We start from the raw sequence: 59,443 nt of genomic DNA on the forward strand, positions 1-59,443 counted from the left end.
AGCGATTGCCGTGAACGAAGCAGTGAAAAAATAAAACTGTGTCGCAACGTTTGCTGAAAGACTGGTAAGTCACTGACTAGAAATCGGTCAATATAAAATGAAGACGGCTATCTCTAGAACAAGGAACGGGGAACGGGGAACGGGGAATCTCTAAAAGGGGGAATCTCTAAAATAGGGAATCTCTAAAAGGGGGAATCTCTAAAACAGGGAATCTCTAAAAGGGGGAATCTCAAAAAAGGGGAATCTCTAAACGGGAGAATCTATCAACAAACTAAATAAATCTATGAACTTTTTAGAAGTGGCGTTTTTCTTTAGATACCTTTCGCATTTACAGCATTTGCCAACAACCAATTATATTATTGACAGTCGTTGTCATAATTACTAGATATATAAGATAAAAATAAACTGTTGTCGTCGCTTGCCGCAATATCCGTTCGGTAGGGGTAGTCTAAAAAATTTATGCCAATCGATATCAAAGGGCCACATACAGCGAGAGAAATCGAATTTTCTAAAGCATCTTACTGCACAACGGAAAAGATGAAAGCGCAATTGAATCTCTGAATAAGCAGTACACTCAAAATGACTGGAACTGGAACCGGGCCTGGCATCTGTAACACGCGTCGACCATCATTAACTGGACTAGAGAGACGTCTGGACGCCTGCAAAAAGCTTATCTAGTGATCAGTTCAAAATTGCAAATTGTGAAATTCGCGTTGTTGTGTTACGAATGATCCATCAGCCCTAATGGCCTTACAATGATGTCTAATCAAAAAGCCCTTTCTTATGTGTAAAACTAACCAATTTCCTTTTATACCTTTCGAAAGTTGCAACAAACGTCATCAATGTTTTTCAAGAAAAAAAAAGGGTTTCACCGGTCAAGGACAAATTCAACTTATCTATGATGCTATCACCCAGGTACAGAGGTATGTTTTCCTCGCTGGGATAATAAAGACATGTCTGACGTAGGCCAGAAGCCACCCAAATGCTAAATATGTTTTCATTGTGTCTGGCTGGGTACACTTCATGGCGTAATTAACAAGACTAGTAATGAGAATATAAGGTTTAATAGTGTCTGCTTTGTTATACCAAAAAGACAAATTCTCTCAAAGTAGTACCAAATGGCGGGAAATGGCTGCAAGAACGTGTTAAGATAAGACATGTCATCCCGACCTTCGGTCGACCTTTTTTTTAACTCGATGGCTTCAGGTCAACAAATATTGAAGTGTTGGCCTGTGTTCTGTGGATCCGCCTTTTAACTGACCGTGGGGGTGGGGATTAGCAGGTAATTGAAATATTTCATGGAAATGAGTAATCTTACACTGTACTTATATTTTTATTTTCTTATTTTTTATCCAGAAAATTCAGATTAAATCCATTTTATTGACAATTTTTATTACTTAATGAACCTTCTTTCAGTTCCAACGTTTAAAATATTTAAGAAATAATTCTTCGTCTCAACTACCTGCTGTTGAGAAATGATGACTCACACAACTAAGACACCACTTGCAACAAAGATTTGAAAGACCTTCATTTTAGTTGGTATCTAATTTTTGATACTTTTATTATAAGGCTCTTTCCACGCGGTAAACTAAACTTTATAAGAGAGATTTAGCATCTCATATACGTGTAATGCGAACGGCAAATATGACCACGTGACCACAATTTTCCCGCCATTTTCGCATTTGGCGGTTCTACGTGAAAACAGGCCATTTCGCGTTTGACGTCTATGTGAGAACTACCAAAGTATTCCTTTCTTTTTTTCTTACACATATCAGTAGTTAATTGTTGAAAATAAGTTATTTATTTTAGTTGATTTATTTTATTTATTTAATATTTTTTTAACCCACGACTTTTACCCACGACATTTACCCACGACCCACACTAACGACCCACACCCACGACCCACGACCTCTACCCACGACCCACGACCCACGACAGATACTCATACTCTCCGGCAGCGCACAAGCTCTCGATCGAACGCCGACTGATTCGCGAAGAATCGAAGTTCTCGAAAGATAACTAACGTTTCATCGGGGAAAAGTTAGGAACATTGAAAGTTCTATCCTGGCGGCTAGCTACGAAACTAGACCAAACACACCCGCAGTGGGATCACAAGTCGCCGACGGTCTCTGTAACGCCTCGCTCAGAAGACAGCCTCGCGTCTTAAACTTCCCCTGGGCCCGTAAACAACAGGGACACCCAACGGATCGTTTCAGTAAATTATCTGTTCGGAAGGCCCTTAATCCCCTACAATTTTCTAAAGGGAATTTTCACCTCGAACTTTCGTGATATGCGAAATTTAAGGCCTGGTGTTTTCGGATTGATAAAAATGTCGTTTCGGGTACCTAAAAAAGGTCAGCTAAGATTTTCGGAAAGGAAATAAGACCTAAGGTTTTCGGGAAAGGGACAAACGATGACCTAGTAATTTCGAAAAGACTCAAGTTCCCCTAGAACGACCGAACAGATAAAAATATTATAGCGCGGCCTAAAATGAACCTACAGAGCTTTAAAGGCACTCCAGATAGCCTGAAATAGCGTTTCAAAGGATCTGTGAGAAAACTGTCGTTGGGTGCCCCTGAAACAAGAAAAGGCAACTAAAATATGGAGTATTAATTTGCCTGTGTTTAATTTAAGCAATACACTGGGGAATTAAATTGCCTGGGGCATTAATTTGCCTGTGTTTAATTTAACCGATGCACTGGGGCATTAATTTGCCTGTGTTTAAATCAAGTGATACATTGTGGCATTAATTTGCCTGTGTTTAAATTAAGTGATACACTGTGGCATTAATTTGCCTGTGTTTATTTTAATCAATACACTGGGGCATTAATTTCCCCGGCTGTGTTTGAATTTAGTGATGCACTGGGGCATTAATTAGCCTGCGTTTAAATTAATCGATGCACTTCGTTCTCTTTACAGTCTTTCTTCGTTTTTTTTTTCTTAATTTCTTTATACACAAAAGTCGAAATAGCCACAGCCGTCGCCTTTGCATGGCCGTTGACAACTTTCCAAACATTGTCTGAGATATCTTTATAATTTTATTCCTGTTAGCATTTCGGTGGAATCCGCCACATTGCTGAAGGAGGTACCTTGAAAAACTGTAAATTCTTAATAAAAACGTTACAAGACTTGTTTACTTGAATGGCTCAGTTTTGTACAGAATATAAGAATTGGCCGGTTTAAAGATATTTTAAAATTTCTCAAGAGCATTAAGCTTGGCAACGGGTTAAACAAGCCAAAGACAAGATAAATTCCGGTGTCTCTAGGCAGCATTGTATTTTTTAATTACCATTTATAAACAATATTCAGCAGGTACTTATAATTAAACGGGATCTATCTGACAGCATAGTATTTCAAATGTAAAACCGAAGGCCATAAAATGTCGATTCGAGGATAGCTTAATATTTTGAAATAATGATAAACTTCGAACCGCCATACGCCTTTCCTTTTTTCGTTCTCTTTACAGTCTTTCTTCGTTTTTTTTTTTTTTTTTTTCTTAATTTCTTTATAAACAAAATTCGGAAATAGCCACAGCCGTCGCCTTTGTAAGACACAAGCACTTTAAATTTACTTATCACCTTTCTATCGGCTAAAGTGATTGAAAGGAATAGCGTCCTGATTAAACAAACGTCGAAATTCTACTGGTGCTTAATACATTAGTTTCTACACACGAGCTATCTATTCAGTGGCATTCTCCTTTTAAAGATCAACGTTTGTAGCCGACAAGTTGTCATAGCAACCACGATAGAATGGATTCCAACCTTAAGATTTATACTTTTCTAACGATGTTTTCTTTGAAGGTTGCGACAGCATGCTCGGATATAAGCTTAATTTCCATTTCCTCAAATTCTTCTTCTTCTTCTTTATCTTTGTCTGTATCTTTTGTTTGTTCAGAAAAATTCCGAGCACTGACAGAATTGACAACTTTCATTTATTTGAGAGAACACAGCCAGGACGTTTTGTAATTTACAGAAGAGGGTTAATTTTTCAAGGAAAGCACATTTCAAAATTCATTCAACAACGAAAGAAGGATGAAGGGTTGTAACATTCAATTTGCGGAAGTTCAAAAATAGGAATAAATTGTTTCCAGTATTAGTTCTCGTTTTTGGCTCAGAAGCTGAATTCGCTCATGGAAATTACCCGCGTTTGAAGTAAGTTGTCACTGTTCCATGTCTGAGTTGGCAATAAATGTTCGTGAACTCACGCAATATTCATCCGTTAGTGCAATTATTACCGTTACGTAAGCAGCTATCAGCCTTAAATTAAAACACACAAAAAGCTAATTAATGCAGTACAAAGATCTAAGATGCTGAATGGAGTGTTCTATATAAATAACAAATGTTTAGTTTTCATGCGTAAACTTACATTTCATTCTGACGAGAAGCGAGAAACGCTGGATTCATTACCTACATAAATGTATCTACCAAAAAACTGAGAAGTCCTTTAACAGGTGAAAAAACTTTCACGTCAAGTACACGTTTGTTTTATAGAAAATATTAACGGCAGACTGATCCCAACGGCGGAGGTGACAAGCTTGAGAGAGCAAACAACAAAAGCTAGAATAACTGAAATATATTTGTTTTTTAAAAAAACAAATTTTTTGCCCGATATTTCGGTTTGCAATACAAACCTTCCTCGGGGGCTGAACGAAAAAGAAAAGTGAGAAACATAAAAGGATCGTTACAAAGAAGATTTAAAATATAAAATGCGTGACAATGATTGGTTGTTTGTTTTGTCGTTTTAATTTGACCAAATTTGTTTTGACCCAAATAACTAATTTCTAAGCTCTATTGTATAAACGAAGAGCATGCTTTAAAATTACAAAATTCGCCAGTCTTCAATTAATCAGCAACCTTGGTTAACAATGATAGCCATAAAATGATGACTTCAATACAGTGTTTCAAATAGTAATGGAGAAGAGTGTCTTTCCGTTTTTCCTTCCCTTTCCAACATTTCTTCTTTTTCTCTTAACTATTTTTGCCAAAAGAAATTCGAAAACAGACACGGTTGTCTTCCTTCTAAAATCCAAACAAACATCTTTAAATAGCTTCGTTAAGTTAGTTAATGACAAGTTCCTGTTTTCAACTGACGACGGAACTGTCTGGATGCCAACTGATCGCATTTTCATTGGCTTAAAATGACAGGTGCGATGTTCAAATAAACCTTCGCTAAACTCTACTGGTGCTGAAAACAATAAGTTCCTATCGACAAGCTATCTGTTTGCGCTTCCTTTCAAAAATCAACATTTGTAGCCGACGAGTTGTCGGTGCAGCTTCGATAGAAACTCAAAAGAAAATCATGGATTCCAAGCCCCAGCTTTACGTTTTTCTAACGATCTTATCTTTGAGAGTTGTTTCCGCCTGCTTGGATGGTAAGTTTCATTTTCCCAAATCGTTTGGCAGTTGTCTTTTTTTTTTCTTTCAGCTTATGCCTTTTTTTCTGAAATATCTCACGCATTGATAAAATTGCCACCGATTGCCTATTTGAGAGAAGAAAAATAATATGGTAGAGCCTTCATGGTTTAAAATAACTCACGCTTCAAAATTCATTCCTTCGTGTTCCTTAGTAAAGTAAAGAGTCGCGAAATATTTCAGTTTAGGAGTTCCCATAATATACTCGATTTTTACTCAACATTCTGTTGAAATCGATATGGTGCAAAAACGGAATTCGTAATGATCCAGACTTGTATAGCGAGTTTTTAAGTCATAATTTCAAATCTGAGATAGCAGCAAAGGTTTGTTATCTATTTCATCTTCATCGTTTACCAGACTGGTTGTTGAAATGATTAGGTGTTTTAAAACTCACGCAATATTCTACCCTTTGGATATATTTTTCATCACGTATGCATCATCTAGACGTATTTCTGTTTTGTATTAAAAAGGGGACAGATAATTATACCGACGCAATTAAGTATCGATGATGGTGCTTCCTATCTTGAAATACCTTTATTGTAATTGTTAGAAATGTCAAGTTGGCAAATTCCAGCTGTTAACCTAAATTTCGTAAGAATGATCTAGACATATTTCAGTTTTATATTAAAAAGGAAACGTCATTTCTAATTCTCAAAAAATGTTTAACATATTCTAGTTCGTTGGATTTAGAGGCTTGATATTTAACCCGATGCATGCTGCAATTAATGAGGATATTTCACACGTGGCGCCGAGTTGTTTCTAATCATATAATAAAATAATAGAGCTGATGTTCGCGGGCATCAATATGTTTTTGACACGAATCAGGCTCGTTTTAGAATAAGTTCTATGATAATTTGAGAGAGCATTCAGGAAAAAATTCAAAGAGAGTACAATAACTAAGACACAAGCAGTTTGAATTAACAAATGACAAGTTCCTGTCTTCATTTGAACTCATCACCTCTAGCTTTCCGTCCGCTAAGCTAATTGAAAGTAATAGCGTCCTGGTTAAACAAACGTCGAAATTCTACTAGTGCTTAATACATTTTTTTCTACGGACGGGCTACCTAGATCTATTCGGTGCCATTCTCCTTTTAAAGATCAAAGTTTGTAGCCGATGAATTGTCCCAGAAAGAAAGGGGAATCACGGAAGGTTGCGACAGCCTGATTGGATGTAAGCTTAATATCCATTTCCTCAAATTCTTCTTCTTCTTCTTCTTCTTCTAGTTTGTTTGTATCTTTTGTTTGTCCAGAAAATTCCGCGTACTGACATATTTGACAACATTCATTTATTTGGGAGAACACAGCTAGGACGTTTTGTGATTTACAAGAGGATTAATTCTTCAAGGAAAGCACATTTCAAAATTTATTCAACAACGAAAGCCAGATGAAGGGTTGTAACATTCCATTTAAGAAAGTCCAGAAATAGGAATAAATTGTTTTCAATATCGGTTCTCGTTTTTGGCTCAGAAGCTAAATTCGCCGATGGAAATTACCCGCGCTTGAAGTAAGTTGTCACTGTTTCATGTCTGAGTTGACAATAAATGTTAATGAACTCACGCCATATTCATCCGTTATTGGTTTCATTACAGTTACATAAGCAGGTATCAAGAAAAAATATCAGCCTTAAATTAAAACACACAAACAGCTAATTAACGTAGCACAAAGACCTAAGATGCTGCATGGTGTGTTCTGTAGATACCTTTACTGTGTTAACAAGAAATTTTTAGTTTTCATGCGGTAAAGTTACATTTCATTCTGATGAGAAGCGAGAAACGCTGGATTCATTACCTACATAAATGTATCTACCAAAAAACTGAGAAGTCCTTTAACAGGTGAAAAAACTTTCACGTCAAGTACACGTTTGTTTTGTCGTTTTAATTTGACCAATTTTGTTTTAACCCAAATAACTAATTTCTAAGCTCTATTGTATAGACGAACGAGCGTACTTTAAAATTACAAAATTCGCCATGGTTGTTTTCACATTGCAGCCTTTAATTAATCAACAACCTTAGTTAACAATTATAGCCATAAAATTATGACTTGAATACAATGTTTCAAATAGTGATGAAGAAAAGTGTCTTTCCGTTTTTCCTTCCCTTTCTTACATTTCTTCTTTTTCTCTTAACTTTTTCTGCAAAAAAAAAAATCGAAAACAGACACAGTTGCCTTCCTTCTAAAATCCAAACAAACATCTTTAAATAGCTTCGTTAAGTTAGCTAATGACAAGTTCCTGTTTTCAACTGACGAGAGAACTGTCTGGATGCCAACTGATCGCATTTTCATTGGCTTAAAATGACAGGTGCGATATTCAAATAAACCTACGCTACAACTCTACTGGTGCAGAGAACAATAAGTTGCTATCGACAAGCTATCTGTTTGCGCTCTCCTTTTAAAAATCAGCATTTGTAGCCGACGAGTTGTCGGTGCAGCTTCAATGGAAGGAAAGGAAAATCATGGATTCCAAGCTCCAGCTTTACGTTTTTCTAACGGTCTTATCATTGAGAGTTGTTTCCGCCTGCTTGGATGGTAAGTTTCATTTTCTCAAATCGTTTGCCAGTTTTGCCTTTTTTTTTTCTTTTTAGATTCTGCCTTTTTTCTGAAATATTTCACGCATTGATAAAATTGGCACCAATTGCGTATTTGAGAGGAGAAACCGCCAAATTTTTGTCGTATAGCAGAGCCTCCATGGTTTAAAATAAATAACGCTTCAAAATTCATTCCTTATTTTTTTTCCTTTGTAAAGTAAAGAGTCGCAAAATATTTCAGTTTAGGAGTTCCCATAATATACTCGATTTTTATCCAATATTCTGTTCAAATTCGTAATTACTCAGAATTGTATAGCAAGTTTTTATGTCAATTTTAAATCTGAGTTAGCAGAAAAGGTTTTTTGTCTATTTCAGTTTCACCTTTTACCAGACTGGTTGTTGACATTATTAGCTGTTATAAAACTCACGTAATATTCTACCAGTTGGATTTATTTTTCATCACGAATGCATGCTTGAAAAGGGAACAACAAATTATAGTGACAGTTCATCAGTCCTATCTTGAAATACCTTCATTGTGATTGTTACAAATGTCAAGTTGCCAAATTCCTGCTGTTAACCTAAATTTCGGAAGGAAGGAAACAGCTAATTGAAGTGACGCCAGTAACGCCGATAGTGCATCCTTATTTTAAATACCTTTATCGTGATTGTAAGAAATGTTAAGTTGGCAAATTCCTGCTGTTAACCTAAATTTCGTTCAAATACGAACAGGTTAAAAATATTTTCCAAAATATTGAGGAGTTCTGTTGACATGTGGAAAAAAACTCCACGACAGGTGATTGCTTATCTGGTCGTCTTCTTGACAATTAACTTTCCGTGACTACATTTTACCAATATTACCAGTATTTTGCCAATACTACCAATAATTTGTTTTCTTGCTCCTTTTCATCACCAAAACCTAATTTCTAAGCTGACACTATTGTAAAAACGAACCTGGCATGCTTTAAAACTACTGAGGCAATTTCTGTTTTCCTCACGATGCAGACTTCAATTAATAAACAAGCTTAGTGAAAATCTAAATTGAGTACGGAGGACTTTTGACAGTTTGCTATCCATTGCAGCTGGATTTAAAGAAAACAAAACATTTTTGTTAGGTTCTTATTACTTTGCACTCCAAACACGCAAATACTTCAAACTTCCTGACTAATCCATCTCCTTTTCTTACCTTAAAAGGTATTAAAAAAATGGATAAATGACCTCATATTGCTTAGTTCTTTTCCGCTCAGGCAGGTTTCGCTTTGAACCTTTATTTATGAAAGCAAATTAAAATAGCGGAATTGCAGAGAAGACTTAGGTAAAAAACATCGTTTAACTACCACTCAGTTTTTTTTTTCGTATGTTTAAAATTCTGTTGCACCATTCTTGTCGCCATTTGTTATGTTAAAAAATTGTTCATCATATTCTAGTTCGTCGGATTTAATGGCTTGATATTTAACCCCGGCCATACCGTTATTAATGAGGTCATCACGCACGTAGCGCCGAGTTATTTATAATCACATAATAAAACAATAGAGTAAATGTTCGCGGGCATATATATGTTTTTGACCCAAATCAGGCTTATTTTAGAATGAGTTCTATAATAATTTGAGAGGGCATTCAGGAAAGGAATCAAAGACACTACAATAAGCGATATCTGGATCGAACGCTGCCGGCGTAGCGTCGGCGTTTATTTTATTGTCCAAATCAAAGCTTTTATTGTTTCATAAGCTTAAGACTTTGGATGAACATCACTAAATCTGCCAAAAGAATCTTTGCTTCTAATTTTTCAAAATTAAAATTACATCATTTCGTAAACAAGGAAGAAATAGTAAATTACAAGTTTTAAAATTAATTGCGCAACTTTCTAAAATGAGCGGGTTTCGCTCGACGAAGGCAAATTTACATTCACTTCTCCGTCTACAATGGAGCTACTACAGGCACTATTTCCATCATCCCCCACGAGTTTCTATAAGTTCTCTACATCTAGCAAAGACGCCTGAGAATTTGCTTCTTCGTTAGGTTTTTGAGCCAATTTGTAGCTCAAAACTTTTTCTTTGCAGATGGCCGCGCTTCCAGTCAAACAAGCAAGAAAACGGGCGAACAGTTTTCCAGTTCTGATTGGCTGGCTATGTTATTTTCTTCTTTCTGATTGGGTTAGAGAAGAAGGCTAAAGTAAATTTTAGCCGCTAGATTCTCCATTTTAGACCGCAAAAAAAGGCCGCAATGCCCGACGAAATTGTTATAATCACTCTATATCCAACAAGCGCGAATAAAGTAATTGTTACGTGCACAATAGAGTAGCCAAGGAAATGTTGACGAAGGCGATTTAATGACCGCTATTTATTCGGTGATATTATAATTAACAATTATTCCACGAGCGCGCGTTGGATATGAGATGATAGATAGCCAACGAGGCGCGTAGCGCCGAGTTGGCTATAATCATTCCATATCCAACAAGCGCAAGTGGAATAATTGTTTTATTAAAAACAATCAAGAAATATTGCTAGATCTTACTGATCTCGCTGTGAAAGAATAACCAGCAGACAATTTAATGGCCGCCATTTCTCGGCCATGGTATAATGGCTCATATACCATGGCCGCTAGGCCAATCAAGTCCCTCGAATTGCATTATACAATGATTCAGTTTTTAATAATTCCTGTTATCCCACAGCTGCTAAGTCAGTGATCTATGGAATTGTATTTTCCACTTATCCAGATTTTTATGATAACTGTACACCCACAAAGATACAAATTTCAAGAAATTAAAGAAACATTTTCTCGCCAAAATTTTATCTACCAACCCAAACTACCAATGTCATCTATGCTTACAGTAAAGCTGCAAACATGATTGTCAAACACTGTTGCGATATTTTGCCAGAAATAGTAGCGTTAGTTTACATAACAACAGGGGCACACAACGGTTTGTTTCAGTGAAATATCTTTTTCGGAGGGACTTAATCATCTTAGATCGATCGGATTTAAAATTTTTTTTTGCCAAAATGCCATCCCAAATTTACACTGGAGAACTAGTCTCCTTTGTTTTACACATGTTGACAGAGGCATGTGTTGTTTTAAATGCAAAATAAGGCAGGCTAGCATTATCGGAAAACCAATCTCATCTAAAGAATCCAACCAGATTCGACGGTGTGGTGTTAGTTAATACAAATTTGTTTTTTTAAAAGGCTGTAAAACAATTTGAGATACAGCATTTGGGATTAGATTTTGTAATTTTTTTTGTTTTGTTTTGTTTTAATTTTTTTTTCTTTTTTTTTTTTGTGGCTGCTTAAGGTGTGTATGTAACTGGGATATAATTTCCGGTAAGGTAGGTATACTTATCCCGACACCTTAAGAGAAACGTGAAAGAATCCTGTCAAACAAAGCATGACATTCTAACAATTGCCTATTTAAGCTGTAGTTTTATAACACATGTCTCGTTTGGTTTGACTGGGCAAGTATTTCAACACGTAGGCTTTTTGAAAACGCCCAACCACTGTGAGGACAACCTTTTTTTTTTTCGTCTAGATACTTCCAAGAGAAATCACACTTTTGACTTTTTGTCTCAAAATGGAATCTTTCAGGTGAATGTCGTGAACTAGCCTTCCCTTCGTTTTACTTCTTTGCTAACAAGCGTCTGGAGAATCACAACATAACCACTGTCAGAGTCCGAGATATGAGTGCTTGTGAACTGCGTTGTTACCATGAACCCAACTGCGTCAGTATTAATTTTAATAATACAGCAAATGCCAAGGGAACATACAGATGTGACTTGAATAACGCCACTCATCGAGGACATGATGTGAATTTTGTACACACAGATGGCTACTTATACCGTGGGGCAGACGTAAGTTCTTGTTGTCGTTGTTGTTGTTGTTGTTGTTGTTGTTGTTGTTGTTGTTGTTCTTCTTCTTCTTCTTCTTCTTCTTCTTCTTCTTCTTCTTCTTCTTCTTCTTCTTCTTCTTCTTCTTCTTCTTCTTCTTCTTCTCCTTCTCCTTCTTTTTTTTCCGCTTGTTACTTTCCAGGCTTTCGTAGTTTGTCTTAGGGAAGTGGTCAACACTACTATACCCGACCAGGACCCACCGAACCACAGAATAGATGGTGGTCTCTGCCTGCACCCCCTTTCTCAACGTCAAGTGATGGTGTTTAATTGCATAGTCACCTCTCTATGCTGCAGTAAAAAAACAGTGACAATGAGATTCAAACCTCACTTTTATTGTTTATCCTAAAGTGCGGACTATTGCTAGCTGAATATTTATGAATCAACTCAATAAAATTTTGTAGGCAATGTTCATGAGATAGGTGGTGTCCTTGATAACAACATCACCTGGCTGACAAGGTGTGTCCTCTCCGAACAAACTTGTTCTAACCAGTTTCCTCTTCTCATTCCTTTTCTTCTTTTTTGCCTCTGAAAATTGTATCCTAAGCTAATACTAAGCGTAAAGTAGTGCTCCTCCTAAATATTTGCTCATTACAATTTTTTTATCAAGCAAAGAGTATTGTTCATCTCTGTTAATATTCCCATTCATACTTTATTTTTATTATTTTGTAGAGTGCTTGTGATAGTGCCCCTTGCCATAACGGTGGTACCTGTCAATCTGGATTCACAGATAAAGGATACCGGTGTTTGTGTCCACCTGGATTTATGTTTGCACACTGCATACAGGGTAAGGAGCAAATTTCCTCAATCATCTAGTATTGTTCGTCTGCAAATCCAACATCTTCCTTGTGCAAAATAGTATCAAATATTGGATAATTTTACAAGCATGGAAGTGAAATGTCATTCTTACGATTTGATTGCTTTTTTAGCAGCTTCTATCTCGATTCCTTTTTCTAACCGTTTTCTTAATTTTTCTGACGTGGATCAAACTAACACGCTAAAGACGCAAACAAATTTCGTCGTTAACTGCAAATTTATTACCTTTTTTGAGTAAACAATTTTTTATCTGTCTTACATAACTCAGTTTTACACTACTTACAATAATTACGATACTTACACTGTTGACTATACTTATTAACTATACATACAATATCTACACTACATACGAACTAACGCTATGACTGCTTATGAATAATCACAAGTTACATCCAAAAATACTTAAAACACTATGCTTAGACATCTAACAATACTTTTTGATTACAAAAGAGTTACATTTTAAAGCATCTTTTTTTTTTCAAAACATCGAAGTGTGCACAATTAAACGAGACAAGCCCATTTGCGATAGTAACTAGACAGGCAATTATTTTCAGTCGCGATCTCTTTGAGAATTTCAAGTTTTCCTTGGATAAGCAGAAGAAAGTTTTGAAAATTTAATTCATCTCCACGAAGGCTTGTGCAGAAAAAAGCTATATTTTGCAATTAATATATAAGCAATAGTTTAGTACCTGCGAATGTTATGTCCCGTCGAACCAGCCGTAAAGTATATGGCTTCCAGACAATTTATCATTTCGCTTGTTTTTTCGCACCAAACGTTTTGGAACGAGGTACAAATCTCGGCTAAGGTAACACAATTTATCAGTAAGTGGGTCAAAGTTTTCTCCGTGGCATAACATAAGTTACAAGTAGCATCTTCCATTAAATCATCACGATAAAGTGTGGTACGGGTTGTAAGAACATTATGAATCACTTTGTATTGAAACATTATTTTCACCTCCTTGGTGACTGTAAATGACATGAGATAGACCTTTTCTGTAAATCCGTGACGAAGAATCTTGCTTTCAACAGTACGGGGATTGAAAACTTGTTTTAGAAAACAGGAGTCGTTGAGAGAGGCACTGGGTTTGGTAGTCGGAGCAGGGTTTGTGAGTCTTACTTTCCAAGGTTTTGGGATTGCATTTACAAGACAATAATATTTTGTAAAAGGTACATTCATTTGGAATTTTTGTCCAAATACATTCAAATCCAAAAAACACCTTGGTGGTTTAGTAAATCACCTATTTTGGTAATCCCGGCGTCGAACCAATTTTGGTAGAACAGAGGTTTATTATCTACGAGGATGTTACAGTTATTCCATAGTACTTCATTTTTAAGGTGTGTTGTGATACCGTAGCCTGAAGACTTTCTAAACTCGCACCAATAGTCTTAAATGTTTTTATAGACAGTGGCAAGATTTTTGAGATCAACGGTGTTTGTTGCGTAATTGCACTTTGTTAGGAAGGATAAGCTTCCGTGTTTGTGTACGTGGTGATTGGGGATTATTTTCCAGGAAGCATGTGTGTCGTCTTGAATGCTGTTGATCCAAGCAATTCTGAGAGCTTTTTCCATGATTTGGAAATCAAACGCTTTTAAGCCGCCGTTTTTCTTTTCCCCAATTATGGTGACACTTATGAGGCTTAGGAGGAGGCTTCCACGCCCATATAAAGTTAAAAATTAGTTTATATATCTCTTGGGTATAATGGATTCGGAGAGTTTGATAGTTTGTTTACTGCGCAAGCAATTCTCTATCTTTCATTGGTGTTTTGACAAACGCATCTTGTGCCTTGTTGCTTTCAAGAACTCTGGATCTGTTATGATACTAAACGGGTTTTTTCAGCCAGCGTTAACGCTTCTGAGAGTTATTGCTTTTTACTACTTCAATCCTTTTGTCTACCAGAGAGATAAAATTGCTCGAGGGACTTTGTGAGCTCTGTTTTCTTAGTTGGTTTTCTCCATCTCCTCAAGACGAGTCAAGTACTCTGTTTAATTGTTACGAGAACCAATCTAAGAAAATACTGTTTGTTATTTCCGAGCCTTTGCTAGAATACGGAACAATACAAAAGTCTAGCAAAAATTTTTTTTGCTAAACTGTAATTTGCCAGCTCATAAACAAAAAGGTATCGATCAGTAAAAGTCTTTGCACTAACCATTACAAATCTTGGCAGCAAAATTGGTTGCCTCTTTGTGTTTTATGAAACAGCATTATGATAAATTAGTTGTACTTGTGAGGTCATTGCTTTTTGAAAGTGCTCTGCCATTTTTCTTCCCGATACACGAAATTACGTATATCGCAGGATAATTATGATCCGACAACGTATATTAAGTTCACCATGACCATATTTTGGCAGTGTTACAATGTGTTGAATAATTATTTGGTATATCCGAACTAGCTGCTAAGATTATGGCTGTTCACTTTTGTCTTGAGGTTTTTGTGTAACCATAATCTGTGTCCAATATTTTTTTTTATAGACGTTAACGAATGTGCGTATGGAAGATGCATCCATAATTGCAGCCTCGACGCAGAGTGTATCAACACCAATGGATCGTACTTCTGCAAGTGTCACCTAGGGTACACTGGAGACGGCTTCAATTGCACAGGTGAAATTGACCTGTCCATAATCCATAACGCGTTAGGTAGCTGCCCTTCTAGCTGTGATTAGACCCTCATTATTATTATTATTATTATTATTATTATTATTATTATCATCATCATCATCATCATCATCATCATCATCATCATCATCATCATCATCATCATCATCATCATCATCATCATCATGATTATTATTATTATTATTATTTATCTTTTCACATGAAGTATGTGAAACAGATATACAAACAGAGCTTAACAGCTACTGAAATTGAAAGTTCTAATTATTATAAGAAGTCTCCGTAAAAACGTTGCAGATAAGAAATCGCTACTGACATGTCCCTCTGTTATGTGTATGCCTGAGCTTGTATGTCATTTCAGGTTATATTGTTTTCCTTTTGTTGTCTTCTTTGGCTTGTTTGTTTGTTTTAACGTTCCAGTCGTTATATAACCAGTAATCTTTTATTGCTTTATTCGGTTCTGTTATTTGTTTAAAGGTAGCGGATAGATTCAATAATTCAACTAATGTTCTATTAACACTTTCTGTAAATGTAAACAAGTATACACCGGAGGTCTCAACTGATGGTGATGCTCAGGCCATTATATCTTCACATCCCGGAGTCATTTCCCATTAAACCTATTTCAGATATTAACGAGTGTGGAGAAGAAACACACAACTGCTTTTCTTCTCATTCATTTTGCTGCCAGAATGTCATCACTATATCAAGGCACACGTGGTCTCATAGTAATAGTGTTTCTTTGAGAAGTTCCTTCTTATTGTGAATGGTTGCTAAGCCAAGATATTATTGGAACAATTTAAAATTTCATTCAACTCCCGAAGGTGTTTTGGCACAGTTCAGTAGCTGCAAGGTCGGTGAAAAATAGGTGTATATCTATTTATTTAGTTTTCCTTAAAAGGTGCTCCTTTCGTTGTGGAAGCTGGTATAGCTGCTCTTAGGGTAGTGATAACTGATAAATGATCAGTCACGGTTAACCGCAGACAATGTAATTTCATGCAGGACGAGTAATGACTAGATCAATTTTGTGTCTAAGTTCATATGTGGACTGATTAAGAGAAAGTCTTCGTAAAAACGTTCTAGTCGCTCTGACACTCTGGTAGAAGACTATACGCGGAGATGATTACACAGTACAATCCAAATCTTCTCAATCATCTAGTTGATTTCTTCTATAAATCCAACATACTCGACTCGTTGTGGAAATACTAGCAAATATTAAATAATTTGCCACGCGTGGAAGTGAAATTGTCATTTTTAATTATTTGATTGCCTGTTTAGCAGCTTCTATCTCAATTCTTTTTTCTAACCGTTTCCTTACTTTTCTGACGTTAATCAAACTAACACGCTAAACGCGCAAAACAGTTCCGTCGTGCAGATGGCTACTCCTGAATATCTCATAAATGAAAGTCTCGTTGCTTCTATTGCTTTTAAAGTTAATGTTTACGGCAAATACGTTAACTAAATCAAGACCAAAACACTCATAAATCTTAACAAAAAGCAATTTCTAACAGCGATAAAAAAATTAAGATTTAAATTATTTCATTTTCCACACTGATGGTCCACTAGGTTTCTTTTCCATTGGTTTTCATTTATCTTCGTTTTTTGTTCCCCTTTATTACTGCAGATATTAACGAGTGCGCGTCAGGAACACACAACTGTAGCAAGTATGGCTTATGTAACAACACCCAAGGATCATTTAACTGCACCTGCAAGCAAGGGTATACTGGCGACGGATACAACTGTACAGGTGAACATGACCGGGCTTTGTTTCTCTTATTGTTTAAAACAGCCATTACTTAAATGGAGTACAAGTCAAAACCAGTTTCCATTTGGTAACACGCAAAAATTACCGGTCTTGGAATTACCGGTAATATTTTGACTTGCCCACTTGCCCAGTTACTAGACCTAACTCTCTGATACAGCCTGGCTAGCATTCTCCATTTTAACATCTCTATTCGATGATTTGCAAGACAGTGCACTTTTTAACTATCTGAGAGCAAGCGTTATCCATTTTGCCTCATTTCAGATATAGATGAATGCGTGACAGGAACACACGACTGCAGTAATGATACCGCGTGTAACAACACCAAAGGAGGATTCAGTTGCACGTGCAAAGCTGGATTCACACGAGACGGACAAAACTGTACAGGTTAAGATTCCATGATTTGTTTGTTATTCTCATTAGAACTGTGTTCTTTGTTTGCTATTCCCAGGACATAATATTATACTAAAAAAGGATAAGAAAGTGAGAAGAAAGAAGATGTAAGCTTAATATTCTCTCAATGCGCTACCTGAACACTATTCTGTTTATGAAGTCGAGGAGTGACAAACATTCTTCATTCAATTTCGTTTTCTTTTAAATTTAATAGAGGAAGAAAAGTCTGGTTAAATTAAACATTTTAATCGCTTATCCCTGGATATCATTCATTCCAAACAGCTGGTCTTTTCTTTTTAGGGCCGAACTTTGATCATCTGCAATCAGTAAACCAAACCACCACTTTGACAGATATCGCAATTGTTGTAATACGTTGTGGATTTTTTTTAGTTCCAATTTACACCTGTAATTTTTTCATTATTTAAGGCCTACGCTACTTTCTTCGGATGAGTGAAGTATTTTTGTTCCTCTTTTTATAATTCTCTTTAAATGTACAGAGATTTGTTTAAAATTATTTTCTTTCAGATGTCGACGAGTGTGAAGAAGAAAAACACAACTGCAGTGCAAATGCCGTTTGTAACAACTCCAACGGATCGTACAATTGCACATGCAGACCAGAGTACACTGGGGACGGGAAAAACTGCACAGGTAGATAGGGGTTGACATTTCTTCGCACTGCCCACTCAAGTGGAACAGCTAATACCTTGAAACCTGAATTGTAATTTTCTGCAAGCGCAATCACGCGAAATCTCCATTATATTTTTATATTTTTTGTCTGTCGCTGGAGATGCTGTCGGTGGGGATGGGCCTACTGGTACTGGAGGTATTTCGTTAAATCATTTTTATCATCCTTTTCACCTCATTTCAGATATAGATGAATGCGTGATAGGAACACACAACTGCAGTAATGATACTGAGTGTAACAACACCAAAGGAGGATTCAATTGCATGTGCAAAGCTGGATTCACAGGAGACGGAAAAAACTGTACAGGTTAAGATTCTATGATTTGTTTGTTATTCTCATTAGAACTATGCTCTTTGTTTGCGCTTTTTACTTCTGTACTATGGTAATAATTCCCAGGACATAATATTACACTAAAAAGGATAAGAAAGTGAGAAGCAAAATTATATAAGCTTGATATTCTCTCAATGCGCTATCTAAACACTATTCTGTTCATGAAGTCGAGGAGTGACAAACATTCTTCATTCAATTTCGTTTTCTTTCAAATTTAATGGCAGAAGAAACGTCTGGTTAAATTCAAAATTTTAATCGCTAATCCCTTGATATCATTCATTCCAAACAGCTGGTCTTTTATTTTAGGGTCGAACTTTGATCAACTGCAATCAGTAAACAAAACCACCACTTTGACAGATATCGAAATTGTTATATTACGTTGTGGATTTTTTTAGTTCCAATTTACAGCTGTAATTCTTTTTTTTATTGAAGGCCTACGCCAGTTTCTTCGGATGAGTGAAGTATTTTTGTTCCTTTTTTCTAATTCTCTTTAAATGGACAGAGATTTATTTAAAATTGTTTTCTTTCAGATGTCGACGAGTGTGAAGAAGAAAAACACAACTGCAGTGCAAATGCCGTTTGTAACAACACCAACGGATCGTACAATTGCACATGCAGACCAGAGTACACTGGGGACGGGAAAAACTGCACAGGTAGATAGGGGTTGACATTTCTTCACCCTGTCCGCTCAAGTGGTACAGCTACGGTAATACCTTCCAACCCGGCTTGTCATTTTCTGCAAGTGCAGTCACACGAAATCTCCATTACATTTTTATATTTTTGGTCTGTCGCTGGAGATGCTGTCGGTGGGGATGGGCCTACAGGTACTGGAGGTATTTTGTTCGATCATTTTTTATCATCCTTTTTACCTTATTTCAGATATAGATGAATGCGTGAAAGAAACACACAACTGCGGTAATGATGCCGTGTGTAACAACACCAAAGGAGGATTCAATTGCATGTGCAAAGCTGGATTCACAGGAGACGGACAAAACTGTACAGGTTAGGAATGAATCATGAATCACTTAAGGACTATGCTTTTTGGTTCAGGCTTTAACTTCTATATGTGCATATGGAGGATGCATCCATAATTGCAGCCAGGACGCAGTGTGTGTCAACACCAAGGGATCGCACAACTGCCTGTGTAACCCAATATTATTATTATTATTATTATTATTATTATTATTATTATTATTATTATTATTATTATTACTATTACTATTACTATTACTATTATTATTATTATTATTATTATTACTATTTATTACTATTGCTATTATTATTATTATTATTATTGTTATTATTATTATTAATACTATTACTATTACTATTACTATTATAATTATTATTATTATTATTATTATTATTTACCTTTTCACATGAAATATGTGAAACAGACATACAAACAGAGCTTAACAACTACTGAAATTGAAAGTTCTAATAAGAAGTCTCCGTAAAAAACGTTGCAGATAAGAAATCTCTACCGACATTTCCCTCTTTTATGTGTATGCCTGAGCTTGTATGTCAATTAAGGTTATATTGTTTTCCTTTTCTTGTTTTCTTTTGATCATTGGCTTGTTTGTTTGTTTGTTTTAATGTTCCAGTAGTTATATAACCAGTAATCTTTTATTGCTTTACTTTATTATGTTTACATTTGTTTAAAGGTAGCAGATAGATTCAATAATTCAAGTAATCTTATATTAAGACTTTCTGTGAATGTAAACAAGTGTAAACGGAGAAGGCCTCAACTGATGGTGATGCTCAGGCCATTACATCTTTCCATCACGGAGTCATTTCCCATTAAACCTATTTCAGATATTAACGAGTGTGAAGAAGGAACACACAACTGCGGTACCAGAGCCGCTTGCATTAATACTGAAGGATCATTCACTTGCACAGGTATTGTTTACACTTCCGGTTTCGTCTTATGACTAGACTTCCGGTGACTTAAGGAGGCTCGCATCAGTTTTTCTAGACTTAGGGTGGAAATTTTGAAATTACAATCTCGCATAGAATATAAACTTCGTTCTCCTTCATACTACATCATCATTTTAACATATGATCAAAATTAATTTTCTCATCAGTTACCAAGCAACAACCGTTACCATAGCAACGGTAGCGCATAGCCTCTTATTTTAAACATTGTCGATTATCTCGAAATCTACTCAGCCACTTTATGACGAAACTTTAGGGATTTAAACTGCTCAATCTAGACAACTTGTAGGCGAAATTAGAAAAAAATCTGTAAGAGCGTTGTCAAGTAAATAATAAATCGACTTTTACGGAGTGATTTTGTCTATTGGCGATCAAACATCCTGGAATTTTTTACGACACCCAAGACCGGAAATCCGACCCGAAATGACAGTTCTCGAGTAATCGGTGACTACACTGACATCTCTGCAGTTCTAAGGCCGTAAAAATAATCGAATAGCTTTTCAAACTCACGCTTTTTGAAGAGAAATCCGTGCCAAGTTTTGTTGTGTTTGCTATATTACTTGAAGTCCCTGATGTTGAAATGAACAATTTGAAAAGGACAGGTCATAGGGCGGTTTTCAACAATAAAAAGTGTATATTTTTAGTGCATGTGCAGCAAACTGCCCATCAACAATAACCACAACAATGTAATACAGAGGGCAAAATTACTGAATGCTGATTTGTTGTAACGGAGGGCATTTTTTTCTTAATTTTCCTTTCACGGAGAGAAAGATTACTTTATACTCCTGACAGGCTAAGCGGCGAAAATACTCGCTCCTCATTAGCTGAGCACGCCAGTTCTACGTTTTGTTGGTTTCTTTGTTTTGTTTCCAAAAACAACGAGTTCTTTGAGGTTCTTTGTAGTGCGACTCTTTAAGCCAACTTGTTTCTACAAAAAATACATTGAAATTAAGTGCTGCAGCTAGGAAGGAAATTCCTAAAGGTTATGTTTCGTGTCTCTTACGAGAAACAGCAATAGATTATTTGTGCCAAACCTTACATCGGATTGATATTTGTTTGGCTGAGAAACTGAAATCAGTCGTGACGACCAAGAGCTTTCACCTCGCAACCTTTTCTTGCAACGAATAGTAACCTAGCATAACAGTGTCCTTTTGATGGGAGGAAGGAGTAGGTCAAATTCAGAGAAAGAAGTTACTCCGTAAGTTCCTTCTTTGGATCCACCGTTTGCTATTTTTATCGATCTATTTTCGCGGATTTTCAAACGGTAGGAAGCTTCACAGCGGAGGAGAACAATTAATTGCCTAACCTTAAGTTTAATCGCTGTTAGTTTGCTGCTGATTTAAACTTGTATTCTCTCTTGATTACATGTGTAGCGTGCTTGTTTCGACTCAAGGTTTTAAGAACAAGTGATGTTACATGCGTAGCGTGCTAGTCTCGACTTAGGGCTTAAAGAACGAGTTATGTTACATGCGTAGCGTGCTTCTATCGACTCCCGATTTTAAGAACTAGTTGTATTACATATAAAGCGTTCAAGTCTCGGCTTAGGGCTTAAAGAAGGAGTTATGTTACAGGTGCAGTGTGCTTGTTTTGGCTCATGACACCACTAGACTTCCGGAGACTCCGTCGGAATCGATGTGTTTCCAATGGATCCGATGGACTCCATCGGACGACTTTCCAACCCTCCTCAAAGTATTGTTTACACTCCCGGCTTCATCTTATGACTAGACTTCCGGTGACTTAAGTAAACTAGACTGTACTTCCGGTTTTATTGCACAACTAGACTTCATCGCCTTAATAGCTTGGAATACAAACCACACATTAAGCACAACAATCGAAATTTATTAAACCAAAACCACAAAAACGTAAGCATTAAATCTGAATGAATTAACCAATTAAACTTAAAGCAGTGCACCATTAAAGTATAAGGGGGTTGGTTCTAAAGAAACTGTGTTGCTGCGTTGGTGAGCAGTGGATACTAAATGTTTGGTTTTATCAACACAGTTGATAAAGTATTTTCGCCACAGCACTGAGATTCGATTGCTAACGTTTCGGACGTTATCCCTTCGTCAGAGCGAATTAATGCTAATTTTTGCTTCTTCAGCTGTAGTTACATTTTCTATTTCCTTTCGCAATCTCGACACTGTGTTTGGTGAGATTGTAAAATGTACGATTTAAATGGTTTGAGCCAAAACTTAATATCTTAAGTCGGCAAGTTATTATTGTCAAAGTCAGTGTAGTCCCGACAAGGACTGTTGTTGATGACATTGGCATTTCGATAACCTGAGTGAAATTTATCATCCAGTAAAGTGAAATATTTTTGCCAACGATGATGTCTTTCGCACAGGTTGTCGATGTCTTTCGCACAGGTTGTCGATAAGTACCTTGTCACCTGAAATAGTTCTTTTTAGGCCTAAGATTAGCTCGAAAATCGTTCTTAACCCACTTACAGTAATTCTTTTACTGAAAAGTTCCAGATCCAGTTGCATTTTTTCCTCTCAATGCCTCGTATGGAACCAAAGAGGTCAACAATACAGTAGCCCGAGGCATCCCAAGTTGGGTTAGTCTGGCTCCAGGTCCTGACGATAATGCTAACGGCTCCTACGAGTTTAAAGGAACATTTAATAGCTCTATCAAGTTTTCCAACCTCCCTTTTGATGTGCGTTACTCAATGACGGTGTTGTGCTGGTTGTACTACGATAGCCAAGACGGACCTGTCTTCACCTACTGGACAAGACAAAAACGTCAATTCGTGATAAAGATAGTCCATGGGAACGTCGTTGCCCGTTTTAGGACGGAAGATCACTCGGGAACGTATCCGCTAAGGAGCTTCCCTTACACACCTGGCTGGATCTTTGTTGGCGCATCCTACAACCGCTCGAGTGGCGAGGCCAAGGTGTGGGTTAATGGAGACGTAGTTGGGGAGGAAAACATTGGAAACGATTTTGAACTCGATTACCAGAACAACGTCACAATGGGAGCAAGTATGTCTAATGGCAATTACTTCAAAGGAAGGATTACCCAGATGCAGGTGTATAACCTAGCTTTGACTCAGGGACAAATTCAGTCCATACAAGATCAAGTTTCACGTCCTGGTAAGAATGCAAGTCACTCTTGCTGCTGCTGCTGCTGCTGCTGCTACTGTTGTTGTTGTTGGTCGGGCTATTTTTATTGCTGTTGTTTGTTTTTGTTTGTTTGTTTTTGTTTTTTTTTTTTCATGGAATCTAAAACTTGGCAGATATGCTCGTTGCAATGAACATTACTTCTTATGTATTTTGAATTCAAGTTTTCACCTCGTAAATGAATTTGTGAGTTTTTGGAAAGGACTTCGGTGCCTAAACGACTCACTCGCTCAATTGCTAAATAAATGACTGACTCAGGTCTGCTAGCTGGTATGTAAACTTCATTCTTATTTCACCTCCAGTCACGTGTTTTAGCAAAAGTGTGACTTGCTCTTTAGGACATGCGTGTCAGCAACTTGTTTGAAAACAAATACTTTTACAGCATTTGATAATTCAACGAAACTTGACTTGCAATGTGGACAAGGTAATGGTACATTTTGCCTAACTGCTGTGTCACCAACAGCAGCAAAGCAAGGAGCGAGTTGAAGAATACTCCAAATACGCGCAAATTAACTCCCTTTTTGTACAAACGGTGAGAAAGAATTTATAAAAAGTGGACAACAAGCATTCAGGGTATTTTACAATAGATTTATAATTTAACGTGTGTGTATCGAGTTATCATGCACGTGCAAAGTTTTTAGAACACGAGAGAAGCATAAGAATACGCCTCGAGCAACTCTAGATTCTTCAGTGCTAAACTTCTCGGGTGCACGTGCATCATAACTTAAACTCAATACACGCACAGGTAAATGCGTGAACCAATTGTTTTATAACATTGCCAGTTGCACGCAGATATAGAGTGTTTTCACATGACGTCACGGCGGCCATGTTGGTGTCCCAAAACAAAGAAATGGCAGCCATGTTGGTGTCCCAAACCAAACCTCTGGGAATTGAACTCTATTTTTATGCAAATACTTTCTTTTGTTTCAGTAAACCAAAATGGCCGGTAGTCACGTGAATGAAAACACTCTATACGTCAAACAATTTGCTTGAAATCTAGAAATATAACAGCAACGATACCACTGCGATCGATGTTAAAAGCCGAACTATCAGTAACCTCTTTTTAGCTGCAGTGGGAGCGATTGTTTGTTGAGGTTTGTAAGAATTTTGAGAAAAGCTACCTTTTCATCTCATAGTTTTTACGATCGGCGAAACTACCACTACAACCAAACCTGATGATTAATTTGGTTGTTTCAAAGCCTAATGAATGCCGAATGCACTTTGGTATTGAATTTTTATTTCGCACATGTGTTAAGATATATCGAGAACGAGCATATAAACTCAGGGTAAACAACGAGGTACGGCGTCTCATTATTTGTGAACGTGCGAGCAAAACTATTAAACTTGAAAAGCGCAGAAACTTCGAGTAGCAGTGCTTCAGTCTTGAATTGCTTTAACTACAAGTACTTTGAAGCAATTGTCCCAAAATTTAGAGTCTAACGAAACTTGGGCATTTTACGTCCTTGTCACTGTAAGCAACTAATGCTTATTGGGTGCTCCAGTTCCAAAACTAAGAACGACTGCATACTCTACGAAGTTGCTTTACTTCTCCACCATTTTTTGTTTTGTAGTAAAGTGACGTCGCATATGCTAATCACGTGACGTTTTAACCATGCGCGGCAGCAAAAGTTTTGGCGTGAAAATAGAGCTGTTTCGAACTGGAAAACAGCGTTTGGAATGCTTCATACAAGTTTTAAGTTTACAATAGTTTTTTGAACATATGACACTGCAAAAAAGAAAAAAAAGAGAATTAAAGTAAAATGTTTGTGTCATATGCAATTTAAGAACCTGGCTGTTTAAGAACCTGTTCAGCCTGATTTTTCAATATATGTGATATATTATTAAATTCTAAGCCTCAGATAATGCATTTCTAGCGTTCTGATTGGTTCACAAAATCCCGGTTATCAGCTCATATACCGTAGTTTGACCTTATATGGAAAACGATTGCCCCAGGTGTCGCTAAGCTAAATTTTTTTCTCGGCGGGAAGAAGAGCTTAATGCCTGCCTTTTTGTTTCTACCCATTTACGAGGACTCCAGTTACAAAAGTTCATATATGACATACGTACTCACGGCGGCCACAATGTTCGTTTCCGTCGCTCGGCACAACTCAGCAAAACATTTGCACTGACAAATGCGCACAGCTCTTACGCTTCTCGATAAGCTTGAAGTTTAAAAACTTGAACTGAATGCTTGTCTCAGTGAGGTTGTACCTCGTACACTTGGACTTGCCTTAAGTGTTTTAAAACATCTGCGAGGAATTCAGTTCAGCATAAAAAAGCCGTCGTTGATCCCTTCCTTCGCTTGGAACTACACAGCCAAACATTTGCCCAAATGTGCACACCTATTACGCTTCTCAATGAGCTGGAACTTCAAAAGCATTTGAATGCTTGTCTCAGAAAGGTTATAACTCATACACTTGAACGTTTCTTGAATTTGAGATGTCCGGCTGTGTCCGATCTACTTCGCTTTCGGTTTTTCATTCAACTCCGTTCGCAAAGAGCTGCGCGTCATGTGATCATTACGTTGTCGCTTTGGTCGGGAGTTCCTCAACATCCGGTCGTTTCAATTTGAAAGAATTTTGACTTAAAATAAAATTCAGTAAACTTCAACAGCAATATCCAAACGTGGAGAATTTAATAAAACAATTATTCCATTCGCACTTATTGGATTTGAGATTGGTTATAGCGAACGAGGAGCAAAGCCCCGAGTTGGCTATAACCAATCTATTTACCATCTCATATCCAAAGCGCACTCATGGAATAATTGTTAAAGAACCATTTCAACCCTGTTGCGAAAAGTCAGGGCTTCCTATATACGGTTTGTTGCTGTATTTCTAAAAGTTCGGAGCTTGTATAACGGCTTATCTGAATCGTTTGCTAAAATAATGCAGTTGAGTTTCTGTATTCAAACAATTTATAGTAACCTCATCAAAATCTTTTTGTGGGTTGTTAAGGAAGAACGGTGCCTCTTAATATGGATGTAACTGTGCTTTGTTTATGACTATACAGGAGCAGGTGGAATCGGTAGAGAATACTGGAGGTAAAAAGTATTTTTCAGGGAAAATTAAGCATGAAAGCTTTAAAACTGGCAAAACAGTAAATGACATTTCTTTATTCAAATAGAAGCTTAATTACATCTGAAAATTAGTGTTGACACCTAATTTTCGAGATGTGCACAACACTTGCGCGTTAGCAAAAGGAGGCACCATTGTCAACTGACGTTCTGTGAACGTGCTGAGATGAATTCATCTTCAATCATGACATGGTACTGCGGAGGTAAGTTTTCAATATCTGCAACGCACTGAATGCATTATCGTTGTCAGAAAATCTCACTCCAAAGCTGGTCTTTTTAGCGTTCAAGTTTAGCTTTCTAACACAGAATCGGCTTAATCGGGGCAAGAAAGGGTTTTAAATTGATTTTTCATCTTCATTCTAGATTGCTGCAAAGCGAATTACGCCGATCGAACATCTGAAATTTTTTTCATGACGCTCGAGACCGGAAATCCCACCTAAAATCGTACTTCTCGACTAATCGATCACTAGCCTAACAACACTACAGTTATAAGAGCGAAAAATATTCGAATAACTTTTCAAACTCACGCTTTTTGAAGAGAAAATCCTTGCCAATTCTTGCTCGTGTTTCGCCATTTTACTCTAAGTCCCGGATGTTAGTTATTGTTTAATTTAGACATCATAAATTTGCACCCCCAAGAAAGTAATTGTGTAACTGACACAGATGAATGACCACCCGAAGCCACAGGTCACCCAGACTTACAGTAAACGAAAAAATGGGTGATTCAATGTTCTCTTAGGCCATGTCCACACGTATCCGGAAATTTTTTTTTCCGCAAATAGTTTTTGGGGATGCGAAAATTTTCGCGTCCACACGCAGCGTATTTGAATCGTTTTCAGCCGTCCACACGTATCCGATTGTATCCGGAAATTTTCTGATTTGCTCTAGTGCCCAGTACTAAAATTTTGTCTCCATTCTTCTTCGATCATTCTGCCATTGATAAAGTTGTCCCACGATGCGCTTGTCCTTCCTGGGGCCCGTTTCTCGAAAGTCCCGGTAACTTACCAGACCCGATAAGTGATTTTGGTGAAAAATGTTTCTTAACAGAACTCAATTTTTGTTAGCTTTGAATACTAAATTTTAAATCTTATAATTCTATAAAAACATTGGTCAAGTACCATGTATGAAATCACTGCGTGTAGTTGGCGAAAAAGTATTTAAAAATATACTTATCGGGCCCGGTAAGTTACCGAGTCTTTCGAGAATCGTGCCCCTGGTCGTGTCCAAAATCGCCTTCGGTGATGGTTCGCTCTTTTTTTGACTTTATGATGTCCACTGTTCATTGATAACAATCTCAAAACATCCTGTCAATCTCTAATGTATTGGTTCTGTAAATTTATCACAGCTGCATTTATCTGAACGCATGATATCTAACTAGAAACCAGAGCAACTAACAAAGAAGCTGCAACCTTGCCGTACGCCATGTTTGTTTATAATGCTCGCCGTGAAGACTGGATCCAAGAGAATGACGAAAGCGTATTCGAAAATTTCCGGATACGACCGTCCACACGTATATGTATTCGTATCGGATAAAAAAATTTCCACTCTGGAGAGCGTTTTCAAAAATTTCCGGATACGGCCGGAAAATACGCTGGATACGTGTGGACGCAAGCCGTATTCGTAAAAAAAAATTTGCGTTTTCACAAATTTCCGGATACGTGTGGACGACGCCTTAGGATTCCTCTCACCCGGGAAACAAAAGAAAGGTAACATTTTTCGAAGGGGGTGCGTTGTTTCATTGCTGTTTATCAGTCATTTATACCGGAAATGCGATATTTGTGGTCATCTGCCTGTAAAAGAAAAAAAGTGAAAAGAACTAGCTAAAGGATGTAGTGATCTTCACCAGTAAGTGTACTGATATTGTTTTGTAAGATCTTATCCCCCCGCTAACGCTCCAAACAACACCCGGCGCGCAAACGAATTCGCGAATAAATAAATTAACAGGATTTTAGCACGGGAACAAGAACGTACCTAAAGGTATCGCTATCTTAATTGTTGTTGTCGTTGTTGTTACCTTGAGTATGTACCTGTTCAGTAATCAAACATTTGATCATTTCACCCTGTTGCACCGCCTAAAATGTCCATGACATTGCATTGCGTAACGAACGAAAAGCTGCCTGCAATGGAAGATAGACTGTAAGCCCCGACATTTTTTACCCTTCCTAACTAGCAGCAATCAGATTTAATACTTTCGTGTACTATAAACCAGCCAATACTTCACAAATGACTAAGCCGTCAAAGAAGATGCAGTCGTGAAGAAACGCGCCGAAAGTTGATCAAAGATTCGTATTCGACCACTGAATACGTTAACAGTTTGTGCAGTGTACATCGGACATTACAAACAGAGCTCAAGCTTATACGACGAACGACCAGAGAATCGGGCCTAAATGGCCTTTCGACCTGTCTTTTACAGCATTATATTAGGTTAGAACATTTCGAAATTTTTTTCTTTGTGCTTATTTTAACCTAATATGGGTTAAGACATGTGCACGGACTTAAATTTGTTTGCCCCCCAACTTCAAAGTTTACCGCGGGAGGTCAAATATTTGCATTTTTTACGGACTTTGAAAAGCTCTCGCGTCGCTCTTAATCGTTTGCCCAAACAAATTTTTGCAGAAATATATAGACCATCCTTTTAACATTCAACCACCAGAAGTTTAATCCATTTGAAGGGTTTCGCACATCGTGAAAATTAATTTTATTCAGAAAGTACTTTTACTGCAGTGAATTGTATTCCTTCGAAATTAAATTATTTCGTATACTCAGAACATCACAATATTTTCCAAAATCATTTAGAGATTGTAAAAAAAGGATGTGAGTGTTTTTAACGCGGTAGAATGATTGTTTTTGCACGCAAGACTCTCAAACCCGTGTAAGCGCCTCAAATGACGATTTTAATGGATTTTCGTTATTTGCATTTTTCTTTGAAGTAAAAAGATATTTCACTGAAAAAAAAACTATGCAGTCATTTTAGTAATATCCTAACCAGTACTTCTACGTTGAAATAGATTACTCGGAGTTAATGGGAGAACTCCAGATCATAGGCACATTAATTCCCTTCACGAACAACCTCGCAGTCGGTAACAAAACTGTTATACGGCATTACATGACGTAATAAAATCTTGCATTACAAAATACGTACCAGACAACACAACCTATCCACAGAAGTTATATTTCTATATGATAGTGGCAATACACACATTACTGATGAAAATATACTATCACAAAGAATTACGCTTTGCTTACTTAAATTTGTGAGGGTCATTGTATTGCAGCACTCGATTTCTTCCTTTTTGTTGTTTTGTTTGCTCATGCGAAATTTGTTCTCTTTGAGGTTTGAAAATTTCACATTTTTAACATTACCTTGCAGAAATTCGATCATGTGATTCGAGTGCGTGCTTGAATGGGGGAAGCTGCACTGATGAACCAGGAGGAAGCTACAGATGCCAATGCAAGAGCGGATACGGTGGTCCAACATGTGAAGGTTTGTACGGGAAAATTTCCTTATGCTTGGAAACTAGCTAGAGTTTCCCCAATATCCAAAGAAGGTCTGAAGACTGATCCTAGTAATTAAAGACCGATTTCAGTTCTGCCTGTTGTTAGCAAACTAATTGAAAGAGTTGTTTTTAACCAACTACATAATTGTACCAATGAAAATTATTTGGGGACTGGGGACTGCCATGGCGGAGTGAGGACGCTTCTAAAATCGCTGCCGCAAAATTTGTTCTTGAGAGCTCTTATATGGCCGAAGTTTTAAGCAGACTTAAACGTAAAGAAAGGGGAAGAAGCAGTTCCACCGACAGCGAAACGTCATCTCCACAAGAGAAAGAATTTGTGATACAGACGAAGTTGCAGCAGCGGACATGTCGAAGAACGTCGCTTCGAAGCTACAACTGATACTAGAAAAGCTTGAAATAATGGATAAGAAAATGGAAGACGTCATAGAGAAAGTAGAAAGTTTGGAGAAGGCTATGATAGGCGTTCAGTCAGAAGTCACTGCCCTAAAGGAAAGAGTGGTATCGATCGAAGGCGAAATAAAAGAAATGGACAATTTCCGCAGCCTTTTGTACCTTATTATTGATATTGGTGTTAATTGTAGATGTGTGTGTGTTCTGTACTTGTATCATTTTCATTTGTGAATCTGTAACTAAATAAAATGAAATAAAAACTATTAAAATACAAAAAAAAATTGAAAATTATTTGTTAACTGAAACTCAATCTGGCTTCAGACCCATGGTTTCTTCTGAGACAGTTTATTGGAGGTCACAAATGAACTGTATTGGAATTTGGAAAAAACATGTTATAGGTGGCATAATATTTCTAGATTTGAAAAAAGCCTTTGACACCATGATTTTACCATGATATCCTGTTAGGAAAGCTTAGGCTCTACGAGGTCGGCTTCCAATCTATTGACTGGTTTCAGTCCTATCTGTTTGGCCAAAGACAGGTGACTTTTATGGATGGAGTACAATCTGATTTCTGTAATCTGACATGTGGCATTCCACAGGACTCTATACTATTCTGGGACCTTTGCTATTTTAATTCCATTTATATCAATGATCTCCCATCATGTAATTGTTTTGAAAACCGAGAATGTATGCAGATGATACTACTCTTACCTCGTCTACGGAGGACCTATGTGTCCATGAATTGTGATATGAAATCAGTTCAATCACAGTTGATAGCAAGTAAGTTGACTTTTAAAAGTCAAGAAAACAAGGTACATGCTCATAGGGAGTCAACTTAAACTATCCCAAATTCAAGAAAAGTTTACTGTTAGGGTCAGTAATATACCACTTGCGCGGCTTGTCGAATATAAATCACTTGCAGTTCACATTGATGATTCTCTTACATGGCATCCACATATTGACGCTATCTCAAAGACAATTTAGGCCGCTCTTGCAGTCTTGAGGCGTGTTAGTCCAATCGTACCACTAAAAACCAGACAAAATATGTACAATGCACTTGTAACGCCCTATTTTAATTACTGAAGTCCTGTATGGGGCAATATTGGGAAGGGTTTAACTGACAAACTCCAAAAGCCACAGGATAGGGTTGCTAGAATTGTAACCTTTTCTAGTTATGAGAACCATTCAAGTGATCTGTGGGATGAACATGGTTGGGAAATGTAAAATTGCAAAGATTAAAACAGCTGGCTGTTGTTATGTATAAAGTCCACAATAATATATTTCCCCACCGTACTTGTGTCGAATTTTTACTAATGTTTCAAGTATACATTCCTATAACCTTAATAAATCCTTGTCAAATTGCTATATCCCCAGACCAAGAACTGAGTCTGCAAAAGGGAGTCTACGCTATAGGGGATCTTTTCTATGGAACAAGCTTAAGATTCCCTTAGAGATTAGGCAGCGGCCCAATTCAAACCATTCTAAAATTTAATTCAATGGGAAAGATTTTTTGTGACAATTTTACTCAGTGAAAATTAACTTTGAAAGTTTTATTGTATTGGTCTTTTAGGTTAGGCAGTTAGGTAACTTGACGAATTTTAGGCTAAATTTACACGACTCCTAGGGAGACCATGTAACATGATCCGATTTCGTGTATAAACAATATTGATTGATTGATTGATTGATTGATTGATTGATTGATTGATTGATTGATTGATTGATTGATTGATTGATTGATTGATTGATTGATTGATTGATTGTGAAGAATCTTCATCTGGAAAAACTAGCGTAGTTATTATTAGCTGTTCCCATTGCGTAATGGTTGGATTCGAAAAGACTCTGAAGATCGATCTCTCGCTATAAAAAGAAAAGATAGCTCTCGAAGAGCTTTAATGATACTTTTTGAGCGTTTTTATTACAATAGAATTGGTAACAAATGTTTAATCTTGCTTCGTGGAAAAAAATTTAAAGCGATAGTTATCTCATTACTTGGTTTTATGCTAACATTCGTTGATGACCATGTTGATGACCATGTTGGTAGAGCACCGGACTACCGTGCGGGAGGTCGTGGATTCAAACTCCGGCCAGACCAACACTCAGGGTCTTTAAATAACTGAGGAGAAAGTGCTGCCTTTGCTCTGACATCTGCAAATGGTTAGAGTCCCCGTCACACAACTTTGTTTGTAAATAACCCTGTGGGACCGAAAGAACCCACTCACTGTTCGCAAAGAGTAGGGGACGTAGTTCCTGGTGTTGTGGTCTGGTCTTTGTGTGTATACTCTCATGGTTGGGTGGGTAAATGCTCGGAGATATTAGCTGCAATCAGAGGGTAAATAAAGATATGATGATGATGATGATGATGATGATGATGATGATGATGATGATGATGATGATGATGATGATGATGATGATGATCGATATAAATATGGCCGTGTTAGTCGAATGTCACAACTTTCACCTCTCGCTTATGGAACAGATGATGGATAGAACTTTCCATTGAGTACGAGCCCCTTTTGGAAGTTATTGCTCTCAACATGGACCCAATCGCATTTGCGATAAGTGCTAAAAGTAGGCAAACTTTGTCCTCCCAGATTTATTACAGTTATTAAAACCTATGATGGCAATACATCATACTATAAACATGAAGGGTCTTCGTTTATAACTAGCGAATTAGGAGATTTTGAATTATCTGTATTCTCGGGAACGTACAAACTAACAGCTGCATTTCTTGCAAAATTAACAGTCTCGCCAGTGGGTTTCGAGCACAGGATCAGGGTGAGAAAAATTCGAGACATAAAATTGAAAAATATTACATTTCTCCATTCGTACAGATTACTTGGGCTAAAAGGCCGTACTACCAGATCATGGACATAGTTTTTACTTCTAGAAACAACCTCACGGTGGGTGAGAAACCTATTAAACGACATGACGTAATACAGTCTTACATCACGAAATAACAGCTACTGTACGTATCCACAGTACTGATGAGTCCTCATGAAAATATACTATCACAAAGAATTACACTTTGTTAACTAACTCCTGTAAAGATCATGAGATTGCAGCACTTGTACATGTCTTATTTTCTTGTTGATTTGTTTGTTCAAGCAAAAATTTGTTCTCTTTGAAGGTTGGACGTTTAGTACTTTAAACATTACCTTGCAGAAAGTATATCATGTGATGCAAGTCCATGCTTGAATGGAGGAACCTGCTCTACCAAGGAAGGGGGAGGCTACAGCTGTCAGTGCAAGAGCGGATTCAGTGGCAAAACATGTGCGAAAGGTAATGGGAATTTGATGACTGTTGTTTAACACTTTTGTAAACAGTTTTAAGCTGTAAAAAGAAGCATTGTTGTTATTACTTGTTAAGACATAAAGGGCTGATAATAATTAAAAAAACTTAAAGGTCCTATGGGTTTCTCGTTTTTATGCCTTAACTTTCCATACAAAGCGCTTGCAGGGTCATTGGCCTCTCGATCTCACCTACATAAAGGTTTGGAAAAAAAGACTTATTTCTGGATGAGGCAAAGTTCCTGCTACTGGAAGTTGCGTTCGGTGCCCTTAATCAGCTTGGCTGGTTAAAATTAAAACAACGCAGGCACTTCCATCGCTGCTTGTATGTTTATAAATGCGTGAATGAATTACATCTCATAAACTGGAATTATCAAGTACCAGCGATGTACATAGATATAGCACACGTTGCAAAGATCATCTTAGACTTCAATCAGTAAAACGGAACTGGGGCAAACAAAGACTGGAATGCCTTGGACAGTGACTTGAAGAACTCTGACACCATATGTCAGTTTAGAAAAAAAAAATTAAATCTTTTTATCGATAGTTTGCGTTTGTATTTTTTTAATATTTGTCATTTGTGTACTGGCCTTTAATAATTTAATGTTATTTTGGATCAGGACCTCTCTGTAGATCACCCACGGGTGAGAGAGCTTTCCTGTTTAAACATTATTATTATTATTATTATTATTATTATTATTATTATTATTATTATTATTATTATTATTATTATTATTATTATTATTATTATTATTATTACTATTTTTAAACTATTGAAAGTGAAAAATGAAGTAGGAAATAGAGCAGAAGAGGAGAGAAGAAGAATATCGCGTCGAATTTTTATAAGCTTTGTATTTTTAGGCTGGATAATGCAATGTAAACTGAGAATGTCTTGAGTTGTTATCCATTTCACGATATAAATAGTGCGCAAAAATTGATTTCCAATTATGTTATTGAATTTTATTGCATGCAACCATACTTGTACAGTACGCATAGTATAAGGAAATATTTTGTGCTTGTCCCTTTAAATCGTGTACTTTTACTTTTGTTTAGATGTTCTCAATGCATCTTCCATTCTTGGAGACCTCGACAGCAAGTACCTGGACCAACTGAACTGTTATTTGGCGCCAGTCCTTAAGAGTTCATCTCGCAGTAGATTTGTGCAGTGTTGGCATGCTCAGACAGATGGCTGGGCAGCATCTACATTTCACAGCAGATGTGATGGAAAGGGTCCCACTGTTACTATAATAAAAGTCGGTAATTACACATTTGGTGGATACACTGACGTGTCTTGGTCCAGTAAGTATCATTTGACAGCAGCAAGAGTTATACTCAGTAATTTAATGACTTAGAAATAGTTTCACAGAATAAGGCTAATTCAGATCAGCTGAATCGCAATAGTTCCATGTCAAATTAAACGTTCAAATAACTCAACCAGTGCGTTGCGTCCCACCCAACCCCCCCCCCCCCCCTTCCCCTGCCCCCTACTGGAGAGAACGTTTTTTTGTTTTTTTTTAGTTGTTTTAAGTTGTTCAATTATGTGATTGGTTTTACTGTACCGCCTGTTTTTGCATAGCTATCAGCTAGTTTGTCCATAGAGGCCGTGTATACTCTACGGATTATTTGACTGTGTGCACGCGTGCTGTTCCTTGCCGAAGCAGTTAGTTGCTGTGTTTTGCTTGAGTTTTGAAAGTCCGTGTTTTCCTAGTTGTTTTTGTTCCTTTTCCTTTGCATATCATCTTTTACAATTCCACTAGACCCTAGCCTGCGAATACAGCCGCCTCTCATCGCTCCCGGCCCCGATGGGCGTTTCGCGAAACGCCCATCGGGGCCGGGAGCGATGAGAGGCGGCTGTATTCGCAGGCTAACTAGACCCCGAATATCTACCCTCTGAGCAACAATGGTGTCATGGCAAATTTACTATCTTTGGTTCCGAATGGGACAAAAGAAGCCGCTCTATAGACACCTTGAACATTCCAAGTGCAGTATCTAAAATGTTTTTGATCTACTTACCTCACGGCCGAAGTTTCCTGGTTTTCCAGTCACACAGAGAACACTTAAAATCGATGTCAGGCGGCGAGGATCGGACGAAGAAGGAGACTGGGCAAACAACAGAAATTTGTCACTCCCGACCCAGTCTCCTCGTAATAAGTGGACCGTGCACAAATGTGTATTGAGAATTTTTTTTCTCACAACTTTCTTTGAACTAAGAATTTAAAAGAAAATTAAACAAATGAAATCGTTGACTTTAAACCAACATGCCTGTGGCTATTTCGTATTTGGTCGATATGAAAGGATGAGAGTTTGTAAGTACGTAATCATGCGAATTTATAACTAAGAAATATCAACAGGTACACATGTTATTATAATACTAAGCGAAATGGTTTTGGTTTTTTCCTAGGCGATTGCAGTTTTGCTTCATCCAGTAAATCATTTATCTATTCACTGCATAACATCAATGGCTACGCTCCTGTTAAGCTGCAGATCTATCATCGGTCAACCAGGAGAGCTATATACAGATGCCGTCGTTACGGACCAACGTTTGGTCGTGGACACGACATCTACATATCAAACGACGCAGGGAGCAAACAAGATTCTTACACCCGGTGTGGCAGGTCTTACCGCTTTCTCCAAGGGTATTATTATGGTCGTCACTGTACATTTTATGCAGGAAGCTTCAAGTTCACTCCCACTGATGTTGAAGTATTTTACGAAACAACCACTTAGGACAAACAAACAACAAACTTTGCCTCCCGTTAACCGACCGACCCTTGAAATATTTAAAAGTTCAAAATGTTGTTGACGCTCAATGTTTGTATTTTTTAGTTCTCTCAATCTCACCATAGTACATGTATCTCCTCTTTTTTCTTCTGAGATCAGGATCTTTCATTATTTATTTATTTTCTTTTCTAGTCAACCGACGGCACAGTCACGCTCTTACCGTCGTGCGTGACGTGCGGTCCTCGCTCGCCTCGCACTTGCCTCCACTCGCCTAAAAAATGTAAAGAAAATGACACATGCTCAGACTAATTGGTGCAAAACACGGAGTGACGAAAGAAATATCTAGTAGAGCGAACAGGGCATACACACTGAGTTAGACCGCTCTTCACGCCAGAACATTCTGGGTTGATAGCTCTTCATTCTTGTTTTGCATTATTCTCCCAGTAGTCCACAAATACAAAAGGTAGAACCGTACTTTGCACAGATAAATTGTAGTTATAATTCCACTGCTACAATATTTACTATGTGACAAAGAGAACACGCAAAATATGACAGTGCAATACATTATAAGATCCTGTAACATATTGTAGCTTCCTGGATTCACAAATATTGCTGAGCAGTTAAAAAAAAAAAAAACATGTTTTGACAAATCATAGTCGCTGAATTTTTACTAATTGTTTGCACTTTATACAAGTAGTATAAATATCGGCCTGTATTACATCTAAAAATCCAAGAATAAGGTACATGTACCACAGGGATGTATTGCTGAGTAGCTTTTTCTCGAACATGTTTCGCTGCTGAAATAGAGTAGACGGATTTACATGGCTGTGTGCGTAGCCTTGAAAACGTTGTCGTTGTCCTATTGCCCAATTTGTGCTCATGGTTACAATGACGTGAATCTAAGTTTTAAGAAGAATGTGGGAACACGACAGCAGAGTTTTCTTTTTCTTTTTGACCTTGAACGCCTTTTGTTTCTTAAGGACGGTGCCTACTTTCGTTGCTGCGCATATGTTCTGCGCATCTCGAAATGCTCGGTTTTCTATGGGTGACGCCTACTAATACAGAGATATTTTTGCGCGGTTTAAAACTATGGGGAGAAAGCAGAACTTTGCAAGTGTTCTTGGTACCAGAAAGAAAATTGGGAGTAACCATACATTTTCAGAGATAATAAAGGTTCGATCTGATAAAAAAAAATTACATACATTGCTTTGTATTTTAGCACTTTTTTGAATTATGGTTTCTTAATCATCTCTAACAAAATGCGTGGCTACCCCCAACTTTCTTTTTGGATTCCAATAGCCCTTTGTAAGATCTGCTTTTCCTGCAGAGTAATAAACTGCGCAAAAATACCTCTGTATTAGTAGCCACCGTCCTTAATGATGTTGTAAGATAATTTTTTTCCTTTGTACAAGTTGGACAGGCTGTAGTTATTCAAAATTAAAGAAGATCAGATAGCGAGAATATTGGTTGGTGTCGTCATAGTGCTTTGTAAGTGCTTTGGAAAAACTGTACCCTTGCTGCACATTGTCCTCACATAGCTCCATGCATAAGAAAAATGACAGCGATGTAATTATTACTTTTACTTTTAATTTTAGATAAATTCTCGTATCTCGTAACTCTAGAATCCTGCACTTTAATAGTTTAATTTTAGGTTTAGAATATCTGTATACGGCAATGAAAGGATGTGGGAAAATTTGGAACCGTTAATTTGTATTTTAGGTTTCCTTAGTCAACTTGTTTAATTTTAGATTTAGGAACCATTTAATGTTTAGGTGTCCACAATTAGTAGAGGGGACTTTTCCCCTCAGCAACACAACGCTGACACATTAATAAAGTGATTGATTGATTGATTGATTGATTGATTGATTGATTGATTGATTGATTGATTGATTGATTGATTGATTGATTGATTGATTGATTATCCTTTGGAGGTGTTTAACTTGCATGAGAATTATGTAATGCACAGTGAACGATACGCATACTTGGAAAAAATAAGTTAGAGTTAATCCGCCCCAGGACGTGAGGAAGTGAAAACGAGGTTGGCGAAAGCCATCAACTGAAAATGGGTTGAAACAGGGTATCTCACAATATTTCACCCTTGGGCCTACCTTAACGTCAAGCATCACAACAAGCTTTCGTTTATCAATTAAAACACTTTAACTAATTTTCCGTCATCTATGTCCTTTATCTGTAACTCAGAAAATAGCTTTTATTGTGAGAGAAAGCTATTCCATTAAAACAACATCGGTCAGATCTGCCACAAAATGCATGAAACCTAACATTGCGAGTAGATAAAATGGTATACAGTATGACTTGCTAAGCTTTACACGTTTCCAAAAAATAACAATATTTGCATTCGCAAAAAAAAAAAAAAAAAAAGAATTACATAACTTTCGCTTTAACACGCTTCGGGCGCTCGTAAAAATAAGAATCCAGTAGTTATAATCAAAGGAGGGAGCTCCCTTTTCTCTGTGTCCTTTCATCCGTCTTTAAATAAAGGTGACGATGACGATGAGTCCGTCCTCTGTTCCAATAACATTGGCTTAGCGGCCATGATACAACGCCTGAGAAATAGCGGCCATTAAATCATCTTCTGGTCGTTGGCGCAAAACGAAGTTAACAAGATCCAGCAATATTAATATTTCCTGGTTGTCTCTATCAATAAACAATTATTCTACGAGCACTTGTTGGATATGGGATGATTATAGCCAACCCGGCGCGTATCTTCCATCACATATCCAACAGGCGCTCATGGAATAATTGTTAAATATCCCATTTAAGCGTTTAATTCGGAGACTCGGTCCTTTCACACGGGCCGAAGAATTGTAACTTTGCAAGATTTCTTTGATTTCAAGAACCGACTTCCGCAAATCCAGCGTACAAGATACTCTTGAATAACTGGCAGATATCTTGATTCACGCTTGATTTTCCTTATGACTCCGGGAACTCTGACAACAGTTGAATTTAAGCTGGTCTTTATGTCAGGCCAATTAGCTGGACGGCAGGAGGAAGTGAATAACATTTTCGTAAACCACGAAAGTTAACGCACACGCTGGGGTGACTCTGAAAAAAAAAAAAAAAGGCAAAACAAAAATACAAGGTAAGAACGACAACTACCCAGTACTGGAAAGTATAATTCCTGTCGGAGATTTTTTTCTTTGTCACATGTTAGTGACAGGCTACAGATCAAGCTAAAAATTTGTCATCTTTCTTTCACCGCAGCTTGGACACCCGAAACTACTTGTTCAAAGAGTGGATAACGTTATCCACTGGATAGTTCAAAACTTTATTTATTCATCATTAAGTGTACATTAAATTTATAAATACATTAATTACATCCATTTTGAAATCACTGGTGATCCTTGGAATCTGATTGGTCCAAAATGGTGCAATTTATTCCCAAATTGCACCATTTTTTGCTCTAAATCGCATCCTTTCTTTAGCCCATCAAAATGGAAATGAGGTAACAGAAATAGAATATTAATATTGACAATGATACTCTGTGATTTCAAAATGGATCTAATTAAGTGGTAATTGAACTTCGTGTCGTGCAATTTTGGTCTAAAATCACACTTGTGATTTCAAATCAAACTCGCGCTGCGCGCTCGTTTGATTTTGAAATCACGCGTATGATTTCAGACCAAATTGCACTCCACTCAGTTCAATTACCAATATTAATACAATGTACAAATACAGAGAAATGCAACTTCTTTTACTAAATACACTGGGCCGCGGGTAGCGAAAGCTAATCGAAGCGGGCAGAGTAAGACAAGAAGAAGATATAAAATATATAGTTCGCCATCCAGGAAACAAAATGTGTGGAAAATTTTCTGTGTGGACCAACAAATCATGAATAAAATAAGATTTTATGTAAAATACAGTACAGGACTGTGTAGGATTCTTGCTAAATGCATTAGTTGGAGTATAATTTGCTCCACTGGATTGCAACTTGTCACAGGATAAAGTTATCCGCCTTTTGAACAACTGGGTCCTGATATTGGCAGCATGCGTGTAGGACGCGTGTCAGCACAGGGGACTGACATAAGTGATGATTCTAATGTGCGACCGTTTGTAGTTTTCGACGTACAGTACTATAAGGGTACATTCCCTTGTACTGTATTTCGAAAACTTCCAACGGTCACACATTAAACTTATACTTTTCGTGGAAGCCCTGTGGTGTCACATGTGGATCAAGTAAAAAGACCTACATGAAAACATGTGGCTGTCACTAAGTACCCCACTCCCCCCCCTTGCCTCTCCCCACTCCCCATCTCAGAGGTGTGCAAAATTGGGAAAACCCTCAGTTGCTGGAAGCGAAGAAATCTTACTCTTATGGGAAAAATTAACATTGTAAAAACCTTAGGTTTGTCTAAACTAATTTACAGCGCCTCTGTATTAACAATGTCAAGACGTACTGTAGAGAGAATCAACAGAATCATTTTTAACTTTATTTGGGACGGCAAACCCGCCAAAATAAAAAAGAAAACTATTATTGCCGAAAGGAAGTATGGCGGTTTAAAAATGATTGACTTTGAACTTATGGAGAAGTCACTTAAAATAGCCTGGATTAAAAGATTTGCAGAAAATAACCACGCCGCATGGAAAATAATTCCTGAGCACACATTGAGCCAACATGGTGGAATCAGTTTTTTCACCCAATGCCAGTATGATATGAAATTTTTTGACCTACAAAATCTACCTGATTTTTACAGAACAATTCTGAATTACTGGCAAAATTTCAAGCTCTTAACCGATAATGACAAAGCAGCACAGAACCAAATAATCTGGAACAATAGTACCATTCTCGTGGATGGAAAACCAATCCTGTATAACTCCTGGCTCATTAACGGTATAATGTACATCAAAGACTTACTCGCCGAAGACAAAAATTTTCTCTCTCTGGCTGATCTAAAAGCAAAATTCAACTTAAATGTACCTTTTACCACGTATTACGGCGTATTAAATGCTATCCCAGCAAACTGGAAGAAAAGCATCCAAAATACAGATGTCCAGAGAGGACTCGGACTATTCGCCCGACTTCCATCAACAAAAACAGCTTATTCGATAATACTGAGTAATAGCTACTCAATACCAACGGCAGAGAACAAGATTTTAAATTACGGCTTCACAAAAGACAACATCCAAAATGTCTATATGCTTCCATTCCAAATTTTGAAAAAACCAAAATTAATTTTCTTTCAATTTAAAATTATTCATAACAGTTTACCGACACAATCCAACTTGTTCCGTGCTGGGATAAAAGACACTGACATATGCCCCCTATGCAATTCCGAATGTCAGTCTTTAAGCCACATGCTGTTTACATGTCATGTATCCTCGACTTTTTGGAATCAGTTTAGACTCTGGTGGCGAGAAAGCTTTCAAGAAAAAATAACTTTATCCGAGAGCGTGATCTTCTATGGCTGGTATAAAAAATCAAAAAACTGGCTTGTCCTCAACTACTCTCTCATTATTGCTAAATACCACATTTTCACCACAAGTGTATGCAATGGCAACTTAAACTTTGAAGGTTTTCTTTTACGTCTGAAAAACAAACTAACTATTCTGCGTACAATTGCTGCGAAAAATAACAACTTTAAGAAATTTATGGAAACGTGTGCCCCTGTGCTATAAGACTACCAGGAAATGTGTACTTTTGTCCGTATTCACGCTTTTTTAATTGTGTTTTGTTCGTCTTTAGAATCTAATAGGTGTTATGAGCATTGTGCAAACTCCAGTTTTTGTATTGTTAATAAGTAAACTGATTGTATGTAGCTTTTTTTCTTTTCGTAACTTCCTATTTTTCTTTGTGCATTTACTGTAAGTAGTACAATTTAAGTTTAGTTATTGTAAGTTATGCTACAGTATTGTAAGTAACGTGTGGTATTGTTTAATTAGTAAGAAATGTTAGTATTGTAAGTTATGTTTTGTTTGGAATAAACTTGCATTTCAAAAAAAAAAAAACAAAAAACAAAAAAACCTTATACTTTTCGCGGAATCCCTGTGGTGTCACATGTGGACATCAAGTAAAAGACCTACATGAAAACATGTGGCTGTCACTAAGTACCCCACCCCCCCCCCCCCCTCGCCTCTCCCCACTCCCCATCTCAGAGGTGTGCGAAATTGGGAAAATAATCGGTTCGATGACTCGGACGGGGAATGAGATCTTTTAAGCTTATTTTTTTGTACTTCATGGCCGAACTTAAATTTAACATCTTTCCTTATCGCGATGACACATCAAACAGAATTTAACTTGACCGTATGACGAAAACTACTCACAATAAGTACCCTGGGTGCTCGAGGCTTTTCTTGCATACCCGTCAAACTCTCACTATCCTCCCCTGGTGCCCGAGGGTACACGATACCAAATAGAGCCACAAAAGACTTCACGATAACATTTATTCCACTGGTTCGAGGTTATATTGGTCTCTTCATTGCTGCACTGTTTCCTTCGACAAGAAACTTCGCTCCAACTAAGCCTCTATTCATCCGGGTGTAAAAATGGGTACCGGCGACATACTTCTGGGGGTAACCGTGCCATGGACTAGGAACCCATCCAGGCTTATAGTTGATTCATGCTACAGACACCGGGTTCAGCGCCAGCCGAGTGAGCCATTTAGGTTCGCAGTGCGACTTTACCTACTTTTTATTCCGAGATGATGTAATGACACTTTTTACCAATGAAAATGAACTGGAATAAATTCATCTTACCTGAGAATATTAGGGACCAGTCCCTTGTAAAAGCCTTTTACCCCTTCGTATCTATAATGTCAAAAATCAGACCACGTAACCAAGATTACAAGGGAAGTTACAAAAACGAAGCACGTTCACCAAAAAAAGCTACGACAACTTTGAATCGTAGAATGTTGTTCCATACTCTTTATGAATCCAGTTAGTCGATAAAACAGAGCTACAGGAGGACAAAACGCCCACAAATGAAACATGGGGAATACTTTGCTTGGTAAAACAAAGAAAACACTTGTGTGATGCATTCGAGGCAGAGGACAAGAACATATCAACAATACAAATTTGCGATGAAATAGACTTGCCTCATGATCAAGTCGTCTTATTATGCGCTGAAAGAGTGGCCGACGAGCGACGACGTTTCCCGCCTGACTGGACTCGCACGAAAACGGACTTTGAGAAAGTCTAAAGAGGATCTAGGGATGTGATCTTGGACGAGTCCATCATCTACACGTTATATGCCAACAATATGAAATAGGAATTACAACCTTAAGTTCTTTTTTTCTGGTGAAATGATGGCGAAAAATGAAACATGTCGCAATTGGAAGAAAATTATGAGTTTTGGAGGAGCAAATTAGAGTTTCGGCTTTGCTCTTCAAAAAGGAGCCGAACGGACCTGGGCTGAGCTCACCTGAAAGTTTTACGGATGATGTCCAGGGCACCGTTATACTCGGCCATAGTGTGCTGATTCTACGAGAATAACAAAACACAACAATCACTGTTCACAATATCATAATTTTCCGTCGACCGTTAACAACAGATTTAGCAACAGAACGGGAACGTCATTTGAGGACACGAGAACTCGTGGAATAGTCTGGACGCGAGTCTATTTCGAATATATATGGGCATTCTTGATGCGCGCGCCGTTATCAACTGACGTTCCCGTTCTGTTGCTAAATCAGCCCAATTATTCCACGAGCGCGCGTTGGATTTGGGATGACAGATACTGTAGCCAATGATCTACAAGCAGCAACAAGGGTTGTAGAAGGGTCGACACAAAGTATGTTCAGGTAACAACTTGGCCACTGCACCATAGAGGCCAGAACTGAAGCTGGTGCAAGTATAAATTACGATTGACGTCCCCCAAGACCATGCAGGCCAATTAATACGAGCAACATGTTCGTGCAGCTTGTCGCTACACAAATGTTGCATTGTTATTTGTAAGTTGCGATTGTTTGTTGCGCGTGTTACAAACTCTGCACATATAGAAAACGTCGTGAAAAAGACTGAAATGCAACTTGCAACGCTACATTTGTCACACGACAAGTTGCGCGAAAACGTTGTTCATATTACTTGGCCTGACTTGAGCAAGATACAGATTAGTATTGGGCTCATAGCAACTAGAGGTCACGTTAACATCTCCCTCCCCCACGAGCTTATCTCTGTGCCCGCGTACAGCCGTACAAGGGCGAGTCATGACTTTAAGATAAGTCTACCGTCCTCTTCAGTCAATGCTTTCAAGTACTCATTTTATGTATGAACGATCCCAGCATGGAATGCGGACCACCTGACGTCATCAAGTCTGGCTCGGAATTTATCAGTGGAGTATCCAACACATTTCCAAGCTTTTGAATTACTTTATGAATCAATAATGTAATCTAGTTCTTCATTTGTACTGCATATGTTAATCTATTGTGCGTCCGCTGGCCGCTCCATTGCCGGATTACTGTAGCTTTGCTAATGGTAATTATGCTAATTAAAGATTAAAGATTAAAGGAAAAATCTCCAGCACAGACTTAAAACGAGTAAAGTCACAACTTACAGTGCTCGAAATTAAAATTATTTTCAAGTTGACCCAATCCATAACGCTGGGCAACCTGAGCCAAGACTCGGGTTGCCCTGATATCTGCTAGGTCTTCCTTAAGGACGATTTACACGATACGACTATGTCGCACGCGACGAGCTTACAACAGGCCTACGACACGAATTGTTTCGTGTAAATCAAACCTACAACTCGCGTAAGACTGTCGTGTACCTCACAAAAATATAGGTACGGGCAATGTTGAATGACGTGAGTTGTGTGTGATTTTTTGCATGACGCTAGCAGCGCGCCCGCTCTAGAAATCGCATGCGACAGTCGTAAACAAAAGTTGTACCGTCTAAACCAGCCTTTAGCTCTTAAACAGAGATTTTTCAAGGGGGATCACTTCTGGTTGGTGCTGGTGGATGTTAGGGGAGGGTTTGGAAAATGGCTGCAAAAGTGGCGTTATGAGCGAACTTTAGTATAGATTATTAATTTTTGTTCTGATATGAAAGCAGCCTTCATTCACCTGAAGTCTTGATCTGACCACTTGATACGGATACGTTGCAGTGGCAGCAAAGATTTTAGATAATGAAGCCATCACGAGGTACTCTGTGGAACTCTGCAGACAGAAGGAACATGTCCAAGTTTACAAATGAATATTGTGCCGCTAGCACTAAGGACACAAATGATGGATCACAGAATTGACTCTGTAGTGTAGGTTAAAATGCTATAAGTGACCCCATGAAATTCCCATTGAGCGTTAGCTATAGTAAGGAAAAAGGAGACCATACGAGACAAAGAAAGAATATTTGACCTCAGCGGGAATCGAACCCACGACCTTGGATTTGATCGTTCGTAGCTCAGTCGGTCTACGAGGCCAGACGGCCATGAGCATTTAGCTGTCATTGAAACCACTTCATCGAAGAGTTCCAATGCTATTTATCTCATTAAATTTATTCTATTTATTTATCTAATCTAATTATGTTTAATATGCTAGTACACATGACTATATGAAAGCATTTATAATTCAAGACTTCAGTGACTAACCGGCCTACAGTGTATATGCATAGTGCATCTGTGATAGCCTTTTGTTGTTTTGGCTCAAATTTACTGGAGTTTTTGCATGTGACCTTGAATTCGTCCAGAAAACATTTCTCCAACGTTTTATCTGCTGCTTTGTACTTTGTTTTGTGAAAAAACGTAAATCATTCCCGTAGGTTTTTATTGCAAACAAAGCGTAAAAGAGCGGATGACACATTGTTGCAATGTTTGCTGAAGGAATTCAAGGCCACATGCAAAACCTCCGGTGAATGTGAACTAAAACAACAAAACGCGATCTGAAATTATGCATCATTAGTTGGTTATGCCCCGAGTCCTTCAATTATGATTTATAATATACACTTAATGTATGGTCCCAAGGGAAACAGTTAGTTTTGTTTTCCCTCGAGTCCTGATGTTTCCCGAGACGAAGGTTTTCCAAGGGACCATATATTAAGTGCCTTGTTATAATTATATTTAGACTTTCTCTTCAACAATCACATCAAAACAAACAAACAAACAAACAAACAAACAAACAAACAACTGGGAGGGAAACAACTGCGGAATTTTATCCCGGTCGGGATACATTTGTATTTGATCAGGGGCACGTGAACAAGAATCAACCAATCACAGTGCCCGTTTTGTTGAGTGAAAGTCTAGGTATATAACAACAAGATTTATTTACCAGTACATATGACTATATGAAATAAGGCATTTTTTTTGAAAACTGTATAACAAGATTTATTCACCAGTTTTTTGTTGATTGGTGTGCCGAAGTATTGACTGTAGCTTTTCTTGAGTTCTTCGTAAGCCATGAACTGGAGGGCACCATGTGAGACACCAATAAGTCCTGGCGCATAACCCTAGACACATACATGTAAACAGCTTGAGGTTTAGCATCTGCATGTAGACTGGTGTCACCATGCGCAAACCAAAAAGGTATCAATCAGATTATTGACCATGCCCTGAGGCACTTTCCAGGACTTGGACCTGGAGTAATTGTAGCCTCCCTCGCAGACGCTCTGGAAAGCAATCTTTCCTCTGGGGAAGAAAGATTGCGTGAGGAGCCAAAAATTGCAAACTGTTGACATTTCCAATATTTTGTGATGTGCATCACACTGTGATGTTGACTAGAACCTTCATGAGAATGATGTATTATTCAGACACTGGCATACTCAGAAAAGGGAAATCCGAGTGCTCCTATCAGGAGTCGAACCTAAGACCTTCTGATTACTAGTTCAGATGCTCTACCACTGAGCTACAGGAGACTCGTTGCTATTAAACTAGGTTAATGGGACAAACATCCTCCACACTGCTAGGAATTGGGGGGTACCAAAAAAAATTGTTGTGGGGAGTACGGTTATTTTCTGAATCAACACATTTGAAATGTACTGATTGTTTTACAATTGCATGTACATGTAGGGGGTACATGTAGTTACCCAGGCCTCTTGTATTTAAATAGTCAAAGTTTAAGTGCACTGTAGTGGGCTATTTCTGCTGGACATTGTAGTTGACTGCCATAAGACCTGGTTGCCAACTTGGGGAATGGAAACCTTTCTGAAATCTTTCAAGATATGGTGGAAGGTGCAAGGGACAATCAAAATGGATAATTTTGCTATAAATATCAACAGCATTCCTTTGCCAAAGTGAGCTTGTTGCATTATTCTACAGTATCTTGTGGTTTTTACTATTTGTACATGTAATAGCCTGAGACAAAACATGCAAATCTGGTACCTTGTACAATCCTCTGATTCCTTCATGTTTCCAGAGTCTTAAAAGGGCATCTATACACAAAAGAAAAAAAAAGAGTCAATACTTTGATCATAGTCCAAAATAATACATCAATGACTTTAAAAACATAAAAAGGAATGAAAATAACAAGTAAAATTTAACATATAAAGAATTCTAGAGCAATAATTATTTTGAGAATTCAACCATTATTTTTAACACCAGGGCTCCACTAATGTCACATTCACTTAGTGACAAAAGTATTAAAGTCCTTTCAGTGGATAAATTTTCACAGGTTTTAGGAGTTTGCCTCCCAATTTGGAATCCGACAGAAAATTGGGGGTAAGTACATATTTTTCAGAGATGATTAAGCAAGAACAATTCAAAAAAGCTGTAAAGATCTGCTTTTCCCACATAACTTTATTAATGTTTAGGAGCACTCACTCCTGTTCTTACCCACCCCGAGTTGCACAGAATGTATGTACTGATTATGTGCAGTAGCAAAAGGGGGCAAAGGCAAAGCTCTTATATGGACAGACACCTTATTGGTGCACTGTGTATACAGATTATCTAATATTTAGTCTGTCTGTCTGAAATACAGTACATGTACTGTACATTTAACTGAAAATGTCAAAGCGAGGAGCAAAGACACAGTATTTTAAATGAACCCTGACAATAAACAAGCTATAAAAAGGGAACATGAACCATCTCACCAGTCATTCCCTTATACTGCGGCGCTTGTGTAAGACCTGTTAGTGGACCAGTGTACTGAAGACAAAGCCGAGTTTTGACAACCCATATTGGGTTTGTTATTGTCAGCGTTCCAATTCCTGAGGAGAAAAGTTACCAGCTATGGTCAAAAGAAATCTTATTAATTGATTGATTGATTGATTGATTGATTGATTGATTGATTGATTGATTGATTGATTGATTGATTGATTGATTGATTGATTGATTGATTGATTGATTGATTGATTGATTGAACACTGGAGCATCACCATAAGTATAAACTTTTTATTACATGTATGCCATTTTTATTATAAAAATGGAAGGCGCTTTCCTTAACTGCATATAAAATCTAACTGTTTGCCTTAAGATAATAGCAGAAAGATCAGTGCTTGGGGTAATTAACTCGAATGAATGTAATCACTAGAAGATTATAGCTCTAATTAACGTAATTACAAGCAGGTCATTATAACCGTCCTTTTTTGAAGAATGGTGAATGAATCAAGTCACTTCAATTTTCCATTATGCAGCAAGCTCTGCAATATCTTGTAATTTTTCCTTACCAGAGTGACTAAACCTCCATCTACACCAACAAAACATGTTTAATTAAACCAGGTTTAACAAATAGAAAATCTTTAACAGAAAGCTGAACCATTGACTTTGACAGAGGATTCAAGTAAACTTTAACTTATGCTTTCATTTGTGCTAAATCTGTAGTCGACAAAAATCCGAAAGCAGCTTTTAGAAGGAAACAATTTTAAACTTTGTTTAACTAAACAGCTTTTAAACAAGTCATGTTTAAGCCTTGGTGTGAATGGGGCATAAGATGATTTAATGTTAGTACCACTTTGCACAGTGCATATACAAAGTTAAATAGCATACATGTAATTTCTTTACCAGAAATAAGATCAATAACTTACAGCTCGGTAATCAGGTGTGAATCCAGGAAATTCAGAGGGGAGGTAACAGTTGTGTTGAATGCACAACTTTGTGGCAAAAGCTTACCTAGGGGGCTGACCAGTCATGTCCCCTACCCAATTTAAAATTTCAAAACATACATGTACAATCCTGGCCAATTGAGTTAGGGACACTTAGGTCTTTTTGAAAATTTTTTCCACTTAACTTCGCCAATATCATTCTTTACTGTAAGACACTCATAATAATGACTGTAATCCTCGATGCGCCATTTAATATTGAACATTAACACTTGTACAGCCGTAGACATCACATGTATGCATACATGTAGATCCATCTTTGTTCATCAACATTGTATAGAGAAAGGTGCCTAAATTGGCACCAGCGAGGCCGAGGATGGGGGATTATAATAAGACTATTGTCCCCTTCTCTCCCTCTCCTATTTGTTCAACAGTCCATGTGTAATTAAGTAATTTGTTACATACACTGAATACAATCAACTGTCTTACCTGCTACAGTCCCTGCAATAAGGTGCTTCTCAGCTCCTAAGGGTTTGTCGCTGTCTTTCTGCATCCATGCTTTTAACATGTTATAGCTGCATCAATTTAGAATTATCATAAGACTGTTAGAATTGAACTGTCTTGAATCAAAGACCTGGGGCCCGTTTCTCGAAAGTCCCGGTAACTTATTGGGCCCAATACACTGTACATGTAAGTGTCTTTGGTGATAAATGTTTCTTGACATAAATCAAATTTTTGTTATCTTTGAATGCTTTTTTCAAAATCTTCTAATTAATCTGTGAAAACATTGACCAAGTACCATGTCTGTAATCACTGTGTAATCGGTGAAAAAAAAATTTAAAAATATACTTATCAGGCCCGGTAAGTTACCGGGACTTTCAAGAAACGGGCTCCTGGCCCCAGCTGTTCAAAGGGCAGATAACTTTATCCAGCAGATAAGTCGCTACCCAGCAAATAAAATGTATTGCTTGGATTACATTTTAATCATTGGATAGCAATTTGTCCACTTGATAGAGCTATCTGCTCTTTGAACAACTGGGGCCTGGACAGTATATCTGGAATCTCTATTAATTTTGTGTATATAAATATAGTCATGTACATGTACTGTGCCTGGCGCCATGTGCTAAAAACTCACTTAATGTACACTTTGATAGCAAGATCTAGTTACTGAATGATTATTTTGGTTTAAAATTATTTCTACCTATTTTTGTTTCTTACTTTGTTAACTCGTCACAAATGGACTTCTGTTGGAATTGAGCTTACACACTATATGTATGTGTTGTAGGTTAAAATGAATCCCAGGTTAAAATGGTTTCAACCTAGGTTGATTTGTATTTTCCTTTGTTTCAGATGTAAATTACCCAACCTTAAGGACTATGCCTACTTTTGTTTCTGCGCATCTTGAGATACTCGGGTTTCCTATGAGTAGTGCTCACTAATACAGGGATATTTCTGTGTGGTTTAAAACTATGCGGAGAAGGCAGAACTTAGCAAGTGCTCTTGCTATTTAAAAAGAAAATTAGGGGTAACCATGCATTTTTCAGAGATAATTTAGCTTCAATTTCAATTGATAAAAAATGCCATATATCGCTTTGTATAAAGCACTTTTAAGAATTATTGTTTCTTAATTATCTCTAAAAAATGCGTGTGGTTACCCCCAATTTTCTTTTTGGATTCCGATAGCCCTTGTTAAGATCTGCTTTTCCCGCATTGTAATAAACTGTGCAAAAATACCTCTGTATTAGTAGGCACCATCCTTAACAAAGGAAAATACAAATCAACTTAGGTTGAAATCATTTTAACCTGGATTCATTTTAACCTACAACATATGTACATATGTAACTTTGTGTTTGTGATGAAAGCTCAACAATTCTTCTTTATCACAGTAACTCAGACACGTTATTTTGGTGACCTGTAGGCCTGGTAACAAAACAAACCGTTGACAATGCTGAAAAGACGCCTTAAAATTAGCAAAAGGCCAAGTTTGACAATCAGTGTCTTTTGAAATAGCAAGTTTTAGTTAAACATCTAATGATAAAAATAGGCGAAAGAAGTTTTATCGCCTTACACGGTATATGTCAATCTCTTTAATTTATTTTCACTTGAAAATGATGACATGGATTCATCGAAACGTAATTTTAACTTCTTTCACTTATTTGATCATTAGATGTTTAACTAAATGTAATCTTATTCGAAAGTTTTAGTTTCCTTAAGTAAGAAATTTTACATAGACATTTGCATGGAGATATGTATACATGTAAGCATCTGCAAAAACTTCCTGATTTTAGGGAACTACAACTTGGCCTGTTTACTAATGTGTACTTTCCATCAGTGTCAATGGGTTTTTTTTTTTTTTTTGTCCTAATCTGCATCAAAATTTTAAACTACTGTGACTTAGGTTTTCAATAGTTAGAAAATAATGTACATATTTTGTATTAACTAATTTAAGAGTGGCTTATAAAGCTGTCAGGCCATTCCTTAACTACAACGATTTGAAGAAGAGTTGATTTGTTGACCAGCATTGAAAGAAGCATATACACTTAATAGCTCAATGGCTTTTAGTGATTGATATTAAACCATGGCTTGTGTTTCAAAATGTAATAGCAAATTCATGCTCATACATGTAGTTCAATGAATCAGGCTATTCCAGGAGTGCCCCCCACCCCCGCCTCCCCTGGGAAATAGCAGAGCACTTTTAACATTGTCCATTCCACGGGTCAGGCATTAGTCTTTAGTGTACCCCCGTGCATTTGAGGGCCTGTGATTCTCACCTCCTAATACATACTGCCACTTTGTTTCAATGATAAGTTCACCAACAAATGTATACAATATAAAATACAATAAACACTTGACCAACAGTCACATAGTACAGTACATGTACTTCTCTGAACATGAGTACAACATAAATGAAATCGCAGATCAACAGAACAAACAGTCACTTAACCACAATACTGAGAAACAAGACTTTTTCCAAGACTTACTTTGGTATAAATAAGCTTTCATTAGTCAGAATCTTAGTAAGCCCAGAAGAAAAGAGATTGCTGTCTTTTTTAACTGCACCATGAGGAATTTGCCAAGCTTGTTGCGTCCCAGCCCTGGGGCATTTGGCACTTTAATTTCAAAAAATACTAATGCCCGTGGGTCAGCCCGCCGAGTGGAGGGGGTAGGGATATCCACTCTTGGAATTGACTGATGCATACACAAAATAATTAAAACACTTTCAGCCTTTTAGGGCATACGAACAACCTATCACAGCACTTACCTGAAAAAATACAGACCCCAGGCTGACCCATTTCCCCACACATTTGGTGTTACACCCTAGAACGTGATAAGAAAGATTTGTTCAGAAGTCATACCACTTACTGACAGGATTACAGATTTAAGCTGTAAAATGTACTTTCAGGTGAAATTATTTAATTTTAACACTGTCCAATTGAAGGGTGCACGGAATAAGGCACTAAGTGACTTTTGATGTAAAGCCAAATTCTCCTTTTGTTTCACCAGTGAATACAAGGCAATTTGGAAGGAGAATCTAGCAATTTATCAGAGGTCACTAATAGGGCTTTTTTTTTCCAGGCAGCCCTTCAATTGTTTTTCCTCTAGAGTTAGACAAGGACGAGAGGAGGAGCAGAATCTGCCTGCATATAGTTAAGACGTGAAAACTTGTTTTAAATTTGTAAATTATGTGTACATACAGTAAGGCACTAAACTCCACAATATTTCCTGAAATTTACCTTAGTTTATACTAAAAAAAATTTAAGAATAATGTTACATTGTCCATCAAATTTGCTGCTACCAAGCCCAAGTTTTTCAAACGTTTCAACTTTCAATTTTTTCTTTTTTTATTAACAACTTAGTTTTGAGTGCAAGATTACGATTAATGGTTATACTAGAGGATTGAATTCAGGTCCATCCAGGTAAAATCAGTAACTGGAAGGACCTCAATGTGGAGTGGGAAGTAAACAGTTCAGCTACTGTACATGTATTCTGGGCCAGACCAACTGTTCTAAAGACTTCAAGTATTAAACAGAACAGTGTGAAGGCCGCTTTAAAACAATTGAATTATGAAAAGAATAAGTGGCATAGGAAAAGTCTAGAGTCAGCTCTCAGGAGTAATCAAGAATGTTGTAAAGGCCTGTTGAAAGCTCCAGAATAATCCATGCATGATGTTAAGATCTAAAATTAGTTATTCTCACCACAAAGCTCGGAACATTCTGCAATTACATTATTTCCCAAAATAGCTGTGCAGAACAATATAAGAGCAGACAACGGAACAGTTTACATGTATACTGTTATTACTATTGTTACATTGTCCGCTGTTATTGTTAAGTGCCATTAAAGTATAGTGAAAAGTTATAATTTAATTATGGTTGATCAGAAAAATCATTGTAATCAGAGGATCATACATGTAGTATCACCTTCATCAGTGGTAAGCTAATGTTGTATCATCTTAGAAATCTACATTGTATATACAGTACAGTTGTACATGTACAGTGTATAAATCAGCCACTGGCAGACATGGGGATCCAGCCTTTTCTGACTATCGAAGTTCTCTCACTGTGCTGCCACCTGCTACATAATAGTTTGAGAAGCTTTTTACACTGTATTTTCAAAACAAAACCAACCTGATACAATCCCTTCACCCCATCTGCTCTAACAATTGACCGCACAGCATCCACAAGTCCTCTGTATGCTGGGACCTTCCCACTGCCATCATTCACTAATACGTTATTTAAAGTTGAAACAAAAAACATATTTCACTGTCATTTTAATTATTGTTAAAAACTGGATCATTGTATAATGCAAATCCAGGGATTTAATTGGCTCAGTGGCCATGGCATATGAGCCATTATACTGTACCATGCCAGAGAACTACGTAGCAAGTCCATCACATTGTCCTCTGGTTGTTCTTGGGAAGTGAAATCAGTAACATCCAAAAGTATTTCTTGGTTGCACTCCCCACATTAAGTAGTTAGTAATGGCTTTTTAGGGCATCTGTTACGATTTGAGAACTTTTCTGGTCAAGCATGCACTAATGACCCTTTTCACAGTTAGCACCTTTCAAAAACATGCAGACTCTGAAGTTCAAAGTTCAACCAACCACTACACTTTTCACTGCCATCGATCACTGGGGTGGACCTCTTATGCATTAGTCAATTCCAACAGTGCCCATCCCCCCCCCCCCCCCGGGGCCGACCCCCGGGAATTAGGTTTTTTTGAAAATAAACTGGCAAATGCCCCACCGCCAGGACAAAATAGTTGTTCAAATGCCCCGGGGTGCTGGCTCAAACATGTCAAAAATGTTTTATTTTCTTCGTTTCTTGTCTTACTTTCAGTAAAATCTAAGCTAATTTAGACCAAATTAAATCCTACCTGGGTGACTTGTTTCCCGTAGTTAGTGCAAACATAGGTCATTCTACAGCTCTAGCGTCCCATTTTATGTCCTATCTAGACACATTCAATAAGAAACTTACTGTATTTGCCGATGAATTTGTCATTAAGCAAGCGACAATGCTGTAGGGTGAAAAAAGTGAGATGGTCAAATGCCCCGGGGTAATTGAGTAGAAGGCTAATGCCCGACCCCCGGGATGGACAGTGTGGGAAAATGCCCCACTATTGCCCGAGGGGGGGGGGGGGGGATGGGCACAGTTGGAATTGACTGATGCATTAGAAAACAACAACGTCTGGCTCAACAGGAACTAAAGGTTATGGTTGTGCGCTGTGATTGGCGGATTTTGATCCACTTTGTCGGTTTCTGCATTTTTGTCGTCAGTCGGTTGTCGCCGTAATTATGACTGACGGCAATAGAAGTTGGGGTTGAAGTTTAGAGTCGGCATGTTATTGAAAGGCGAAGTAAAAAGGGGGCATAGCATAGAAGCAGCATTGAATATTTCGCAATATCAGCGACATTTCTCTCTCCAAATTCAGTACCAACATTAAAAAGACATTAACGTTGTTCGAGGTACCTTACCTTGAAATCTTATTTTTATCAGGTCCAATGGATGCAGAATAAGAGTCGCAGTAACTCCCCCAGATACGCCAGCCACAAGATGTTCGTAACGAATAAAACGAGTTATTGATGAGCTCTTTGGAGATGGCGGCCGCTCTGGAATGGCCTGACGTTCACCCATGGTGTGATAAAACGGTATCAAGGCGATTTAAGATTTTAGGACGGCAGAAATGAAAATAGGAAGCGCGAAAAGCCACTGTTATGGAATTATTTCATCATCCACCACTTGCGTCGGCCATTTTGAAATAGTTGTGTTTTCCAGTCTCCCACGGAAGACTCGACCCAGCTCTCCACAGCTAGTATCTGGCACGTGTCGACCTGCCGACGCACGTGCCACCAGATTCGCAACAGGTGCCGCGTTATTTATTTGTATATGTAATCGCATATGCCGAATAGAATTAAGGATTAATTTTCACGCGTATTTCAAAGTTTTTGCAAATACAAGTGAAAATTAATCCTTAATTCTACGAGGACTCATTACGATTACGTATGAAGTGTTTATAACATAGAGGGCAAAATTTTCCTAAAACTATCGAGGCACACCTGCACTGCGAAGCTTTCTACCGCTTGAAAATCGCACGAACACAGATCGATAAAAATAGAAAACCGTGGATCCAAAGAACGAACTTGATAATAATTTCTTGCACTGAATATGACCTGCTTCGCCCTTCGTCCCATCAAAAGGGTACTGTCATTTTTGTTCGGTTATCGCCGAGTCGTTGGAAGAAGCCATAGCGAGGTGAAACTCTCCCACTTCGTCTCGGGCCGTGAATGATTTCAGTTATTTGACCAAGCAAATCCGATCAAAATCTTAGCTTTTGATACAAACAATCTTTTGCTGTTTATTGTAAGAAACGAAAGCTCGCGTTTAGGAATTTCCTTTGTAGCTGTAGCACTTGATTTCCAAGTATTTTTGGCACAAACAATCCGGCTTTAAAAGTCAAACTCTAAAGAACCTGAAAGAAGTTGTTGTTGTCGCGGCACAAGATGAAGAAACCAACTAAATGTAAAAATGGCGTGCTCAGCCAATCAGGAGGAGGTAGCAATTAGTAACTTTGCCCTATGCAAAAATGGCTGACATTTTAATATTCTTTTGTTTTCATTCAAATTAGCCTCACTAACCTCGTTCTTGAGTTTAAAAATCAAAAGAATATTTCACCGTGAACGAGGCTAGTGAGGCCAACTTGAATGCAGACAAAAGAATTTTAAAATGTCAGCCATTTTTGCATAGGGTGTATTATACGGCCGACTCGCAGTAGCGTGACCGCCGATTCAAGAAATGCTCGTTTTTTTGTTTTGTTTTTTTTTTTGTTTTTTGTTTTTGAGCAGCCCGCCGGACTGTTCCCAGGTTTAAAAAAATAAGGGGAAATACAATGGGGAAAATATCCGGCCTTGTTTCTTTATCGATCTGTGTTCGTGCGATTTTCAAGCGGTAGAAAGCTTCGCAGTGCAGGTGTGCCTCGATAGTGTTAAGAAAATTTTGCCCTCTATGTTATAAACACTTACAAAATCCATTGTGCTTTATTATCAAGGAACATCAATATGTTGAATAATAAAATAATTATTCTGTTCAATCCTGCGGAATATACCCTGATGTTAGCCAACTCGCCTATTTCCTCGCCGGCTGACTATCTGTCGATATCCCAACCGTATAGTTTCCGGCGAATATTTTGGTCGATGTTCAAATTAAGCCAGTATTCGGCCTTGAGGAGTTGTTCCATTCCACCTGACCAGACAAGAGTTGCAGCTGACTCTTTGGTTCAGATCTTAGTTTGAACGAAAGTGATTGCTGCTCGATTTGGCACCAATCGAGTACCCTGCGAGCAAGCTCTTGGCCTGCACCCCCGAGAGCTCACAAGCTAACGATGATGCAATGTCTCAGGGGCACCCAACGACCAAATCTTAATAAATACGTCTGAAGTACCTTAAACAGATTTTTGTATGCATGCTTTAGAAGCCTGTTTGGAGCTGCCCTAAAATACATTTATCTGTTTCGATATCTTAGGGGAACTTTACTCGTGTCGAAAGTTTGAGGGGACTTTTTTGTCTCATCCGAAAGTTTTAGCTATACTGGTGACGAGTCTTGCCGAAGTTCCGAGGACACGTAGTAGCCATAGTTTAATTAGAAAATCTTAAGGGACGTTTTCCGCTATACCTGTGACTACGAAAATTAAGCGAAAATCTTAGGGAATATAAATGCTCATCCGAATATTATAAGCGTATAACCTATTCATACAAAAACGTTAGGGGATAAACTTATACGTTCTGTCAGACCTAACTAGCAATGTAAATTACTGATGATACCTCAATTCCTCACCGAAAATTTTAGCAGCTTTTAGAACAGTTACGATGGACGAAAATTTTAGCGGACAAAAACACCATCCGAAAATTATGTGAGTTATAAAACGTGAGCACATCATTTCCGAGAATTCTAGGGAAACTTGATTGTTTTCCGAAAAACCTCGAAAAGTTTAGGGGATCGCTAGGCGAAAACTTTCAAAATTTTTAGGGGACCCTCCATCCGAACAGATATTTTAACGAAATATTCCTTTAGGTGCCCATGTTGTCTTAGCAATTCATCATGGAAATCCGCCATGAAGGAACTGCAATATTGAGCTGACCCGTTCCGGGTCATTTAAGGAATAAGCGCACAAAAACGCACACGCGCGTTATACTACTATTAATACCAGTGTACAGGTAGACTATTCCTTCAGTCCTCATCGTTCCCCTTTTGTCATTATTCTTTCAATTCAAAGTACATGTAATACATGCCATTCCACAACCACTGTCGGATATACATTGAGCCAAGGAAGATCATACGGAAAACAAGATGTTCAGTTGAGCCTTTTAGTTTCGTTTTATAGTTTCGTTACAAATCGTACAGCGTTCACTCTCTATCAAACCAAGGTCTGAAGTCAACCGTAATTGACTATAGTCTTAGTATTGTCGCAGTGACTATTCATTCTGTGGATCTGCGTCTCATTAATGTCCTCCATAGGAGTACACCAAGGCCCTAGACGCAGTTAATCAAGAATTTATTATCTTTGCTGATGAACTTGTCGTTGAAACAAAGCGACAATGTTGTGAAGTGAAAATCGCGAGCCAGTCAAATGCTCGGGGTAGGCGAATGCCCAGCCCCGCTAATGCCAGGGGATCATGGACTCTGTTGGAATTGACTGATACATAACTCAAGTGAAGAACTTTAGCAAACTTCTCGCTAAATCATGTCCTTTTTTGTCAGTAACATCTTTCTCGGTTAATTATTTATGGTATATTTCAGATTGACTGAATATATGCCAGTTCACACAAATGACAATTGCAGACTGAGCTTTGTCCAAATGCACCATAGGATCAAATTAATCGTTCATTTTCTAACGTCAAAAGTAGACAACAGCAATAATTTTTATGCATTCAATTGGCGAACTAAGCACCTTCAGCCAAAAAGGGTATAAATGGACTAAAAGTGTATAAAAGCACGAATCACGACTCACCGGACCCGTGTACGGTCCCCGGCTCACGAACCACCTGACACCAATAAGTTAAATAGAAGAAAGATCCCTAGGTCCAGATCAGGTTCTTGTGACATAATATTTTAGCGATTTGAAGGGTTTTTTTGTGTGTGTGTGTGTGTGTGTGTGTGTGGCCGTTGACTATACGCGCGGCCACACAAAACCCTTTAAATCGCAAAGCACAACGACTTAAGTACGTTTAAGGCCAGGTAATACGGGCAACATAACAAATATTGCATTACAAGTTGCGACTGTTTGTAGCTCCTATTACCACTCCCGCGGGCAATAAATTTCCATGTTACAAAACGTAGAAACAGCGTCTACTTTCTTCAGCAAGACAATTTGTTGCGCGAGCAGCTAAAATAGCTGGCGGCATGACGAGAGTAAATAAAAACAAAGTTCTCCCTTTTCACAAGATTTATTTACGGAAGACTGATGCAAATTTCCGAACACACGTTATTAAAGACAGACGAAACGTTCAATACAGTTCTGAGTTTGGCGGCTACGAGACCAAACAAACTATAAAATAGTAAACAAATTTACACAATCTATAATCAATTCACATT

General features: G+C 37.8%; 2 protein-coding genes across 2 annotated transcripts; one reads left to right on the forward strand and one right to left on the reverse strand.

Annotated features, from left to right (window-relative positions):
• The first annotated feature begins 7,827 nt into the window (after positions 1-7,827).
• On the forward strand, positions 7,828-36,449 carry LOC146454128 (uncharacterized). The gene is made up of 16 exons (XM_085095806.1): positions 7,828-7,937; positions 11,512-11,774; positions 12,480-12,594; positions 15,093-15,221; positions 16,855-16,977; positions 17,911-18,033; positions 18,254-18,376; positions 18,931-19,053; positions 19,280-19,402; positions 20,216-20,299; positions 22,804-23,471; positions 26,464-26,494; positions 29,898-30,011; positions 33,598-33,714; positions 34,776-35,021; positions 36,124-36,449. Exons 1-16 carry the CDS (start codon positions 7,865-7,867, stop codon positions 36,447-36,449), a joined length of 2,781 nt encoding a protein of 926 aa, XP_084951932.1. The 5' UTR covers positions 7,828-7,864.
• A 1,880-nt stretch (positions 36,450-38,329) lies between these two features.
• Positions 38,330-55,607, reverse strand: LOC146454129 (solute carrier family 25 member 32-like). The gene is made up of 11 exons (XM_085095765.1): positions 55,330-55,607; positions 53,984-54,078; positions 52,621-52,676; positions 49,848-49,933; positions 48,411-48,527; positions 47,704-47,753; positions 46,719-46,832; positions 45,458-45,550; positions 43,819-43,877; positions 43,155-43,205; positions 38,330-39,506 (listed from the first exon to the last, which is right to left on the reverse strand). The coding sequence occupies exons 1-11, from the start codon at positions 55,487-55,489 to the stop codon at positions 39,434-39,436; spliced, it is 954 nt and encodes a 317-aa protein (XP_084951891.1). The 5' UTR covers positions 55,490-55,607; the 3' UTR covers positions 38,330-39,433.
• Positions 55,608-59,443: the final 3,836 nt, after the last annotated feature.

The sequence above is a fragment of the Pavona decussata genome, unplaced genomic scaffold (genome assembly GCF_977016875.1).
Source record: "Pavona decussata unplaced genomic scaffold, jaPavDecu1.1 SCAFFOLD_313, whole genome shotgun sequence".
NCBI classification, from domain to species: Eukaryota; Metazoa; Cnidaria; class Anthozoa; order Scleractinia; family Agariciidae; genus Pavona; species Pavona decussata.

Bases quoted from the DNA above. Each gene is read 5' to 3' on its own strand.
- LOC146454129 (XM_085095765.1), bottom strand. From the start codon at position 55,489: ATGGGTGAACGTCAGGCCATTCCAGAGCGGCCGCCATCTCCAAAGAGC. The intron at 54,079-55,329 runs GTAAGGTACCTC...ATAACGTATTAG, and splicing joins GATAAAAATAAGATTTCAAG to TGAATGATGGCAGTGGGAAG. The intron at 43,206-43,818 runs GTGAGCTCAGCC...TTGACATTATAG, and splicing joins ATCATCCGTAAAACTTTCAG to ATACGAAGGGGTAAAAGGCT.
- LOC146454128 (XM_085095806.1), top strand. From the start codon at position 7,865: ATGGATTCCAAGCTCCAGCTTTACGTTTTTCTAACGGTCTTATCATTG. The intron at 12,595-15,092 runs GTAAGGAGCAAA...TTTTTTTTATAG, and splicing joins GTTTGCACACTGCATACAGG to ACGTTAACGAATGTGCGTAT. The intron at 20,300-22,803 runs GTATTGTTTACA...TTTACTGAAAAG, and splicing joins AGGATCATTCACTTGCACAG to TTCCAGATCCAGTTGCATTT.